The sequence below is a fragment of the Coptis chinensis genome, chromosome 2, assembly GCF_015680905.1.
Source record: "Coptis chinensis isolate HL-2020 chromosome 2, ASM1568090v1, whole genome shotgun sequence".
In the NCBI taxonomy this organism is placed as follows: Eukaryota; Viridiplantae; Streptophyta; class Magnoliopsida; order Ranunculales; family Ranunculaceae; genus Coptis; species Coptis chinensis.
The window spans coordinates 73,432,812-73,504,742 of record NC_141457.1 but is presented as its reverse complement, the minus strand read 5'-3'; the positions used below and the strand labels follow the sequence as shown (position 1 = coordinate 73,504,742).

General features: G+C 37.1%; 4 protein-coding genes, 1 long non-coding RNA gene and 1 pseudogene across 6 annotated transcripts in view; 5 read left to right on the top strand and 1 right to left on the bottom strand.

Moving 5' to 3' along the window:
* The first annotated feature begins 11,811 nt into the window (after positions 1-11,811).
* Positions 11,812-13,803, top strand: LOC147517722 (histidine-containing phosphotransfer protein 1-like). The gene is made up of 6 exons (XM_086589840.1): positions 11,812-12,321; positions 12,428-12,558; positions 12,653-12,721; positions 13,121-13,192; positions 13,314-13,386; positions 13,477-13,803. The coding sequence occupies exons 1-6, from the start codon at positions 12,262-12,264 to the stop codon at positions 13,564-13,566; spliced, it is 495 nt and encodes a 164-aa protein (XP_086445966.1). The 5' UTR covers positions 11,812-12,261; the 3' UTR covers positions 13,567-13,803.
* Positions 13,804-18,532: 4,729 nt separating this feature from the next.
* LOC147517721 (uncharacterized) lies at positions 18,533-21,875 on the top strand. Of its 2 annotated transcripts, none has more exons than XR_015213937.1 (4): positions 18,533-19,455; positions 19,881-20,048; positions 20,212-20,271; positions 21,053-21,875. It is a non-coding gene; the product is annotated as an uncharacterized LOC147517721 (long non-coding RNA). The 2 variants fall into 2 exon arrangements; XR_015213936.1 differs by having other exon boundaries at positions 18,543-19,455; positions 19,791-20,048.
* Positions 21,876-24,592: 2,717 nt separating this feature from the next.
* LOC147517720 (uncharacterized) lies at positions 24,593-37,512 on the top strand (annotated as a pseudogene).
* A 13,551-nt stretch (positions 37,513-51,063) lies between these two features.
* Positions 51,064-52,588, bottom strand: LOC147517719 (Low-density receptor-like protein). The gene is made up of 3 exons (XM_086594699.1): positions 52,316-52,588; positions 52,121-52,244; positions 51,064-52,033 (listed from the first exon to the last, which is right to left on the bottom strand). The coding sequence occupies exons 1-2, from the start codon at positions 52,464-52,466 to the stop codon at positions 52,132-52,134; spliced, it is 264 nt and encodes an 87-aa protein (XP_086450825.1). The 5' UTR covers positions 52,467-52,588; the 3' UTR covers positions 51,064-52,033; positions 52,121-52,131.
* A 16,387-nt stretch (positions 52,589-68,975) lies between these two features.
* Positions 68,976-70,726, top strand: LOC147517718 (uncharacterized). Its single transcript, XM_086594698.1, has 2 exons — positions 68,976-69,627; positions 70,306-70,726. Exons 1-2 carry the CDS (start codon positions 69,339-69,341, stop codon positions 70,563-70,565), a joined length of 549 nt encoding a protein of 182 aa, XP_086450824.1. The 5' UTR covers positions 68,976-69,338; the 3' UTR covers positions 70,566-70,726.
* Positions 70,727-71,300: 574 nt separating this feature from the next.
* The window catches only part of LOC147517717 (protein PLANT CADMIUM RESISTANCE 8-like), a 1,337-nt gene continuing 706 nt past the window's right edge, over positions 71,301-71,931 (top strand). Inside the window, exon 1 of the mRNA XM_086594697.1 lies at positions 71,301-71,931. This exon is cut by the window's right edge and continues 706 nt beyond it. Coding sequence (XP_086450823.1) covers positions 71,573-71,931 — 359 coding nt within the window. The 5' untranslated portion in view covers positions 71,301-71,572.

Sequence of the window (71,931 nt, the reverse complement as noted above, 5' to 3'; positions counted from 1 at the left end):
ATTTTGACCCCAAGTTTGATTTGGACCTTAGTCCGCGAAAGGTTCCTCCCCCCGTTGCCTTTTCGGACGGCTGTGAAGCCTGATGGGGGCAACTCATTTTGCCCCCAGTTTGATTCAGACCTGTAGTCCGCGAAGGTCTCGTCCCCCCCGCTATCTTTGAACGGCTGTGAAGCCTGATGGGGGTAGCTCATTTTGCCCCCAGTTTGATTCGGACGTTTTCATCCGCGAAGGGCTCCTCCCCTCCGCTGTCTTTGGAATGCTGTGAAGCCTTATGGGGCAGCTCATTTTGCCCCCAGTTTGATTCGGACGTGTAGTCCGCGAAGGGCTTATCGCCCCTGCTGTCTTTGAACGGCTGTGAAGCCTGATGGGGGTAGCTCATCGTCCGCGAAGGGCTCATCCCCCCCGCTGTCTTTGATCAACCAGTATTCATGCTATGGCGAAAGAAATGCATTCTTTATTTCATTGACTTAGAATTCGAAACACAATATATTTTCTGATCGCTCTATATATATAATAACTTTTCTTGTCCCACTGGAAAGCTAAACACTGCTTCTTTCATGGAATTTCTTCAGCATTCTTATATTCCATTGTTTCTCAATCGTTGCCCCTGCTGGCGTCTTAATCTTGTAGGTCCCAGAAGTTCCCTTCTCTGTCACGACATATGGTCCTTCCTAGTTGGGTCCTAGTTTGCCGTCATTCTCCTTCTTAGTGGTTGGGGTAACCCTTCGCAGCACCAAATCCCCAATCATGAATGCACGCGACTTTACTCGTCTATCATCTTGTCTCAGCGCCGATGGTACTCCTCGGTCGCGATGCGAGCTATATCTCTTTTTTCCTCAATGACATTCAACTCAATGGCTAATATCTTCTCATTTAGTCCCATTTCCACAGCCCTAGTTCTTGTCGTTTTCTCTATCATTTCCACAGGTATGACAGCCTCTAGTCCATATGCCATTGCGAATGGTGATTCATTCATGGAGGTTCGCGGTGTGGTACGATAAGCCCATAGAACATGATTCAATTCATCAGCCCACGCTCCCTTTCTATCCTCCAACTTTCTCTTTAAATTATCCATGATGATTTTGTTTGATGCTTCCGCTTGACCATTCCCCTCCGGATTGTATGGCGTCGAGAACCCTTGTTTCACTTTATAGGCTTGAAGGAATTGGCGCACCTTTCCCCCAGTAAATTGTGTTCCATTATCTGCAATGATTGTATACGGCAATCCGAATCTGCATATGATGTTCTCCCAAAGGAACTTCTTCACATTCTCTTCTTTGACTTGCTGTAGTGCCACTCCCTCCACCCACTTGGTGAAATAATCAGTGGCGGCCAGCATAAATCTTCTTTTGCCGCTTGCCATGGGCAAGGGCCCCACTATATCCAGTGCCCACATGGCGAATGGCCACGGATTAAACACATTATGCAGCGGCTCAGCTGGGGAATGTATGAGTTGTGCAAACCTCTGGCATTTCTCACAAGTTGTTGTATACTCTGTCGCATCCTTCTTCATATGGGGCAAAAAATACCCCTGAAATATCAATCTGTGGGTTGTTGTTCGTCCAGCTGAGTGACTTCCACAATCACCTTCATGTACCTCGGCTAAGACTTCTTGCACCTATTGTGGCCCTATGCATCTCAACAGTGGCCCGTTGAAACTCTTCCTGTACAAATCCCCATCTAACAGAACGTATCTCTGACTTACTTGCTCCATCCTTCATCTCTCCTTTTTATTCTCTATCTCTACTCCCATCAGAAAAGTTTTTATAGGCGTCATCCAACCTGCCTCCCTCTCAATGGTGAGCCATACACCCTCCTCTTCTGATGTACTTGGCCTGCTCAACACCTTCACTTCAATAGAACGACCCTCTGTTCCTGGAAGTACAACAGCCACATATGCTAAAGCGTCAGCATGTCTGTTTTCACCGCGGCCCAAATGGGTAAACTGAATCTTTTTGAACTTGTTGGCTTTTCGTTGTAGAACCTCTAGATATCGCGCCATCCTTGGGCAACACGCCACAAACCCCCCATTCATCTGACAAATAACCAAGTTAGAGTCAAAGAACACCGATAACTCGCTCACTCCCAGATCTTGTGCCAAATCTAAACCTGCTATCACTGCTTCATATTCAGACTCATTATTAGAAGCCGCGAATCCCAGTTTCATTGACAACTCCAGCCTTGTGTTCTCAGGAGTCACCAAAACAACGCCAATTCCATTCCTGGCATCTGTAGCTGATCTATCCGCGAATACTCTCCATTCATTGCGCATATCCCAAGGATCCAAGGGATCACGTTTAGATTCTCCCTCCTGGTCCATGACCATTTCCTCTCCCTAAGTGGGATCCTCGGCCGGAAATTCTGCTAGGAACTCCGCCATGGCTTGCGCCTTTTCCGCAGTTCTAATCTGATATTGGATTTCGTAACAACTAAGCATCACTGCCCATTTTAGCATTCTCGCGCGACTTTTACGCCTTCAACGCTTTGCTTGGGGGGCGATTTGTTATCACCACCACCGAGTGAGCCTCAAATAGGGCTTCAACTTCAATGCGGAGAATATCAATGCCAAGGCATACTTCGATTCTCATCATCGGCGTCTCAAGGTCTAGCATGGTTTTACTCACGAAAGTAAAAAGCTACTTTTTCTACAACACGCACTTTCTTATCGTGCTCACGAAACCCCCAAATAAAGATACAATTTCTCTCCTTGCTCGGTCGCAATAGCAAAGGTGCTTGTCCCAAATAAACCTTCAACTCACGAAAGGCTTCTTCACACTTTCGGTGGTCCATCGAAATCGGGCGTTTTCCTCGAAGAACCGTCTGGCGGTGCGCATTTGTCCGATGATTTATATATAAATCTGTTTAATGCCGCGACCCTTCCTGCCAACCGTTGCACCTCTTTCACATTCTGAGGGGATGACATCTCAACCAGTGATCTAATCTGCTCAGGATTTGCCTCTATTCCACGGTACGTGACTATATAACCCAAGAACTTTCTTGAAGTTACCCCGAATGTGCATTTCTCGGGGTTGAGTTTCAGCCTATGCCTCCGGAGTATGTGAAAAGTTTCTTGGAGACCCCTCAAATGTTCCTCCTCTGACATGCTTTTTTTCCACCATATCATCAATATATATTTCCATGCCCTTCCTAATCTTGTCTTCAAACATTTTTTCCCCCAACCGCTGAAATGTAGCCCCCGCATTCTTCAAACCAAAAGGCATTCTTGTATAACAGTAAGTACCTCCTTCCACCACGAAGGTTGTCTTCTCCTAATCTGGGCCGAATATCGCGACTTGGTTATATCCCATGGACGCATCCATGAAAGAAAACACCTTGAAACCAGTAGTTCTATCCACTAACTCATTCACTTGTGGCATAGGATAACAGTATTTTGGGCATTCTTTATTCACGTCTGTAAAGTCAACACACATTCTGACCTTGCCGTTCTTTTTTGGAACAGCGACAACGTTGGACAGCCATTCCGTACATTCCACATCCCTGATTATCCCCGCGCCCTTAAGCCGTATAACCTCCTCGCGAATCTCCTCTGCATATTTGGGTCTTACGCTTCTCATCTTTTGTCTTACAGGCTTCGCATCTTCCTTCATATGCAAGCGATGACAAGCAAACTCTAGATCTATCCCTGTGATATCTTCAATCGCCCATGCAAATATATCAGCATTCTCTGTCAATAATTGTACCAGCTTGATTTTCCATTCCTCTGGTAAGTCCGACCCGACCAAAGTAAACTTCTCTTCCTCTCCCACCCCCAGGTTCACGATCTCAATCTCATCCAGAGTTTTCGGTCCTTGAGGAGGCCCGTATCCTTCAGTCGAGTCCGCCTCCTGTAATTGCTATGCTTCTCCTTTCTCGCATGTTGATTTTTCCCCTCCTATTCCACGGACCATATTTTTTACCGTCACCTGATGTATATTCTGCGCGGCCACTTGATCCCCCATTATTTCGTACATCCCCCCCTTCGCAGGGAAGTGGATTATCTGATAATAGGTCGACGGAATGACCTTCATTTCATGAATCCATCTTCTCCCTAGAATGACATTATATTGGGACCCAATATCTACCACCATAAACCTGGTGAATACCGTCGTCGGACCTGCTGTTACTGGTAATGTTAACTCTCCCATAGGCTCTGTCATGCTACCATTGAAGCCATACAAATTGGTCTGAGGAATCTTTAACTGATCTCTATCTATGTTCATCTCTTCCATGGCCCCTTTAAATAACAGATCTACCGAACTTCCACAATCTATCAACACCCACTTCACTAGATAATTACCCACTGCTATGGTAATCACCAAAGCATCCTCATGTGGTGAAATCACTGATTCCAAGTCTTTCGGTGTGAACATTATGTTTCCTTCGCCCATCGCGGTTCCCAACACTAACCGCTGCGTGCTTGCCACCTCATTTACCTGCTGTAAGCTCGCTGTCTTTCTTATCTTGTCTCGGTGGGCATTTCTTCCGAGTGTCTCTCCACTGTAAATGACATTTATTGTTCCCAAGATCCTAGCAGGAGCCTGCACTCTCTCCGCATGATGAACCTCCTCGACAAATTTTCTGAGCATCCCCTTCTCAATCATTCTTTCCACCAGCCACTTCAAAGCATAACACTCGTTAGTGGCATGGTTCCTAATATGATGATAGGCACAAAAAGGTTTCCCCTATCTCTCGGGTGTATTCAGCGGTCCTTCATAATGCTGCAACCCCTTGATGAGTGGCAAGATTTCCTCTAATGGCCTGTTAAGAGGTGTCTGTTCTATCTCACGGTATGACTTTCTTTCGCGAATATCTCTCCTGTTCCGATCTCCAGTTCTTTCGGGTCCACGATTTTCCCCTCTGTAGGATCCCCTTTCTCTCTTTTTTGCCTATCTCTTGATCATCCTTATCCACCACCGTGCCTTTGCCCAGATTTCTTTTGTTCCCTTGCATTTCTTTGCATTATGTCCTCGTCATCAATATATTTTTCTACCTTTGGAGTACAGGCGTCTGAGAGTGGTGATTTCTATTTTGGACACCGACTCGTGGACTCTAGTCCCCTACCTCAAGCCGTGCTGAAAGGCAATGACCGCTGTATGTTCATCCATATTCTCCACCCTCAGGGTCTCTTCTTTGAATCTACACAAAAATTCCCTTAATGATTCCGCTGACCTTTGTTTGATGTTGAACAAGGCCGCGATATCCACTACCCTCCTTTTCTGGTGGATGAAATGGTCCACAAAGGCGCGCTCTAGCTCTTCAAATCTACTGGCTCCGCGAAGATAAGCGGTAATACCAATCCGAGGCTCCCCCCTTAAGGCTGGCAGGGAACATCATGCAGCACAATCCATCATACTTACTTTCCTACCACAATGGCATCTGTTGTCTAAAGTGATGCAAATGATCAGTTGGGTTGCCCTTCCCATCATACCTTTCAAATCTTGGTTGACTGAATCTCTTAGGCACCTCCGAATTCCAGATCGAATCCGCTAGTGGATTCTTATTGAGGTTATGTCACAGCCCGAATTTCTAAACAATAAAAAAAAAATGAATATTTGAAATATAAATATCTCAAACATCACTTGGTTCAATTGTCTAAAAACCCAGGCTATGACGGGGTGGATACAACACATGTCAAAACCTAAAACCCACATCATAAACAATCTTAACCACAAATTCAATCTCCAAAAATTCTCTTTATTACTTTATACAAGTCTATCTTCCATAAAAAATCATCAATATAACATTCTAAGAATAACAGGTCCTCAACATCGTATTCTCATGTCATACTAAAAATGTAACCTACGTTATTACATCCTCCCAAAAGATCAGACCTAATAAACTAAACTCCCAGACTGCTCCAGGCGAGAATCCCAATCACACACCGCGGTTCCACTGCCTTCCACCTATGTTCCCAAGAACACACCCACGTTACAAAACAAAGCAAACATGGGTCAAAAAAAAATGGAATTTGCCGGGTATGAGTAGACTAACCACATATAACCATTATCATACTTTTAATTATTCAAACAATCAATTTATTTTATCCCATAACTCAATCATTCCAAATTGGAAGGCGGTGGTTCTTCATTTTTATTTTAACCGCATAATTTCTTCCCAAGCAAGACTTCCATTATATAACTCATTATAATAACTTCGTTTTAATATCTAAACCATAGGATTAAAACTTACCGATATCCATCTTTGTATAAGGGTAGGACCGGCCCCCACACAAAAATGTTATTAAGTCCTACCCTCCTGCAAAAGAAAGTTAGAACTTCTATATAACCTATGTAGATATTATATTATGTATTCAAAAGCAAACCCAAACACTCGCATAATCAAACAATACAACTAACTCCGCAAGGCGAATACCTTAGTTCCTCTCTAGGGCAGTCCAAATAATCTGGTCATTCATGACACATTCAATGAATACCCTGGGTCATTCCCTCGCCACATTCAAGGAATACCCAATCCTACATTCCCATACACTTAAGGAATACAACTAACCTTGCAAGGGCTTAATACCTTAGTTCCTCTTTAGGGCAGTCCAAACAATCACGGTCATTCATGGCACATTCAATGAATACCCATATATAACGCTTAACGGCCATTTATGGCACATTCAATAAATGCCCACCTAACATATGACATCAATAAATAAAACTCAAATTCCAAAACTTGAGTCGTGGAGTTCTAAAAGAGTCGCGGTAAATTTATTTACGCATTATTGAACTTTATTTTATATATCATTTCAAAGAACGAATGAGTATCTTGATTCCTGTATATTTGATTTACGCGTTATTAATTTCAGGGATGTCTTAGTGTCATAACGTTGCATATCATAAAATACTGCAAAATCACATAGTAGTTAATACACATACACACGTATATATAGAGGTCTTAGCCTAAAGTCAAGTATGCTAATAGCCCTAGACCTATCTTAATAACCCAAATCATAATCCGAGTTAAAAGTCAACTCTTGTCAACGGTCAAAGTCAACTCTGGTCAAAGTCAACACGTCATTGTCAAAGTCAAACTGTCGTTTTCATGTTCGACCGGTTCGTGGTCATAGCCATGGTTCATGACTAAGGTCAAAGGTGTATGACTCATGGGCTCATGGTTAAGGCCATGGTTCGGACCTTAACCGGGCTAAACCCAAACCTTAAACCCTAAAGTCTAAACATTTAAAGACCCTAATTAGATCTATTTTAAGTCCAATGGATCGCCCCAAACAATATTAGAAACGGGCCCAAAACTTATAATCAATGAACAGCCCAAAACACAACCGAAGTTCGCCCAAAACTTTAAATTAAATTGGTCCATAAATTTCAAAACAAATAGAAAAGGGCCCAACCACTTAAATTAGATTTCGCCCACATAACAACTTAACTAAAACCGCCCAACCAAACTAATGTTTTTGCCCAACCGATTTGGCCTAAGCCCAAAATTGGATTCTTGTTCATCTTCTTTCTTCCTCCACCACCACCACCAAAATCGGCCACCACAACCTTCACACACCACCCTACACAAACCCACCGATTTTAATCCTCACAAGAAACCCAACAACATTAAAGAAAACAAAAAACCCAAATCGTCCATTCCCAACATCACCAAAACTAGATTTAAAATCGTTTCGGCCACCATTAAAGCTTGTTCCAAGCTCCAATCGACAGCCCCACACAACTCTCAACCACCACTAACCAACCAATAACCAAACATAGTTCAAACAATTGTTAAAACGCATAAACCCCAAGTCCCAGTATCACTGGCAGTAACGCCATTAACAAGTCCTGGGAGCTTCCACCAAGCTTCCCAGCACCCATTCGACACCATCATACTACCTACACTACCCAATATACCACAACACTTCAACCCCATCATCAACAATAAAAAAAAAACGAAAACCAACAATGACAGTTACTGGCGATTTCTTGGCTGCCATTAATAGCCGTTCAAGCTTTTACCCAGCTTCAACAGCCCACCCGACTCTCCAACCACCACCAATGGTAATCCCACTAACCCCACCACACAACGGTTTAACAATCCACGAATGGGCGGAGGAGCCGCCATTGACGCTCCTCGAAGCTTTGCTCTTCAAAGCTTTGACAGTTTACCCAATTAACACAGTTTCGACAGTTAAATTCAAATCCCAATAAAGTTTAATAAAACAGATGGCACGAAGTCCAATACCACGGATAATGAACAGTATCAATACACAGAAAACCATAAGTTCGGTGAAATAGCAAAATAGCTACTCACCTGTAGCGTTCTCCGATTATCAACCAGCTACCAGGAAAAAACCTTCCTTTCCTTCCTTCAGTCAGACTCCCATTTTTTTTCTAAAACCCTCGCTGTGTTTTTTTTTTTTAAAAACTCTACGTGCGAAGACTCCCCGAAAAACAAGGACAACCCTTATCCATTTATCTACGGGCTTTTATCCTTAACTGATAGTTATCCTATATTATTTTATATATTATTTATTATTATTATTATTATTAAAATAAGAGAACTAAAACACGGGGTGTTATAGGTTAGCAACTTCCTTTTGAGCGGCACTTTGGTTCACTTTTTCAGCCGCACAATTCACTTCTCTATCTTTATCAATCATTGCCTGTACTACCTCCAAATAAGATGCCCCTCTCTTTGGATCTACTCCCTGGCCGTATTCCTCATTTTCCCCTTCCATCTCACTGCCCCGATGATCCCCACGTTCCATGTCCTCCTGTGCGGTTTCTCTTTCCTTTCTCAACTCGGTGTTCTCGTTCATCAACCTAACTATTTCTTCTTGCATAAGTCTGGTGGCGTCTGCCGCCACATCCGATATCTCTTCCTCTCCACCCACCTCTCTTTCTTCGCTTACAACCTCCTCTACTACCTCTCGAACAGTTTATTTCCTAGGTCTTCCTACTCATTTTTTTGTTATGGTGGCCATTTTATTTCGCTCTCCCCACAGACGGCGCCAAAAGGTATACTCAAAATATTACAACCTAATGGATTTACTTTTCTCTCCATCCTTTCTCTTTTTCACCCTCTATTCTTTATATACTTTTTTTTTTTTTTTTTTTTCTAACTTCTTTTTCATCGTTTCTTCATCTCCATCTCCATCTCAAGGCCCACTCTCCGTCCCCACTCCTTATATGGCAGTTTCGGCAGTTAAGTTACAAGGACTGATCCACATCCATGCATCATGTCTCCTCTTTGCTACTCTGCGTACGGCCCCTTTGCTACCTATAACTCCACATGTCATCAATATGTTCTATACACATCCCTGTTGAACGTTATTACTGCTGGTTCGATGCTGGTCATGGGACCCCTGTTCAACCTCCGCAGATTTTGACTTATGGCATTCCACTTTCATGTAGTATTCGATGTGTACTCAAGTGATCCTTGACATGGTTGATAGTGGGGAAAGGTAGTAATCGATGGAGACATGGAGTCAGCACAATAGACATTCAAAATTTTCTTGGTTTTATGACGGTATGACCTGCAATCTAATGAAATGGTACAGGGAACAGGTTTTCCAAGGCTCGAACCTTTATTTACGGATTTAGTTCACGAAAGGGTAATTGGTAGTGTTCATCTATTAGACTAGTTGTCTACTACAAAATATTTCAAAACCCCACTATGTTGACACCCACAATATCAGGAATAATGACCCCAATCATGTAGGAGGGTTATCTCCCACTTGTCGAACGCATGGTGAAGCCGTGAAACATGCCCATGATTCATATCACAAGAAGTTGTGAAATTGAAAGTGACAATGTGATTGTGTGAAACAGAGTATCTTCCGATATCATGTGAAATTATATCCTTCGACAGTGACGGTGTTGGATAATTGTACATGAACATGTCTTACGGACATCTGAATAGCATGATAGCTATGTACAATACCAACTTTAAGAAGATTAATCCGTATGGAGGAACTGCAGAAGTTTGTGATCACCTTTTGCACGGCCTTGCTTTTGTGAATACCTTTTGTACAGTCTTGCTTTTGTGAACACCTTTTGCCCAATAATAGACAGCCCTGATGCTTTGCGCTTCTTGATTTGGCCACTTCAATTTTTTCCCTCTGCACCGAGTAGGCTGGTAAAAAAGTTTAGTTAGTGAGCTGCTCGTGTCACAACATGAGTCTATCCTGAACATACTTTTAAGGCTTGTTCAGTAAACAAGCTAGCCTGAACTTGACTAGATCATCACAAGGTAAACAGCCAAGTTATTAGGGCTCAACTTGAGCTCGACTAGTATAGTTGTATTGCAATTATATAGAGGAATACGTCCTCTTATTCAATTTTCTCTTGGTTTCTCAGTTTACAATGAATAAAACACGGCCCTATATGGCGATTGTATTCAATGGAGGATGCTAGTGTCCATAACCATAAGTTTAAGAAAATTTGAAGGTCTGTATGTAGTAAGGAACCATTCTTATATCTGCCATTTGCATCCGTTGATATGTTTCCCAATTCAATTATTCTGAATGAATACTTTTTCCAGTCAGACAGAATATTGTCATTTTTTGTATTATTTCAGTCATGCACTGAAAGGGTATGGAATAATATATGAATAGAAAAGGGTATGGAATAATATATGAATAGAAAAAGTTTGTGGACAGACAACCGACAACTGTTTGCTATCTACAAGACCTCAGTTTCTAATTGGTGGAGTGACTGCCCAAAAGAACTGTATTAGGCTGAGTCCAATGACTCCCTATCCCTTTAAAAGTAGTGTTAAAGTCAATAAAATAGAATTAAAGTCAACAAAATAGAGCTAAAGTCAACATATTTTATTCTCTATCATTATTTTTATGTATATATATTGAAAGATTTTCTTCTATCTTCATTTTACTCTATATATATAGAGTAAAATGTAGATGTAAAGAATCCTCTTTCAGATATATAAAAAGAAGAAATTAATGATAGAGAGTAAAAATCATTGACTTTTAAAATTTTTTAAAGAGATAGGGAGCCATTGGACTCAAAATTTCATCTTGCTCAAAAAAAAAAATGGATTTAACCAATAGAAATTTACTGTTTGTGAACAAGTCTGTCCACAAATTCGAATTCTATCTGAATTCTGAAAGTTCTTTACCCAAAATAAAATTATCTGAAAACTATCCAGTTACCCTTCCACATATTCCACAATGCATTGTCAACAACCGTCTTTCTAGTTTCTACTCCTCTCTTATGGCTTTGGATGGATGAGTTATCTTAGTACTTATGTGGAGCCACTTAGATGTCTTTCAACCTTTAACACGCGGAGTCTATGTTTCGGCATAATTGATCTAGTGTGTGATTGATTCAACACTACCAATAGCTAGAGAGAGACAACAATTCTCGTTAAGTAATTAAGTTCAAATCCGTTGGCTACAATGTCTACATGGGTCACTAGACAAATACTTTCTTTTCAGTTTGTTCTGTCCTATCTCATGAGATATATATACACACGTTTAAGATAATCGGATAACAAAAGAGTAGTGGTGATACCAAATGGTAAAGACGATTTTATGTGCGTGCTACTTTTGAGTGCTACTTTTGGGTCACTAGAAGAATTGTTATCTACACATTCAGAGACCGACATCCTCATCCACTGTCTATAACACTTTGAGAATCAAAATTATGTGGAACCACGGAAATGTTGTCTTGTACAATGTACTCCACAAAATCCTCATAATAAAGTCGTAGCTCCTGTCCCAGTTTATGTTGCTCTAAAATTAATAAAACCAACCAAATTACGAGACATTGTGGACGTGCCCTGCCACAATGTAGTTGATATTTAAAATCAAAAAATATTAGTTCCTTATTAAATTTGGATTGTGTCTGAGTTAGAAACTTAGAATCCTACCAACTGTGGAGTGTCAAGTGTGAACTGTCAGTGTTGTTTTACCCAAAAAAAAAAGAAAAAAACTGTCAGTGTTGCATAATAATTGCCCATGGAACATTTTTAGTTAGTATTAATTAAAAGGTGTAATAAAAAAGGAAAAATTGACTGGAGCAAAGAAACAGAGCGGCATATCCAGAGAAACAAAATATAAAAGAGAGTAAAGATAGAGAATAGACTGTGACTCATTTGGAAAAAAAAGGACTCATGATGATATACTTTTCACTGTAGTTGTTTTCTGTTCCTCAGAACATTGAATCTATTCATTTTTTATTTTTAAAGTTCAAAACTTTTCCACACCATATCTTCATTGCCCACTTTGTTAAATGACCACTCTTTAAATCTTCAAAAGCTAAGTAAGTGTTGCAGAAGCCAAACATAGTGAAAATGAATGTGGAGCAGTTGAAGTCACGTTTTAAAGGTCACTATGATTTCATGGTCGCAGAGGTAAAAGAAAGTTTTTTTTTTTTTGGAATTTATTATTAAATGTGATTTTTTGTTAGTTTGGGGTTGATTTTGATGATTGGGTGTTGTTGTTGTTTTTGGTGAGAAGAAATTTTTGGATGAGCAGTTTTCACAGCTTCAGCAACTTCAAGATGAGAGCACTCCAGATTTTGCATTCGAAGTTGTTTCTCTCTTTTTTGAAGACTGTCAGAAGATTTTTCATGACTTGGATAGAGCTTTGTAAGTATTTTGAACACCTCCTTTTTTGTTTTTGTTTTTTAAGATTAAGTTGAAAATGAGAAGTCTGAGTTGTTTGATTTATATTTTGTTACAGAGAACAACCAATGGTAGACTTCAAAACAGTTGATAATAATGTCCACACCTTGAAGGGTAGTAGCTCCAGGTAAGTTTTAGATTATAGTTGTCTACATACTCCCATGATTCTTTGAATTTGGAAAAAGAGTAGTGAATGGCTTGAAGCATTTAGTGAAGTGAGTTTGATAAGGCTTAACTAAGATTAGTGGAAGTATAAAATGTAAGTGTGCGTTATGTAAATTGCCTGAAGAAGATTATATGTTGCACAAGCACAGGTTTCGTTGCGAGGAAAGATGTACTTTGAAATGACAATTGTTTTAAAACAATTCCCCAAGTCTTAAATTGTTGTAAAAATTGAAGTCAAGGTTGTTCGGATTCGAATGAAATCTTCTAATGTTACTTGAGGATTCTATGTCTTTTATAAAGAAATTTCAGTATGTTTCATAGTTTGCGTTCAACAAATAAGATGAGTTTGTTTCCATGACAGTATTGGTGCAGCCAGAGTTACACATGTCTGCATTGCCTTCCGTAGCTTCTGTGATGAACACAACTTGGAAGGGTAAGAGTTGTTTTACCGGTAACTTCTTTTCTTTGATTCCTGTTGTTACATTGGAGCTGGAGATTAGAATTCGGAAATCATGAATGTCTTGCTATTCTGATGAAGAGAAGCTTTAATTCAGGTGTTTGAGGTCTATGCAAGAACTTAAACGTGAGACTGCTCTTGTGAAAAATCAGTTTGAAATTCTATTCAAGGTAAGTAGATTAAGTTTACCCGAATGATGTAATAGGTCATTAATGTCTCTTCTCTGTCCAAGTTCTTACTTCTCTACTTGCTGATTGTAGTTGGAGCAACAGCTTCTGGCGGCTGGTGGTTCTATTACTTTACCGGTCAAACCATCCCCACAATCCAATGATCATCCGTGGTTCATGTAGTACCGGCCATCCAGTGTAACCAAAATAAGAGACATAAATGGGATGTGATGAGATGGTTATGCAGAAAGGAGAAGCTTTTATGGGTTTTCTAGTTGATAGTGTAAGCTACTTCACTTTGTAAAGGTTCTTCTGTTGAGCTTGAGCTTTATGAGGTTAGTTTGTGTGGACCAAATAGAATGTTAATAAGCTTTTCTATGTCTTTATTCTACTTGCAGTTTAAATTAAAAGCTTGATAAACCCCTTTATTTTTTGATGGCGTGCTTGACCTAACTTCAGCATGTGTGCAGTTGATTGAAGGATTTGCAGCAACTTGCTTTGAGTTTTGTGTAGTGTGTATTGCTTCTAGTATTACCAGTAAGATTATGGTAGATGCTAGTCTTTGTGCTCACACTCATTCATTATTCCAACAATAATAGACAAATTAGTTCCAGAGCTTAGATTAGTTTGAGTTGGAAGTAACGGAAACTTAATACTGCCGCATTGTTAGTCCTATGTAGAAGTATTAAGTCTAGGTGAAGCACCGAAGGGAATGCATACAGCAGATTGCATCACAAATACTGTATGGTTGAATGTCCTTTTTTACCCTTTTTTTTCCTTCTGTATTTTAGTTTAACCTGCTCTGATTACCAGCCTAGGACCAATTTCAAGCTACAGTGGGGGTACTGCCTTGCACGAGAGTTAACCTGTAAATGTATGGGTATTCCATGGAAAGCACAAAACACTTTTACATTTGTACTGTATACCCTACTAAGTGCATTGAGTGTCCAGGTGCAGCGCGCTCCCAGGCTTTAAACACATTTTTGAGCGACTGGGAGAAAGCGGACATCCAATTCCTATATGGGGTTTGCCCTCTCAAGAGGGTAAAATACTAGTGTTGTCTTGGATAAGCTGTTGGACGGCTTCAGTTCAAGAACTGGATGCTGGTACTAAGGCTTTTGAGATTTCTCCACAAATGAGAAGACTCTGACTGGGTCTTAGTCATAACTGTAAAGTGGCTGTGAACCATTCTTGAGGTGGGATTCAACACCACAATCCTTAATCCTTTTTCAATGCTTAAGTGATAAGGGGTTCCGCCACATTTTGTTCATGGCCTTGGTTTTAATAACCTGAGTCGATTTTCTTTTCTTGACCAACCCTATAGCAGTTTTGAGACCAATGGGGGTTGAGACAAGTCTGGCGAGTTCCAGTGTACTTTCTTTAAACATAACCTTGTTTTGAGGTTTTAATAGCCGTAAATTAATCCTGTTTACTATATAGTTCATACAGAGTTATCTGGCCGATTTTGGATAACACGTAGCCCATTCGATGGACGCCTATGGATTTCGTAGGAGACTAGGAGGACAATGTACTGCTTTATGTACCAGGAGAGACAGACCGACCAACATAGACCAACTACCTTGATTGGATTAACCTGAAAACAGATCAACTAGAGAGGAACCCTTACCACTATTACTCTCCAATTAGCTTACTAGACATATTAATATATTATATAGCAATCCTGACTTTGTGCTATAGTTAAAATATTATAGTTAATATAATCAGTAGTTAATAATAATAAATGGCTAATTCCTTTTATTATAAGTTTATAACCATGTCAGTCTTGATGCTGAAGCTCTCTCTTTTTAAAGCAATGAGTTGGTAGTCAAATGAGTCCATTGTTTACAACTGCATTAGCTGTGTTTATTTCTTATAGTGCAGATGACCCTTAGTCTGGTTTTTTAAATAGAAAACCACCGACCATTAGGAAACACTCACATCAACATGTTGTGGGATCACTATTAGAAATGTAGAATACATTAGTATATATTTATAATATATAAACCAAAAATCATTTTTGTAATGAGATATAAAAGAAAATTTATCTATTTTTTATTATTATCACCTATCTGAACTCTCCTTTGGGGTACTGAAGATTGATTATGTTTAGTCAACTCTTAGATGCAGAGTATGCCTGTTTGTATGTTGGTGTAGGTACACGAAAAGACCTGATACAGTTTTTTTTTTTTTTGGTATAAGAGCATCTTTAATGGTAAGACCTGAAAAACACCAAATTTTTTGACTAAACAAATATCAAACTAAATAAACACCAAACAAATTCAAACACCAAACTATACTGTTTTGGATAAATTGCCTCAAATAGCCAACGCAGCTTTCGAAATACTGTGCCAGAAAGCTCACAGTTTAGCCCAAAGTCCACGTGGTATTTCAAACACTGCACAGTTTTTGAAACACCGCATTGTGCAATTTAGCCCAAAACCCATGTTGTTTTGAAGCCCATGTTGTTTTCTGAACACTGCGCTAAAGAAGCCTACAACAGCCCACAGGTCCACATGGTGTTTGAAAAACTGCGCGGTTTATTGAATACCGCATCTTACGTTTAATACAACATCAAGCCAAACACCAAATAGGAGCGCCCATTTGGTGTTTGGTTTAGTGTTTTTTAGGTTTGGTCTTACCACTAAAAATGGTTTTTACCAAATTTTTAAGAATTTGGTGTTTGGTATTCATGTAGTCTCACATTTAAAGATGTTCTAAGCTATTTTTCATTGCTTTATAATGTAGGGTTAACTATTATTATCCCCCATGAGCCAATTAGGATTTCTCTTTTACTAGATGGGGAAATTAGGGTCTTTCCCCTAAGTACACACAAAAAAAAAAATCAACTTGGATTGACCATTGTTTTTTTGTGTGTATTTGGAAGGAGACTCTAAATCCTAATTGGCTCATATAGTAGGAGTAATATTGGTTAACCCTATAAAGTAAGTATGAAATCTTGAAAAGAAATCCTCTCTCCATCACTAAATGTTTTATTTCTTGCGTATTTGTTTAAGACAATATTTGTAATACCTAATGGCAAGTTTATGAACGAATAATAATCACAACCTGAATTGATTGCAATTTAGAACTTGAATGATTTCTACAGCTTTAATTGTTAACGGAGCTCAGGGAAGCCAGTAATTACAAGAGATGGTTTTCAATTTTCATACATATGGTGTCCACCTTTTCTGAAAGGGTCATTACATAGATGGTTTTCAATTTCTTGTATAAGTTATTCCAGGCGTCCAGCTAAGAGTTTGGATTTCTGATACTGAGTGAAATTATCAGTAGGGGGCCGATGTGCCTTACATTTTCCCTTTTTTCGTGTCCAATTGGATCCTTTATTCAGTGAATCATAGAATATTTCTTTGTGGGGATGCTACTTCTACTGCTTTCTCATTGGAAAAGTCTTTAGCAACACACAAAATGAACCGAAAATTGTGAACACAATGACGTGGCACTCATCAGGCAGGGGATGCGTGTGTATTTCTCAAAAAAGTACTGAAAATCAAGGTCTCTCAGCTTGCCACGTCATTGTGTTCACAAATTGTGTTCAAAGTGTGTGTTGCTGTAGAAGCACTCTTTCTCATTAGTACAAGATTTTGGCAAAAGCAACTAGGCAAATGACACCCATATTCTAGGAAGTCTCAAGTTTCTTCACTTCAAATTGCAGTGCTTTGACCTGCTTGGCAGAGTGCACCTTATAACGTTCAACAGATTGGACTGTATTATAATTTATCAGGGAATGTAGCAGGTTACCAAAAATATAGATAGTTTCGCAACTGACTAATTTGATAACCACAAAGATACGAGCAATCATTGTAATCGCAGTAATATTGTGAAAACCGGGTACAGACTTCAATGGGGAATATTATTCCATTTTAGATGGGAAAGATAGCATAATAGCTGATTCCCTCTGAACTAAAAGTGAAAGCATTTTCTGCTTGATGATGAAACACGAAGTATTCTCATTGCATTGACGCTCAGCCACAGATGGAGGACCCGGTAGTTTTTCTCAAGGCCCAAAATATCGCTGAGATTTCTAAAATATTGCTAATATATCTTGTTTTTTGGGTACACAAGAATTACAAGATGGAAATATTCGATGTATTTCTACCCTGTGCAGTTTAAACGCTAATCGGGAGCAAGTCGCTCCAAGAGCTTATAGCGATTAATCGGAATTAATCGTTTTAGTTAACCTATAATACATATGTCACATATCTATATCTTAATATTAAAGCTCCTACAAAAAGTATTTTTCTAGCTCTCTTAAAATTCCATGTCATCAATTCTTATTAAAATGGAAATTCCTCCTATTGAAAAGAGAAATTTGAGCACTTCTAATTAAAACCGGATTCTTTCTCCTATTATAATAGAAATTCTTCTCCTATAGAAAAAGAAAAATCTAACACTTCTAATTAAAACGGGAATCATTCTCCTATTAGAAACGGGAATCACTTTTAAATTAAAACGGGATCTCTCTCCCAATTAAAAAACGGATTTTTAAAACTTAATTAAACTCATTTGTTAGAAAATTAAAACGGGTTAGCGACAAAAATAGAAATCACGATTTGTTAGAAAATGTATATATGTATAGTTATGATTGTTAAGCAAATTTTTAAAATAGTCGGTGCGTATGCACGGGTCTACTTTCTAGTAAGTGATATAACAATCTAAAACAAAATAAAGTAAAAAAAACTACAAGCCTGAGTGGTGGAGTGCTAGCTAGCCTAAGAGTTTTCTTTGGTGGTTTTTCACTTTTTACGGTTTTGATTATTTTTCTTCGGTGAAGTGAAACATTTTCAATATATAGATTTGTGGGCTTTTCTTTTTTGGGTTTTTTTTTGTGGGTTTAAATTAAAAAAAAAACGAAAAACCTATAAACCTATTAATCGGCGTTTTTTTTATACCGATTTTCTGATTAATCGCCGATTAAGAAGAAATCGCCCGTTTTATGGCACCTACTCAGACCTTTAAATTTTTTCTTGATCGGATCGGTCGAGGGGCGTATAGTGCTTATGCGCTGATTAAGCGGCGATTAGCGCTTAAACTGCCCAGTCTCTACCTAACATTGAATCTTTTTTTTTGCCGATATATATCACAATTTCTGATATATATATATATCGATCGATATATATGATATAAGTTATTGATTTTGACCAATTTTAATTAAAATATCAATGATATTTTTTATATAATCGATGATATTTCTGATATATTGAATTATAAAACAAAATTTTGATTGGTCAACAAAAAAATATATATCTACCGATATATCGATATATCTGTTATATTTCAGTTTTTGAACACACCATATATTACTCGAATTCGATATTTTGGTCCCTGGTTTTTTGATAGACGGTGTATATAGGCACGTGGGATGTGAAACCAAGCATCCAAGTATAAGTGAAACAAAGCCACTCAGAACTCAGAAGTTCTAATGGTTTTCTCGATCAGTCGATGAACTCTCAAGGCTTGTTGATCACTGTACAGTAGCAGCACTGAAAGCGTGCAAGGAATCTCATGATATTTGTGTGAACTGATTATCATTGTGGTGCGTCATGCGTGAATTGTGAACTACATGTAAATCGATAAAATAAGATTTTTTTATTTCAGTATAGAACTTTTAAATAACTTTAGAAGCATTCGTATTCAAATTGCAATATCGCACGGATGCTAGATACTCTCATTGTGTAGAATCGAGATGCGCTCATTGTAGCTTTATGGGAAATCTCTCTAAGACTGTTTGATAGCCCTATTTGTTATGGCAAATAATGGCAAATGCAAAAAAACACTCATATTTGCCACTGTTTGATATTTTTTAAACCGGTTCCAAAGATTTGCCACACCTTTTGATTTGTCACCATTTTCGTGACACAAATTTTATATTGGAGAGAGCTGAGTAAATTTTGCCATGTCAAAATAACACATGAAATTTGCCACCGAAAAAAAAACATATTTTCCGCACTAAAAGAAAAAAACTTGATAACATCTCTCCAACCCAACTTCTTCAAAAGCCAATTAGTGAGTTGAGATTTTCTCAAAGAAGAAATCACTTCCTCTCCTTAACAGGTTCGTTCCTCTCTCTTCCTCTCTTTCATCCCTCCTCCTCTCTTTCTCTATTCGGTAGGTGTCAAAACAAATTGTATATATAAATATATATATTTTTTGCATTGAGAATGTTTTGGCAACTTATTAGATAAAAAGCTTGTTTCTTCTTGTTCAATTTTGGTACTCATCTCTTTATTTTAGTCAATTTTGAAGTATTTTTTATTTGGGTCTTGCCACTTTGGTTAATTTCAAGTGTAATTATGAAATGGGGGTGTGAGAATTTTGGTTAATAATAATAATTATTATTATTATTGTATTTTTATATTGTCGTTGAAAACGAGTTTTTGACTGAGTAGGAAAACGAATGGAAAGCGAGAAACAGATGAGGAGGGAAAGTGGGAGTAGATATAGGTTAAAGAAAGTAACGAAGTGCCTCTGTTCAGCAGAACAATTTCAAGTAGATGATATGGAGGATCCTCCTTCGGCGACGAGGGATTACTCAGCTGGTGCATTATCTTCTCGTGTTGGTGAGAGTACGTGAGGATAGACCTGATAATGGGAACATTGAAGAAGCTGAATCTTCTCTTTGTGAGAGTGGTTGTCTAAACTATGAGGTTGGTTTCATTTTTGGATGTTACGATCGTTTGTATATATAATCAATATCTGTGTATTTATAGTATGATAGGATCATGAATGTTGCCTATCAAGTTACATTTTGAATACTGTATCAAGGTGTATACTCTATAGACTATTTGAGAATGTTTGTTACAATTACAGGTAAGGCAGTTTAATAGCCTAAATAGGCTTCGTGATCATCCTAGAGATACAACTAAATAGGTATGTTCTTTTATGTTTGATGTTTCTTGCTTTTAATTTCATGAAATCAAGAACATGGTCTGCTAGCTATGAAGTTTTTTTTTTAAAACTAATTGTAGAGGGTGAACTTGAAATAAGTTGAAATCATGTTATTGAGTGCTATCTTTAGTAGTTATGAGCTTTATATTTTGGAATTAGAGTTAGTTTTGAGATGTTGATTACTTTAAACATGAAATAGTTGCAATTAGCTTTGTGAAATGAATGTTGGAACTGGCCAGAATTTGATTGGGGGTTATCCATTTGATCATCTAAAACGAAAATGATCAAAATCGGTGGTGGTGGTGGTGGTGGTGTAGTGAGTGTGTGCTGGTGGTGGTAGTGTGGTGTGTGTGTGTGCTGGCGGTGTTAGTGTGGCGAGTGTGTATTTGTGGGAAGTTTGTGTGAGTGTGTGCTGGTGGTGGGTGGTGAGTGTGTTTTGTGGTGTTGCGTGTGTGTGAATGTGGTGGTGGTGTGGTGAGTGTGTGTGCTGGTGGTGGTAGTGTGGTGAGTGTATTTGTGGTTTTGTGTGTGTGTGTGAGAGTGTGGTGAGTGTGTTCTGGTGGTGGTAGTATGGTGAGTGCGTTTTGTAGTGTTGCATGTGTGTGAGTGTGGTGGTGGTGTGGTGAGTGTGTGTTGGTGGTGGTAGTGTGGTGAGTGTGAATTTGTGGTGTTGTGTGAGTGTGGTGGTAATGTGGTGAGTGCGTGTTGGTGGTGGTAGGTGGTTTAGTGGTGTAATGACTAGTGTGTGTGGACTGGTGTGCAGTGGTGTGACTGGTAGGCGGTTGGACTGGTGGTGTGTATGGTGTGACTGGTAGTGCAGTGGATTGTTGCTGCTATTGGTGATGATGGTTCCAGGTGCTTCTGCTGCTACAGCTGATCCAGATTTCTTGCAAGTACCCGGGAGGTTTTAAATGTCAGATCCGACTTTTTGTTTTATGGTTTGTACTCGGGTTTCTATTATCATTGTGACTGCTACGACGTTTACTTATTTTTGTTGCATTCTCTCAGGCACAAGATTTTCGGCAGCAAGGGACCAAAATGAGGAGAAAGAAGATTTTGCAGAATATGAAGATAAAGCTGATTGTGTTGGGCATTCTCATTGCTTTGATACTCATCATTGTTTTGTCTGTTTGTGGTGGCTTCAAGTGTGGGAAAAAATAAGACTGGTGTAGTTCCTTAGCATTCACCCAATATGTACTGTGCTTTTGGTTAGAAGTATTATAGTGAACTGGTTACAACATCTCCATCAAGTGTGCTTCTTTGGAAAGGTTATATATTAGATCGGTTATAGCTTTGTTATTTTAGTGTTCACTTAACCATTGAGTTCCTCCCCCGTTTGATGCTATTCTTTTGGGGTGGGAGTGGTTTGTATTTTGTATGACACATGTATAAATTGTAAGCTCGAATTCTTTCTATACAATAATGGTGCACAACAACCTCTGAAGGTTCTAGAAGAATCCAAGTTAGCAAGTCAGCTTGAATCAACATTAACTGGTTAGAAGTTTGTTAGTAGTTTGTAACTAATTGTTCCACGTAGGTAGAGTTTGTTGTAACTAACTCAGATGAGTATAAATACAAGTGTAACAGAGAACACTAATTCATTCAATAAATTTTAGATTCATTTTAATCATTCTTCATGGTATCAGAGCTAAATGCTCAAAAGAGATTGATCCTCAAATTTGATTTTTTTTTCAATCTTCATAAGTTGTGTTTAATTGGTGTAAATCATCAAACACTCACCAATCAATTGAGTTGTGTTCTTCAAGATTCAACAATGATGAGAAGCAATCAGTTCAATCATACTCCAACCAGTAATCAGTTCAATGCTCTTCCTACAATGGCGGCATATGATTTTTCATCTATTCATCATCAAAATCTAGATGTAAGCTCGTTTCATAATCTTTAATTTCAAAATATATGTAATCTAGTTCCAATAAAATTAGATAGAGCAAATTACATATTGTGGAAATCAGTGTTCAAGCCTATTCTTTGAAACTTTAATTTTTTAGATTTAGTTAGTGGAATAGAGTTATGTCCAGATCAATTTTTAATTGATGCGAGAGGTGTTGTCACAAATCATGCTAATCCGGCATATCTTGATTGGTTAAGAAGAGATCAAACACTACTCATCTGTTTAAATGCGACGTTGTCTATTAAGGTGTTACCATATGTTGTTTTCTTTGTTAAAAGAGTAAAACTGGTTTTGGGAAGGGTTCTCGTCTCTTGTCTCTGTAATGGACAGAGAGATGGATTTTGTAATGCGGGTAAGGATTACCCGGTTGTTTGTAACTATGCGTGAGGTTCTGGATTGTCCCAAGGATGGTTGTTGTTATTTACGATGATTCACCATTTGGGAATCATCGGTTGTCATTTACTATGACTGGCTCGTTTGGGAGTCATAGGTTGCGTTTACTTGATTGTGGGAAATCCAGGAACTCACACATACAGAACCAACAGTTTTGAAAGAAAACCTAAATATGTAACTATAGTATTTGGAAATAATCGGTAATACGAGTATATATATAGATATTACTATGCTTATCACGAGGGGATTTAGAAAAGGAATTGTGAATTCCTATAAAGAAGGAACTGTTGTCGCATTTCCGGAGACGGCAGTTCGCTCTAGGATTCCAACTATGCTGTACCCCTTTCGAGGTGGTGGGCCACCTTTAAAGGGATGCATCACTGGATGTAGTCCGGGAATTCCTTTTCTACTTTTCTAGATAACCATGTTTGTACGCGTCACACCAGTATGGTGATTAGCTTGTGTGAGGTTACATGCTACCCTCGATGAGGTTTAGACGCCGAGAGAGAGTTTAGTCCACTCGGATGTGTGTCGATCCCGAAAGCGGTCTGCGGTCGTCGAACGGTTGACCACCATAAGTTAGGTGACGGCCCGATGGGGGTCGGGTCACAGGGGCCCACCCGAGACCTAAAAGCTTTGGGGATTTTGTGTATATCTGAACACGACAACGGCATTTCAGCTCCTCGCTAGTAAAATCGGAAAACAATCGTGCATGGTTCACAATCGGAAAGTCTTGAACCAAGATTTGCCTCGCGGATCGGGCCGAAAATACCGGTCGTTACCCTCACCATTCTAATAGGATCACGCCACAATAGTTGTTGTATGATGATTGTGAAAAACTCTATTTTGTATATCAATGAAGCATGTCGAGATGATTTCTGCTAGTTAGTGAGGTATATATATAGTCATGATATTTGAATACTTTTATAAAAACCCTGCATGTTTTAAATGTTTTCTATAAATAAACTATTTATTGGTTATGTGCGTTTCTACTGGGCATAGTTGTTTTGCTCATCCTACATTAACATTTCAGTCGAGCCCGTTGCAGAGGAGACTTTCCCTACCACCGAGGATGATGGTTATGGGGATTTGGGTGGTTTCCCCCATGCTTGACGAGGGATAGAGTCAAGTTCATATTTTGGGTTGTATAGAGATAGTCTAGTTTATTCTTTTGTTGTATATAGAGAGCATAGCTCTTTTCTTTTGGTTATATAGAGAGAGACTAGTTTCTTTTGTTGTATATATAGAGAGCTAGGTCATTTTGATGTAACAATCGATGTATTTGGCAATGGTTCTCCTTGTTTTGTAGATATACAGTCATATCCCTGTAGTATCTAAAGTTAAGAGTAGTATATATATGGTTGTTGGATATATATATATATATGGTTGGAAGGATGAATTATGCGATGTCCAGGTGTTATAACAGGTTTTTGTATACGAAACGTTGATTAAACAAAGGAAATTCTGCCAAAATTTTGTTAGAATTGGGATAGCGACCGCCTCGAGATTCATTTTCACGTCCTCGGGATGTGTGTTGGGTCTCGGGGCGTGACAGAACGTGGTATCAGAGCGTCCACTATTAGATCCGTCTGGGAGCTGTAGTGGGGGACTCGGTCATGACGCGTTTCGGAAGTTTAGTCGAAACCCAATAAAACCCTAAGTAGTGTTTACGTTACGTTAAATGTTAATATTAGCTGGGCAATAGCAAAATGTCGCACGGTTATTCGTCTTGTCACGGCTGAGAGCGCGGACACTTGTCGAAAGTTTGTGACGAATTGGACACTATATAGTATAAGTGATTTTTTTTTCATGTTCGATGGAGAGCTGAACTTGCTCTGGCGAAAACATGTTAGCCTGCCTGCTCTTGTCGTGAAAGTTCCAAAGAACTTAGCGCCTCGCGCGCGACCTCCTAAGCTCTTGCATAATTTTGAAAACTCTCTCTCTCTCTCATTTATCAAACACTGAGTTAGCTCTTTGTATATGTGCAGAATAGTTACCATGGATCCGGAAAGTACTAGTGGTGATGATACTACGGATCGTGGTCGGGAGGACCGAATGGATATGCTCCTCGCTATGATGAATCAAATGGCTCAAGCACAGAATGAGATGAGAGCTGAGATCGAAAGTTTGAGGGCTAGTAGGAACGAGCCCCAACCTCTCCCAACATCCGTTGTTATTCCACTTGGCGTAACTCCAGAGGTAGCATCCCCAACCGTAGTGAGAGTTGAGGAGTTCAGGCCACCAGTGCAAAGTCAATCAGGTTTTGTGCTTGCAAATTTCATCAGGTTACGTCCACCTAAATTTGTGGGGTCTTTTGAGGTTAAAGTAGCCGAAGACTGGTTGTTAGACATGTCTAGTATACTGGACTCCATGATGTGTACTGATGTGGAACGGGTTACTTTGGTTGCCTTCATGCTTAGAGGTGAAACCAAACACTGGTGGATCAGTGTTAAGGATGTGGAGACGTTTCCGATGAGTTGGGCTAAATTTGAGGAACTCTTCCTTTTGAGGTATGTTACCGAGGCGGCGAGAGCTAAGAAGCGAATGGAATTCCTCAAATTGGAACAAGGAAACATGACCGTGGGACAGTACGAAGAGAAATTCACTATTCTTTCACGATACGGGAAGGAGTTGATTTCCACAGAAAAAGCTAAGGCTAGGAAATTCATTGACGGGCTGAAACCGTATATGCAGAGCAAGATGTCGGTCCTTCCGGATCGATTTATATCTTTGAGGTCAGCGAGAAGGGCTCAAGGCATTGAAAGAGTTGATGATCGCTTATTGCTCCGCAGGCAAGAGGTTGGAAGGGTAAGACAATCGACATTTCGGCGGCGGCGCGGGATATGGGAAAGAGGCGAGGTTTATCAAGGCAATGGTTCCGGGTCGTAACGGATGTATAGGCGGTCATCCGCCGAAACAGTAACAATGGAGGAGGGCACCACACCGCATACATAGGGGTTTGAATGTGGTTAGGCCCGCCCGACGAGTCTACCAGTTCATGAGACCGATGAGTGGATCACAGATGGCATCGAGGGTACTTGCTCCTTCTCAGACCAGAGCACCAGCACAGAATTCTAGGCCTCAGGGTCAGAGAGCTAGATTGCAATCTGTAATACCGCAAAGTACACAGACAGGGCGAGAGGGTGTGGTTTGCTATGGTTGCGGTGAAGCTGGGCATATCAGACGGTTTTGTCCCAAGTCCAATTCGGGGGTGGAACAGAGACCACATGGCAAGGTGTATTATCTAGTGCCAGAGGAAAAAGTTGTGGATATTGATCCAGTCCAAGAGGAAGCCACAGTGTATAATGTGATGGGGGCCGATACCAGCGCTACCGATCAAGTGGTTGAAGGTATGATATGTTTGTTTACACATAAGGTGCATGTCTTGTTTGATACGGGTGCTACTCATTCTTTCATTGCTAAAAATTTTGTAGCAATACTGGGGTTGGATGTAGTTAACACCGGGAGGAAGCTTATTTTATCCACTCCGTTGGGGAAGAAAACTATGTTCTTCGAAGTGTGTCACCATTGTGTAATCACGATAGGTGATAATGAGTTGGTAGTTGATCTAACGGTGATGGACATAAAAGATTTCGATATTATAGTAGGGATGGATTTGTTAGGGAAATATCATGCCCAGGTTGATTGTTTTGCCAAAACGGTGACGTTTAGAGTACCGGGACAGCCAGAGTTTGTGTTTAAGGGGATTAGAAATACGGTCTCTCGAGTTGTGGAGGCCAAGTCTGACTTCAAGTATGATAGATACGGGTTGTTAGCTGGTCTTAGTCTCCAAGGGCCGAAGTTCGAATCTTCAGAGCTTGTTCCCGTGGTTCGTGAGTTTGCGGCAGTGTTCCCAGATGCATTGCCGGGATTGCCTCCCTGGCGTGAGATAGATTTTGTAATAGATCTACTACTGGGAACGTCGCCTATTTCGATGATTCCTTATTGAATGGCTCCTCTCGAAATGAGAGAACTCAAGTCCCAATTAGATGAATTGAAAAGATTGGGGTTTATAAGGGAAAGCCAGTCACCTTGGGGAGCACCGGTGTAATTTGTGAAGAAGAAAGATGGGTCTTTTCGGCTATGTGTGGATTATCGGAAGCTGAATAATGTGACTATCAAGAACAAATATCCGTTGCCTAGGATCAATGACTTATTCGATTAGTTAAGGGGTGCCAATTATTTCTCGAAGATAGATCTCAGAACAGGTTACCATCAGATGAGAATTCGAGAAGAAGATATAAAGAAGACAGCTTTCCGAACACGGTTAGGGCATTTTGAGTTTTTGGTGTTACCATTCGGTTTGACAAATGCGACAGCTGCGTTTATGGATCTCATGCACCGAGTGATGTGGAAATACTTAGATCAATTTGTTATCGTATTCATAGATGACATTTTGATTTATTCCAAGACTAGGGCTGAACATAAGGAACACTTGAGGATTGTTCTCCAAACCTTAGTTGATCATCAGCTTTATGCCAAGTTTAGCAAGTGTAAGTTCTGGTTGAATGAGATGAAGTTTTTAGGGCATGTTGTATCGGAGAATGGAATAAAAGTTGATCGTTCAAAGATAGAGGCAGTGAATAATTGGCCAAGACCGACGTCAGGGACGGAAATCAGAAGCTTCTTGGGATTGGCAGGATGTTATCGTCGTTTTGTAGAAGGATTCTCTAGCATAGCGTCATCCTTAACTAGATTGACACAGAAGGAGGTGAAGTTTGAATGGACGGAGGCATGCGAAAAAGCTTTTCAAGAGCTAAAGACGCGATTGATAATAGTGCCAGTTTTGACTATTCCATATCCGGAGAAGAGTTATGTGATTTATACTGATGCCTCTAACACCGGGTTAGGATGTGTTTTAATGCAAGAAGGCCAAGTGATAGCGTATGCGTCAAGACAATTGAATGCCCATGAGAAGAATTATCCTACTCATGACTTGGAGTTAGCTGCGATTATTCATGCCTTAAAGATCTGGAGACATTATGTGTATGGTGAAAGATTTGAGATATTCTCTGATCACAAGAGTCTCAAGTACTTGTTTTCGCAGAAGGATTTGAATATGAGACAGAGGAGGTGGGTTGAGTACATGGAGGACTATACGTTCTCATTGCAATACCATCCGGGTAAAGCAAATGTAGTTGCCGATGCATTGAGTAGGAAACGAGAACATGTTTGTGCTCAGATGATGATGAAGGAGTGGCAATTGCTGGAGTCTGCTGCTTCTTATGGTTTTGAAATCACGGGAAATGGAAGTGGAGATCCTCAGAAGTGCTGTTATTTAGCACAGATGACAATGACGGCAGAAAACACCTTAGTCCAGGAGATTGTGAATGCCCAGAATACATCAAAGGATGGACCTAGGTACCGAGGATATGTAGAGAATGCCGAGGATGTCGATTGGGAAAAACACGGAGACGAAAGTATCAGATTCAGAGGAAGAATTTGGGTACCGTTTGATCACTCTCTGAGGAATGATATCTTGAGGGAAGCACATAGATCGAAGTATACCATTCATCCTGGTGGTACCAAAATGTACAGAGATCTGCGTCGTCAGTTTTGGTGGCCGGGTATGAAGCGGCACATTGCGGAATATGTTAAGAAGTGTGCCACATGCCAACAGGTGAAAGCTGAACACCATAGACCACCTGGTCTTCTTAAACCTCTTGAGATTCCAGAATGGAAGTGGGAGAATATAACCATGGATTTTGTATCCGGGTTATCGAGGACCAGTGAGGGAATGGATTCTATATGGGTCATTGTTGATAGGCTGATCAAGTCTGCCCATTTCATACCTGTTAAGACTACTTACTCTGCTGAAAAGCTAAGTAGAATCTACATGTCAGATGTACTGAGGTTGCATGGGGCACCATTTTCGATAATTTCAGATAGAGGTACTCAATTTACCAGTTCATTTTGGAGAAGTCTTCAAAGGGAATTGGGAACCAGACTGAAATTCAGCACCGCATTTCATCCACAAACCGATGGGCAATCGGAAAGAGTCATTCAAATCATCGAAGATATGCTTCGGGCTTGCGTCCTTGATTTTGGGGGTAGTTGGAAGACTCATTTGGCATTGGCTGAGTTTGCTTACAACAACAGTTACCAATCTAGTATTAGTATGGCTCCGTTTGAGTTATTTGATGGCGGACCTTCGAACACACCTCTCTGGATTTGGTGAAACCGAGATATAGTATTATGTTGGGGCCAGAAATGGTTAGTGACACCACCGAGAAGATTAGAGTGATACAGAATCGGTTGCTCACAGCCCAGAGTCATCAGAAAAGCTATGCGGATAGGCGTAGACGTCCCTTGGAATTTTATGAAGGTGATAGGGTATTTTTGAAGGTATCTCCGAAGAAGGGAATTTAGAGGTTCGGGATGAAAGGGAAACTTGCACCTAGATATGTGGGACCGTTTCCGATTATTCAGAAGATCTCGGAGTTGGCGTATAGGCTGGAGTTACCGGAAAGGCTATCACGTGTCCATAACGTATTCCATATTTCGATGCTACACAACTATGAGCCGGATCCCCTACATGTTGTCGATTTGGAATCGTTGGAGTTGGAAGAAGACATTACCTATCCGGAAGGGCCAGTTCAGATCCTAGATACGAGAGAGAAGAGATTGAGGTCCAAGGTCATTCCATTGGTAAAGGTCTTATGGAGAAATCACAACGTGGAGGAAGCAACATGGGAGAAAGAATCCGATATGAGGCAACAATATCCAGAATTGTTCGAGAACTAAGGTATGATTTAATTTCGAGGACAAAATTTTCTTTTAAGGAGGGTAGGATGCAAAGTCCTAAATTATTATTAAGGGTAAATTAGTAAAAGACACTTGAACCTTAGGGGCGATTCGTGGCCGCGGATAGGATAGACGGTTAGCCTGACGTAATGTAAATTTATTTAACACCGACCGAGAAAACCAAGTTAGTTCAGGAAAACCTCTCGAAAAATTCTAAGGTTTCATATAACTGGCTACTTAAAATATTCGAAAATCGAAAAGAAGATAAATAATATGTGATAAAATAATTCGATACCGGGTAAATTCGTGTGCGCATAATTAAATACTTGCATAGTCAATAAGAGTCTGTCGCCTGTAAACCGGAAACTTTAAAAACTGGACAAGTCATTCGACGACAGCGTCGTAATTTTGGTATCGCGTGCGCAAACTTGGGAGTTGCACGCGAGAGCGGGGGATTCAAAACCTTGTTGGATGCTAAATTAGAAGGTAAGGGGTAGGATGGTCTTTTGGCTAAAAATTAGACAAAATCGCACCAAAACAATAAAAAATCGCACCCAATTCTCCAATTTCGCCAATACTGAAAACTTAGGAGAGAGAAAACTCCATTCTCCCAAATTCAATTGATCTAAACCAAAAATTCTCGCCACCCACCTCTTGTAAACACTAGAGTCAAGTGTAGAGCTTCAAAATTGATTGGAAGTTCGTCGTATCACAGCGACAGGTGAGTAAATTCTTCTCAAATCGCTAGTGTAAACTCGATTTCGATTTAATTGGTTGTATTTGATGAGAGATAATTGATATGGGGTGGTGTGGTATTCGGCAGTAGCTTGTTTGGAGAAGTAGAGCTTGAAATTGGTGGAGAAACAAGCTAAGGAGCTATTCTTGGCCGACTTGGTAAGGATTTCGGTATATTCAATCAATTTTAGAGCATTGATGTTAGTTCACACTTGTTTAGGATCATGTTGAGTATTAAGTGAGTGAGAAAGAGCACCCACTTGGTATTATTGGATTTAATGTGAATTGAAGAGTGGAATTTGTTATAGTTAGAGTTGGGAAAAAAATCATAATCGTTAGTGGATTGATAGATATGATTGGCATTGACGTGCGGTTCTATAGTGGCTGTAAATGACTACAGAGCCCTGTCAGAGGAACAGTGCTAGAAATGGCCTGTAGCTCTGTTAGCTACGAAACCAAATTCTTAGCGTCGAGATTTCTTCTCGACTTACATTAGATAAGAATTTCCTCGTTAGTTTGATAAACTCTAACGATCTACGTATATATATGATGTTATAGGAGTAAATACGAGTGGATTCGGTTAAGTGGGCTCGATTCAGTTAAGTGGGCTTGAGGAGAACGGAGCTTGCTAAGGTAGGAACCTACATACCAATATATAGTCTGCTTATTTTCATGCATGATTTGAGTTGCTTAAAATGATAAGAGATAGTTTGTATATCAACCATGCATGTATATATGATATTCATGTTTTTGCATTGTAGTTTTCCTCGATATAAATTAAGTATATGGATAGCTTTCGGGTGAAATGGTTTTTTTGCGAAATCTGGGTAGCGGGGATTTGTTTTCTTTGTTAAAAGAGTAAAACTGGTTTTGGGAAGGGTTCTCGTCTCTTGTCTCTGTAATGAGACAGAGAGATGGATTTTGTAATGCGGGTAAGGATTACCCGGTTGTTTGTAACTATGCGTGAGGTTCTGGATTATCCCAGGTATGGTTGTTCTTATTTATGATGATTCGCCGTTTGGGAATCATTGGTTGTCATTTACTATGACTGGCCCGTTTGGGAGTCATAGGTTCGCGTTTACTCGATTGTGGGAAATCCAGAACTCACACATCTGAGACCAACAGTTTTAAAAAGAAAAACTAAATATGTAACTATAGTATTTGGAAATAATCGGTAATACAGTATATATATATAGATATTACTATGCTTATCACGAGGGATTTAGAAAAGGAATTGTGAATTCCTATAAAGAAGGAACTGTTGCCGCATTTCGGAGGCGGCGGTTTCGCTCTAGATTCCAACTAACTGTGGTGTACACCTTCGAGGTGGTGGGCCACCTTTAAAGGGATGCATCACGGATGTAGTCCGGGAATTCCTTTTCTACTTTTCTAGATAACCATGTTTGTGCAGCGTCACGGTATGGTGATTAGCTTGTGTGAGGTTACATGCTACCTCGATGAGGTTTAGACGCGAGGAGTGAGAGTTTAGTCCACTCGGATGTGTCAAAGATCCCGAAAGCATCTGCGGTCGTCGAACGGTTGACCACCGTAAGTTAGGTGACAGCCCGTATGGGGGTGGTCAGTCACCGCGGCCCACCGAGACCTAAAAGCTTTGGAGATTTTGTGTAATGCGAACCACGACAACTACATTTCAGCTCCCCCTGCCAAGATAAAATCGGGAAAACAACGGTGCATGGTTCACAATCGGAAAGTATCTTGAACCGAGATTTGCTGTTGTGGTACCGAAAGTACCGGTCATTACCATCACCATTCTAATAGGATGCAGCGGCCACAATAGTTGTATGATGATTGTGAAAAACTCTATTTTGTATATCAATGAAGCATGTCAAGATGATTTCTGCTAGTTAGTGAGGTATATATATAGTCATGATATTTGAATACTTTTATGGAAACCCTGCATGTTTTAAATGTTTTCTATAAGTAAACTATTTATTGGTTATGTGCGTTTCTACTGGGCATAGTTGTTTTGCTCATCCTACATTAACATTTCAGTCGATCCCGTTGCAGAGGAGACTTTCCCTACCACCGAGGATGATAGTTATGGGGATTTGAGTGGTTTCCCCCATGCTTGACGAGGGACAGAGTCAAGTTCATATTTTGGGTTGTATAGAGATAGTCTAGTTTATTCTTTTGTTGTATATAAAGAGCATAACTCTTTTCTTTTGGTTGTATAGAGAGAGACTAGTTTCTTTTGTTGTATATATAGAGAGCTAGGTCATTTTGATGTAATAATCGATGTATTTGGCAACGGTTCTCCTTGTTTAGTAGATATACAGTCATATCCCTGTAGTATCTAAAATTAAGAGTAGTATATATATGGTTGTTGGATATATATATATATATATATATATATATATATATATATATATATATATATATATATATATATATATATGGTTGGAAGGATGAATTATGCGGTGTCCAGGTGTTATGACAGGTTTTTGTATACGAAACGTCAATTAAACAAAGGAAACTCTACCGAAATTTCGTTAGAATCGGGATAGCGACCGCCTCGAGATTCATCTTCACGTCCTCGGGATGTGTGTTGGGTCTCGGGGCGTGACAAGACTTTTATTAGAAATGACTAGAACACTTCTCTCTCAATCTCAAATTCCTACTCAATATTGGCTGGAAGTGGTTCATACTGCAACATTTCTTGTAAATCGACTACCATCATCTTCAATTCATAACTCTTGTCCTTATGAAAAGATGTTCAAATAGTCTCCAAATTATTCTTTCTTAAAAGTTTATGGCTGCAGCTGCTTTCCTTGGCTAAGACCATACTCTAAAGGTAAACTAGATATGAGAAGCAAACTCTGTGTCTTCATAGGTTATAGCCTCAATCACAAGGGTTATAAATGCTTGGATCCTCAAGCTGGAAAGATTTATGTCTAGACATGTCATTTTTAATGAGTCTGAGTTTCCTTACAAATCTAATATGTTTTTTTTCTGCATCCTCTAACATGTTTACTCCTTTTGTTAAATTTCCTCTTACTCATACTCATAGTTCTGACTCAATACAAACTTCTGATTTCATTCAAAAGAATATTCTTGAATCTTCTACCTCTAGTTCATCACTTCCAGTTTCATCTTCTAGTGACTCTGTCCTGTCAGTATCCAACTCTCACCATATGACTACAAGAGCCAAAATTGGTATTACAAAACCTAAAGCTTACACTGCAACTAAACATCCATTGCCTATTGTTCTTACCACATCTTTACAAAATTTGCCCAAAACTCTAACAACCTATACTCAAGTAGTAAAGGATTCTAACTGGAGATCAGCCATGGCTGCGGAGTATAATGCTTTAATTTAAAATCATACATGGATATTAGTTCCTCCTGATGCAAGTCAGAATCTTGTTAAAAACAAATGGGTTTTTAGGATCAAGCAAAAGGCTAATGGAAGTCTTGATAAATTCAAAGCTAGGCTTGTGGCAAAGGGTTTCAATCAACAATTTGGAGTTGATTTCACTGATACATTTAGTCCTGTGGCAAAGCCTTCTACTATAAGGATGATATTGGTAGTAGTGCAGAATGATTGGGATATTAAGCAATTAGATGTTTCTAATGCATTTATACATGGCCATTTAAAGGAGGATGTTTACATGGTACAGCCACAAGGTTTTGTCGATCTAGAGAAAACTCATTATGTGTGTAAGTTGCAGAGATCTCTTTATGGTTAAAGACAGGCACCTCGAGCTTGGTATGAAGAACTAGTAAAAGCTTTACTATCTCTTGGTTTTAATCTTTCAAAGGCAGATCCTTCTCTCTTTGTCAGAATAATGCATCATACAACTACTTATGTTCTTATATATGTTGATGATATTACAATCACCGTGATTTCTTCAAGGTACTATACTTCTCTTATCTAGCTGCTAAGTTCTAAATTTGCAATGAAAGATCTTGGTTCCATTCATTTCTTCTTAGGTATGGAAGTTTAGAGAAGCAAGAAAGGGCTATTTCTCTCTCAAACAAAGTATACCTATGATTTATTAGAAAAAACAAAGATGTTGGATGCTAAACCCTGTTCTACTCCATGTTCTACATCAGTAAAACTTGAACCTAATTCTGGTGATGCCTTAACAGATTGTCACACCCCGAATTTTGATGAATCATATAACATAATTAATATATGACTCCTCGATATCCGAGGTGTGACAACAACCTCCAATCTCAACCTATCGCATACACCTAATATAACATAACACCAAAGAATGTAATAATAATCATTGATACTCAAAACAAATATCTCTTCATAATGAAAAGTCACAATTAAGGTTAAGTTACAAACTTCCTCACTTAACAATTTTGAAGTAAAACCAAAACATTGGTCTCCAACAAATTCTGCTACATCTCAAAGGAAAATGAATGACATCTTATTAAAAAAATGCTAACATAAATCACGAGCAACAAGCCACCTTCTCAAAGATCCACTAACCCTGTCTAGGCTGATCGACTATGTTCATATAGGAACACACCCGATTAGCAAACATGCAAATCGGGTCAGCATTATAAACAATGCTGGTATGAGTAGCTTTAAAAAAACAATTTAAATATACATATACTAATAAAACAGGTAGTTCCTCCACCGAGGCGCCTTAGCTTAAGGTAGTTAGTCGTTCCTTCATAGAGGCACCTTAGCTTCTAACTGATAATAAATAAACTTATGTTACACTAGTACTTACCTCCATGCATGCTCTATCACCGAGTGGGTTATCTCTGCAGAAATAATTAGTTTAACCCACTCTCCTGCAAAACAATTTTCAATTGAAATATTATAACGAAACGTAACTTGCAAATCTTAAAAATAATAAACACGCCAGCGAAATTTATCCTATTAATGATGTTTAACAAGTGTCCCTAGCAGCACGTCGTCTCTATGTCTTACATAGTTTTCCTGGCTACCACAATCGCTACCCAATGCCGAACATGTACATCCACATGCCTCCCCTCACATACTGGACCACTTCGTGCATAATTACCCTAAGCGGGATTTCACATACTAGGTAACCCTCACACAGAAGCCATTATGTGAGTAATGCCACTATTCGGCATAAAAAAATAACACGTGTCTCGTTCTAAAGTTTGCGAACGAGATAATCAAGCCACTATTCGGCTACGCCAGAAGGGCCATTCATATTCACTGAAACACCAGAAGAGCCAATCAAATTACACACTCCCTACACAGGGCTAATCACATGAGTTGTGGTAGCTAGGTTCTAGGATTTTCGTTACGTAATTTATTCAAATGTATGCATCTATGCATCTTAAAATTTCCCTATCTTCATGTGTCAATATTTACACAAGATCAACGTCAAATCTATATTAGATACTGACAAACAAGTTTATACAAGTGTCACTAACATCATATCATCGGATTGGTCCATAAAATTCAATTTATAAAATTTTGGAAAAAGTCAACAGTCAATAGTCAATCTCAACAGTCAACAGTCCTAACCAGTGGTCATCCAAACCGGTCATCACCCAAACCCATATTTAAAAATAGTTCAAACCATGGTCCTAATCGACTTGGCTAAACTGACCCAGTTCAATAACTTAAGCCTTAACCCGACCCATAAACTGATTTGGCCTAACTTGAAATATCTAACCGAAACAGATCTTAGATTACTATGCGATCCCCTTAAAATACTATGGACCAGCCCACATAAAAATTTAAACCAGCCCAAAAACAAAAGATAAATTTCGGCCCAAGCCCAACTAATTACCAACAAATTTAATAAATTTTAAACACCGACCGGGAGCACTGGATCTCTCTCTCTGTCATCTCCTTCCCAGCAGCAGCTTGATTCCATCCACCACAAACCTCCACACACCACCATACAAAAACCAATCGAAATTAGTTAGGGTGAAAAACCACAACTTTAATTCACCAAGAAACTCCAAATGTTAAGTTTCGAAATCACTCCCCCAACCATGGATTTGGATCTCCATTAACACTATTTCCCCACTTCAATCAACTACATAATACTCACAATAACAATTTATATCCATATATGGATAAATAATTAAAATTAATTAGTAGTCACATCCATTTTATCAGTATAGCTTGGTTTCAATAGTAGGTAGAATATTTCGACACAGAACAGAATGAACAGGAAAAATGAACAGAAAACTTATATATTTTGACAATAAATTCCTAAATTCTAAATAGACGAAAATCATAGTTTTGGTAGTCAGTGAAAGATAAAATCTACTCACTTTTTCTGCAAAAAGAATAGATAAAAAATAGAACGCCAAAAATCCGATCCAAGCTAGCTAGGAGAATGCACAAACCCTGCTCCTTTCTCTTTCTTCTTCCTTTTTGTTCACTAGTTTAGTTATGAGCAAAAACCTTCTTTTTCTTAAAACCCTAAGTCTATGCTAAGTCATTTTATTCCAAGGAATTCTCTACCATATTTTATGCCTAACTATTCGAGACTTTCCAAATTTTAAAACTCTCTACAAACCTTTCAAATTTCAAAATTAAATTCATTTCATACATATTTCGAAAATATCTTATTGTTTTCCCTCCTTTCTCTTTTCATAAACAAATGTCAAACCAAATTACTAGCACATTGACCATGAAATAAATATAGTAGAAATACTAAATATTATGAGATAGTAATGTAAAAATAATAGGGTCTTACACTGATCCTCAAGAATACAGATCAGTGGTTGGTGCTCTTCAATACTTAACTTGGTCTAGACCAGATATATCATTCTCTGTCAATCAGCTAGGACAGTTTATGCATGCTTCTACTTCCTTTCACATGACTGTTGCAAAGAGGGTTCTTAGGTATCTAAAAGGTACACTTACAACAGGTATATATTTCAATAAAGGATCTGCTGTCATTACTACTTATTCAGATGTCGATTGGGTTGGATGTCTATCAGATAGGAGATCCACTACAGGGTTTTGTATTTACTATGGCAACAATTTGATCTCTTGGTGTGCTAAGAAGCAAGCAACAGTTGCAAGATCGAGTACTGAATCTGAATATCGAAGTTTTGCCTATACTACAGCAGAACTCTATTGGTTATGTATTCTATTCAAAGATTTACAAATTCCACTGACACAACAACCACTGTTATGGTGTGACAATATCAGTGCTATTTCACTTTCCAATAATCCAGTTTTTCATGCTTGCACAAAACATTTGGAGGTGGATTATCATTATGTCAGAGAATTGGTCAACAGTAAATTGCTTCATATTCAATATGTGTACACTGCTAATCAAATAGCTGATGTGTTTACCAAAGGATTTGCCACTCAACAATTTCAAGATTTAATATTCAAGCTCAAAGTGAGAGATTCTCCCTTTAGCTTGAGGGAGGGTAATGGTGCACAACAACCTCTGAAGGTTCTAGAAGAATCCAAGTCAGCAAGTCAGCTTGAGTCAACATTAGTTAGTTAGAAGGTTGTTAGAAGTTTGTAACTAATTGCTCCACGTAGGCAGAGTTTGTTGTAACTAACTCAAATGAGTATAAATACAAGTGTAACAGAGAACACTAATTCATTCAATAAATTTTAGATTCATTTCAATCATTCTTCATACAAGTAAAGACTGTCGCTGGAGCTTTTGTGCCATGTGATGTATGCTGTTCTAACTGAAGGATTTCCTAACATGTATAAATTGCCTTTTGTGCCATGTAATGATAGATTGCTTACAGAAGTTTGGCAAACATCTCAATGTGGTAATGTGGTCATAAATCACCCCAAAACAACAACAGATCTGGAAGGGGTCTTGTTAAGGACCAAAAAGAGAAAGAACCTTTAATTGTTGTCTAAGTATCCAAAGTGTTTATTGGAATTGGGCGCATTCATTTTTGGTGTGTGGATGGGTTTTTAGGTGTTTGGATGGGTTTTTACCCAAACAGGAAGCATGAACTTGAAGTGTACCGTCAGTTATTGGGCTTGTTCTATCGGCAATCCACTTCCTATAAGTTTTTTCTATAACTTCCTGCAATGTTTTTTCGTAACTAGGCAATCCAATTCCTACAAGTACATAATTTGTTTTTGTTAACTAGCAATCCACTTCTTATATAATTTTATTTAGTAATCAACTTCATATAACTCGAAGAACTACACTAGTATAAATAAAAAGTTTTTCGAATTAAGTTAGAGTTTCACGTCTGGGTACTATCTTATGGTTTAGGGTGGTATTATCTTGTTGAGTACATGAATGTTGGAAACTCGAAGCACCTTTGCCAATTTTTAGACCTTTCACTACTGAGTACATGAATGTTGGAAACTTTTCAATTACCGTTTAGAAAAATACTAGAAATTAGGGACGATTAATTTTGTAATGTTGGAGACATGCAGTATGCGTATATACCTTTGATTTAAAGTGTTGAAACTATCCCATTATATGGATCTTGAACCAACTTTTAGCTGAGAGAACATCTTTTAGCCTTTCTTTTGTTCGGTGGCAGTGGCTACTCCGGCCGCCACCGCCGGACGTGGTAATTTCTAAAGCAACATGTCCATGTATTACTCTTGTGCACTCATGGCTGCAAGATCGGTAGGTACTTGGTTGGGATTGTTTCTTGCATCTCAACTGCTCTTCTCATAACTACTGATTATCAAACTTCCTCTTTGGACAGCTTAAAGCTTTAATCTTTTCAATGCAGTAATGATAATTAGTTTGTGGCTACTTTCGTTAGATCTTGTAGCACTCTTAGTATCCATGATTCATGGCCATATCTTGTATCGGTAATGAACTGTTAGATTTTTTGTTTGTAATTCCAGTGACTATGGGGTTGTGTGGTTGTGTGCTAAACCCATTGGAATCTGGAGGTGGTTAGATGTGATGCAGCGTAGCTGCTGGCAATTCCCTTCGGTGCATTTCGATTTGTGAGGGTGTTGCAATTTGAGGACTGGAATCTCAGCTAATAAGCTTCAACGGTTTGAGGACTGGAATCTCAGCTGAAAAGCTTTGATGGATTGAGGACGAGAATCTCAGCTGAATAGATTCGACGGTTTTAGTCTGGGATTGATTGACATTTAGCGATTATACCACCATCGGAAACTGCAGTTCGGCTTGTGCTTTTCACATGGGCACTGACTGGAAGGAGATAGTAGCTGCGATTATACGCCCGACGCTCTTGGCAATTACCTTGGTGCATGGATGACCACAAGGGTGCTGGTTGTGGTGGCCGGGGCAGCCAACAACGAGGGTGATGGTTTTCGGGTCTAGAAGGTGGAGATCTGGTCTCCTTGATCCGTTGGTCCTATAGGCATTTCGTTGGGCTTTTCAGTTTTGGGCAGGAAATTGGTGGGGTTTTTAAACTAACTTGGTAGTTTCCAACCAATTTTCTTTTCTTAGTATGCATTATTGTTACTAGTTGGGCAATGCCTAATGCGGTAACAACTTAGTTTATCCAAGCCCTTGTGCAAACTCCGGATGTCACGCATAGTGGGAACTTAATCCAGCCCGGGTGGTGCTTAACCCCTATTGTAACCTTATTATTATTATATATAATATTCACATTTTGCCTACAAAAAAAAATCCCATTATATGAACCTATCACTTTGGATTTGGAAGCTTCAAAAGGAGATTCACCTGGGACTTTGACTTTAAACATTTTATCAAATCCATCTACACAGTAAACTTGTGTCTTGCATATGACAGTAGTAGCTAAGAGATTTACATTGTGTCTTTCAATGGAACCATATACAAATAAAATAAATTTACAAATAAGAGTAGCTATAATTTTTAAATCTTAAATATTTTAAAAGCACAAAAAATGAAAAAATGAAATATTTGCCGCACCAAATTTGGACAATCAAACAGCAGCAAATGGTTACAAATTAGGGCAAATGATATTTACCATAATATCATCAAACAGTGGCAAATTAAATTTGCCACAAATTATTTGCAATTGTCACATAGCAAATTTGCTAGTGGCAAATGGTGACAAAATTTGCATTTGCCACAGCTCCTATCAAACACAGCCTAAGATCACTAAAAATTGCACTAACATTTGAATGGCTATTGAAGATTGAGATGATGTAAAACTAAGTTTTTGTATTGAATAGCAATGGAGGTTACAAAGTTGCTCTCTCTGTCTCTATTTCGCTCTGGTTTTACAAGTATTTCTGTAATGATTTCCATCTGTCTTCTTTCTCTTGATCATCGCTTTATATAGTCTTCCAGCTATAGTGGTGCCTAATCCTATCCTGACGCATGTCCATTCCCACTCTTCTCCTTTCTTTTCCCACTTGTTCCTGCAACATATGAACTTATGCGCAAGATATCGATATTTACGTCGATATCTTAAATTATTTACGATATTTGGGCTGGAATATCGGGTTGACGATATTTGCCCATGACATCGCTGTAGGAACCGTTATGGTTTCACCAAATGATTTACTACAAACTGCAAAAACCCACGCGTAGCGGAATAAAGGGTTCTCACGATTTTGGATAGAAATCATACCTTTGATCAGCTATGATAACTCGGAGAATCCAAGCTCTACGAATCAGCAACCTCTTGATCTTCTATTGTATTTCTATCCTTAGAATGGACGTTGTGTGGGCAACGATCTACCAACCCCTTCTTTCTCTCTTGGCCTCTCTCACTCACAAGATCAAAACCGAATTTGGAACTCTCTTTTCTTGAGCAAAACCTAAGTTTCTCGTGTAAAAAAATGGCCAAGAAGAAGGGTTTCTTTTTATAGGCTACAATAGGGACCATGAGGAGAAATTAGGGTTGGGCCTCCAGACGGGCTTGGGCTTCCCATGTTCGCCCAGAACACACGGCCCAAGTTTGTCAACAAATGGCTTATTCCACTAAAGGCCATTGTTGCACTACCGCCCTAATCCCAAATTACGTGTATTACGTTTATGGGCTCCATATTATATGCTCGTTGATCTCCCCATGTTTAAGATATCGAATGCCCGTTGATTAAGTTAAGTTACTGACAACTACATTAATCAACTTCTTATGTCCTTGAGTAGTACCACTCAACCTCATTGTCATGTCGGATTAAATCCACCTGTAGGGTTTACATGACAATCCTTATAAGCTCCTCAAGGGGACATTATCAACCCGACTTCCTGCGGGTCATATATTCTTTCTATAATCAACAACACACCTTACATATAATGTCATTACCTAATCCATCAAGTTTGTTTATTCACAAATGAATCTCACTCATTGATGATTTAAAGCAACGTACAATGCACGTAAGTGCCCATTATTATATCCGGATTAAGAGGACAAACATCCATAATAACAGAGGTGTTTGTTCTCTTATATAGTCAGTATAAAGAGAAACAACCTCACTTGGTCCTGCTCAATACACACAAAGTGTACTAGTGTAATCCTGTAGTCAAGATAGACTAATACCAGATTATACTACAACCATACCAATGGTTTGTCCAAATCCATATAGGTTGTGAACGTTTACTTATACTTTATAAAGTACTGATAATATAATCTTCTGTGTGTCACCACACACCATATCATCTACAACATAAACTATTAAACGCATGCATATAACTAATAACATATATAATATGCATAACATTTGCCCATATGATTCTCATTCAAAATATAAAGAATTAGAGTTAATACAAAAGTAATGCTTTTAGTATATAACCCTATTAATCGCTCTCTCTCAAAACTTTCAAATTTCGATCTCGAAAATTTGAATGCTTCGAGAAACAACTGGGAAAAAACAAAAAATTTCAAATTGAAAACTCAAATTATCTAGCGGTTACTATTGGAATTGAAAAGCCACATCAAAATATTGAATATAAAAACTCGCTTTCACTTTCTCTCTCTTCACTTATTCGCAAAAAAGACTTGAAACATTAAAACCCCACCACCATTAACAACACCTGAAAAACTTCATCTTGGAATTCCTCGCTGTCCTCTTCACTAGATTTTCCTGCAAACTTGACAGATTAGTTAAAATAAAACTTTAATATGCTATTTGCTATCATAAACACTTCTCTTTTTATCTATTTATCTTTAATATCACATTTGTTCCTCTTCTTAACTTAAGAGGGTTAGGGTTTGAATTTGAACGTTTTATCTGTACCACCAATATACTAACTAGATTTTTAAATTATAATTTTTGATCTATTTCAGTATGGTTAGGAGAAAAACTTGTGTTAATTTTAGGCGAACAATCTCGAAACGATCTTGGCTTCGACGTCAAGAACGTATGTTTTTTAGACAAACACCCTCACCTCGAAACCCGTCATTGTCACCACGAAAACTCGATACGAGTATAAAAAATAATATACTATATAATTGTACTGAGTATAGCGATAGTAGTATCGATGGAGAATATAATTCTAATAAAAAATTTATTATTTCTAGTGATACCGACATGTCGAATGAAGGTATCGAGTCTGCAACTAGAACCAGCTCTTCTTCCTCAGCCTCGACATCACAAAGGACTGAAACTGATGAACCAGCATGGCGCCCAACGTACCTTGTTGGTGGCTTAGCATGCCATCCTTTCGAGACTATGACCTCAGAATCAAAGCGTGAAATTATGGAGGATAACAACATATGGAGTGGTGGTTTGAACCCTTATTTTCCAAAAAGACCTAACTTAGCAATAGTTAGAGCTGCATATAAAATACTCGATACTATCACTCTTCAACACTACCCTGGATGTAGGAAAGGTACTAGATGCCAAAGTGGTGATGCCCAGTCAGTCAACCTCACTGTTGGGCAACTAGCTGCTGGTTTGCAACTCCCTTTGACTGACCTCTATCGAGAAGTACTGAACCATTTGACCATCTCTCCTAGCTAAGGCACGGGCAATTTTTGGAGATTGATATACATTTGTAACTATTATAATGCACATCTCGAACCTGATATGCGGAGATCCCAAAAAATCCGGCTCATCGACATTCAAAACCACTATACATTTGTTGAACATACTTTAGATGGCCACTCTATCCTCTCATTATATCTGGTCAATGGGAGTCATCTGCTTCTGTCGCTGTTCCCTCCTTGGTACACCATGTTTTTAATCTTAGAGGTACGTTATTTATGTCCCCATCTCTTGAAACAAAATTTCAATACTCTATCTCGGACCTCTTATCTGACTGGCCTATCCTTGTGCCCTTGTTTCAGTACTAAAACCTGCGACTTTGAGAAGTTATGAAGAATCTTCTAGAGTAATGGATCTTCTGAGAGGCACTGATGAAGAAATAACTGCTAGAACTAGTGCTGATCAATATGGAAATCCAACCTCAAATGTCGTCTTACAAGATGTCGACAATTATGTTGCTCCTTTATATACCTTAAAGAGTAATGTGCTTAGAGGTCAATATCTTTCACCACCCCAACCTGTTATACCTTCCAAAGCTGCTCCATTTTCATTATGACATTGTTTTTATGAAAAAGGATTTAGAAAAACTTTGATTCTTCTAAATTGCCTAATAACACTCCTTGATGTTATTTTGATTATATGATTAATGGTTTTAATATGACTGAAGATCTTTCCCAAAGTCAAACAAGAAATTCCAAACTTTTATAATTATTCACTTTTGCAAGATGTGTTTGATCACCACTGCTTATTGTACATAGATATGGCATCTCGCATTCCTCGTGATCAAGACAAATCCACCAACAATTTTTTGCACTTGAAAAAATAATAAGTGGTAGTTCCTCCCATGCTCCAATTCCTTCCAAAGAAAAACATGTCGATATTGGCCTTCCTCAAAAGAAAGGAAAATAACCTTGTACCACTGAAGCGCCACCAACTACGAAGGTATCTAAGACTGCAAAAATTACCACCACTTCTGCACTTGTCTCTGTGCCCTCGAAATCATTAGCTATTCCAACCACTATTTAACCCGCTGCTCCATCCACTGCTCATGGTCATTCTTCTTCATCTAAAACTTTTGTGGCTGATTTTATCCTTCATTACAAGAAAAGGAATCTGAAATCTTCTTCTCTATTTTCTGATCTTCCGACACTTGGACTCGGAGAAGCTCTTGTTAAGAACATAATTCTTCCTCGAGATCGATCCACGATGGCTGAAATTTCCACGACTGAACGATTTCACATTTTGTGTTCTTCCCTCGAAAAAGTAAGTATATACCTTTGGACTTACTCTTATATCAGTTTGCCCATTATTTATAATGTATTCATCTGTTGTATTCTTGATTTCAGACTAAAGTTGTTGTTGTCAGTCAGTTTGAGAACGAGATGGCTTCCTTCTACCATTTTAGGGAAGAAAATGACCAATTGAAAAAAGACAATGAAAACCTCCAACACTCTTTTGAAGAGGAAAAAAGAAAGCATACTCTCACCATCACCAAACTCCATGCTTCCGAAACCGCTTGACACACTGTGAATGCCAATCTGAAGTCATTTATTGACGAGAATACTGCATTAACTGATGGACTGAGGAGCTCTTATACCGCTATGGAAGAGAAACTTAAACAAGAAAGAACCAATTTCGAGAAAGAAAAAGCTGAACTCGTGGCCGAAATAAGAAAGGTCAATCTCGAGCTGATTGAAACTGATCAAAATATGAATTATTGTGTTTCCACTATGAAGAGCTTCAAACAATATCTCCCTGCCAATGTTATTACTCAGTATAATCTTGAGTCTGATGATAAGAGCGATATTCCGTCTGAAGCTGCCCTCGACGTTGAGAAAGAAGTCGTCCAAGTTGCCCTCAAGACTAAGAAACCCAGCAATGAAGATGATGTGGAAAAAACTAACCCCACCGAGACTTTGGCTTCCCCAATTGACCTTCTTGACTCATTTCAGCTTGATTCCTCTACTCTAAAAGGAATTGATATGCTGGCTGGTGTTGACTTAGCCCTCAAGGCTAGATGTAATGTTCTTAGTCAACCCAAAGACTCCACCACGAGCTGAAATTTGCTCCAATTTGTAATATTGATACAATGAGATGTCCATTTTGCCTTATTTTCTTAAACTTCCTTCGACATATGAAATAGATCTATTTTGCTTCTTTTGGTTTGTTTATATTTACAATATACCTTCTAGTAGCCTTTGACACTTAAAAGCATATCTTAAAAAGAAAATTTGAATTTTCGATATCACTCCACTTAAAAGCAGTATCAATTGATACTCAGTAATATTTTGAAAAGAAAATTCGACTTTCGATACCACTTCAATTAAAAGCAGTATCAATTGATACTTAGTAATATTTTGAAAAGAAAATTCAACTTTCGATACAACTCTAATTAAAAGCAGTATCAATTGATACTTAGTAATATTTTGAAATGAAAATTCGACTTTCGATACCATTCCAATTAAAAGCAGTATCAATTGATACTTAATAATATTTTGAAAAGAAAATTTGACTTTCGATACCACTCCAATTAAAAGCAGTATCAATTGATATTTAGTAATATTTTGAAAAGAAAATTTGACTTTCGATACTACTCTAATTAAAAGTAGTATCAATTGATACTTAGTAATATTTTGAAAAGAAAATTCGACTTTTAATACCACTCCAATTAAAAGTAGTATCAATTGATACTTAGTAATATTTTGAAAAGAAAATTTGACTTTCAATACCACTCCAATTAAAAGCAGTATCAATTGATACTTAGTAATATTTTGAAATGAAAATTCGACTTTTGATACCACTCCAATTAAAAGAAGTATCAATTGATACTTAGTAATATTTTGAAAAGAAAATTCGACTTTCGATACCACTCCAATATAATTAAAAGCAGTATCAATTGATACTTAGTAATATTTTGTAATGAAAATTTGACTTTTGATACCACTCCAATTAAAAACAGTGTCAATTGATACTTAGTAATATTTTGAAAAGAAAATTTGACTTTCGATACCACTTCAATTAAAAGCAGTATCAATTGATACTTAGTAATATTTTGTAAAGAAAATTCGACTTTCGATACCACTTCAATTAAAAGCAATATCAATTGATATTATATCTTCAAGATCGATATATCTGTATAGATACCGTTGTCTTTGATCTATAATTTTTGACGTGGTATCAAGATGAGGATCTACAGATCAAAATGATTTTTTATTTGACCTGGTACCGATACCAGTATTCGAACTCGTAAGTCGTAACCTTGCTTGAACACAAATTTGGTAATGGACCTTATAACATTTACTTAATATAAAAACTCATATTTACCAATAATAAATAAATTCAACCAACTGGCTCAAAACCCAACCATGTAATGAATTAAACACGCCATTAAACTTTAGTGAATTATCATTTAATAAATCTTAAATTGTCCCGCACACAAATAACCTAAAAGTACTTTTTCATTAATTTTCATCGTTTTTTAGTAATCACCATTAACTTTCCTCGTTTTCTTGCTAATCACCATTAAATTTCCTCGTTTTCTTGCTAATCGCCATTAAGTTTCCTTGTGTTTACACTTTTTTTGCTTCTATAAAAAAAACTATCCTCAAACTATATAAGAGTAACCTGTGTTTTATAAACAAAATTCCTTAAAAAAAAACAATGTCTCCTCTCACATACTTCTTCCTCTCTTTAGTTATTTTCATGGTTATCCCCGAATGGTCTCACTGGTCAGATTGCCTTATTAGTGAGTATTCAGCCAAAGAAACAGACAGAGAAGAAAAAGAAGAAGAAGAAGAAGAAGAAGAAGAAGAAAAAAGAAGAAGAAGATGATGATGAATGACTTCGAGACCCGTACTGTTATGAAAAAAGTAATGACGAGGTAGATGAAGATGAAAATGATGAGGATGAAGATGAAGATTGATTCTCTCATTATGTTCTTTTATTTTCCTAATGTCCTGCTTACTTTTGAAAAGTTGAATAATAAAACAACTCTGTTTTTACATGAAATATTATCATATTACTTTTCTTCATTGCAATAACCAAAAACTAAAATTCCAATGGTATTCTATTTACAAATATTATCAAATGGCAACTTGTAATAATTTTGGAAACAAAATACAATTTCGACACTATTCCTTTCCAAGATAGTGTCCCTTGTGCTACATACCTTTAGTGTTTTCCCCTTTGTTCTTTGACCTGGTATCGAGCATACGTCACCACCTATGCCAGAATTTTCTTTGAGCTTATTTGATTGCAACTCAAAATGATACTTGACCTGATCTTGGAAAATCACATGGATTTTCCACATGGAAAATCAGCCAAGAAGTCGGCTAGTACTTGACTTTTCTCCGATACTTGGTTTCGGTATTCGACACCAAACTCGTTTATTAGTACTAACTATTTCGACATTCTTCCTGATTTGGCAGTTTTCGCCAGAGTCTGCTTTAATGGAAGATTCGTCATAACAATCATAGAGTGTGATTGAAAATACAGCTTCAGCCTCTGAGATGAGAATAAAAGCGCCAAAGCATATTTCTCTAGTGTCGAGTATCGTGTCTCTGCCTTGAGCATTGTTTTGCTTTGAAAATACACTGGTCTTTCAACACCCTTTTCAACTTTTACCAATACCGAACTTATAGCAAATTCTAACACAGGCAAATAGAGAAGCAAACTTTCTCCCTCGTCTGGCTTTGTAAGCGTCGGCATTTCTTGTAAATATTTTTTTAATTCAAAAAATGCTTTTTCACATTCTTCATAACAACAAAATTTAGTATTCTTTTTAAGTAACTTGAAAAGTGGCTTACATTGATTAGAGGTTCTGGATATGAATCTGTTGAGCACATCTATTCTACGAGTCATCCTTTGTATCTCCTTTCTAGTTGTTGGTGATGGCATTTGCTGAAGTGCTCGTATCTGATCAGGATTAGCATCTATGCCTCGCTTGGTAACAATGTACCCTAAAAATTTGCCAGAGCTGACCCTGAAAGTACATTTTTCTGGGTTAAGCTTCATGTTAAACTCTTGCAATATTCAGAATATATTGTCGAGGTCCTTCACATGATCTTCAGCTTTCATGGATTTTATAACCATATCGTCGATATAGACCTTGACAATTCGTTTGATGAGCTTCTGAAACATCTTCTCTACTAGCCTTTGATAAGTGGCTCAAGCATTTTTCAATCCAAATGGCATTCGATCTGATGAAACAGTATATACCTCCATTAACAACAAATACCATTTTTAGTTGGTCTATAATAGCCATTAGAATCTGAAAATATCCCGAATATCCATTGCAGAAACTGATTAATTTGAAACCAGCTGTTCGATCAACCAACTCGTCTATCCTTGGCATCGGATAATGTTCTTTAGGACATTTCTTATTTACATCGGTAAAGTTGACGCAAATTCGAACTCTACCATCCTTCTTGGGCACTACTACTATGTTTGCCACCCATTAAGAATGCTCCACTTCTCTAATTATGCCATTATTTAACATCTTTTGTATCCCGACTTACACCGCTTCTTCATACATTAGTCTAACCTTTCGATGCTTTTGATGGACCAGAGTTGCATTTTCTTCCATATTCAGCTTGCGTGAATAGATAGCTGGGTCGATACCGGTGAGGTCCGACACTGACCGTGCAAAAACATCCTGATTCTCTTTAAAAAAGACCATCAACTCATTTCTTATACTGGCAGACATTTCTGTACCAATGAACGTATGATGCTCACTTTCTCCTTTACCAATATCAATTTTTTCCACCGCCTCTACTGTTTTTCTTTCCCAGGGTTCTTTATTTTTCTTTAGCTCTTATATGAACTTTACCTACTCATGTATCTGCATATCGGTGTCTGTAGGTAAAGCTTGTTGTAACTACTAGTTAGAGCTTTCCAAGACGCCCCCAGTGTCTTGACTTTTTTCCTTCATCATCCCCTATACAGTGATGAAATTACACTTTTCTGACTCCGACTGATCCCCCCTAATTTTGTGCAAACCATACACTGTGGGAAATTTGATTACCTGATAGAATGTACTTGGAACAGCACACATATCGTGTATCCACTTTCTACCAAGTATTGCATTGTGATCGAAGTGATGCTATATGACCACGAACTTCGTCATCACTGTCTGAGGTCCCGCTCAAACTGACAATTTTATTTTCTCCACGGGCTTGGTAGAGCTTCCATTAAACCCGAACAAACTGAATTGTGGTGGCTTTAGATGAGTCTCATCGAGACCAATGCCTGTGAATGCTTTCTAAAATAAAATATTCACAGAACTACTATAATCCACGAGTATCTTTTGCACATCATATCCAGAGATGCGCAAAGTGATTAATAATGCATTATCATGTGGCAACATCACCTTAGACAGGTCATCTGGCATGAACATAATTGCTCCTGGGATGCTAGCCGATACCAGACTTTGACTTACTGGAACAGGCTCGACATTGACCTCGAGCACTTCTTTTACCGTTGAAATCTTCCTTATTTTATCTCTCATGATTTTCTTCTGTGGTATTTCCCCTTTGTAGATCATATTTATTACTCTAAGGGGTTTATCGTGTATTGTTGTTGTTTCTGCGGGTCTAACATCAACCCAGAATTCTCGCAACTTCCCATCCTTCATTAGTTTATCAATTTCTTTTAATGACTGCAAGCACCTGTTTGTCTCATGGTTCTCAATCTTGTGAAATTAACAGTAAGACTTGCCTTTCATCTCCCTGAGAGTGTATTTTGGCCAAGTCACGAAATCTTCTTTTGTTATCCTCCTTAATATATCTTCCGGTGTGGTATTGATGGCGATAAAATTACTGGGATCTAGCTTGTCTTCCAGTGTTCTCTCATATTTCCTATTTTGTTGTGGTTGATTATCCCGATTTGTATAATGCTCCCGAGGTCTTTTGTTATCTGACTTTGAGGGATCTCAACTTTCGTGTCGATCTCCATTATTTTTGTCTCTCTTTCCTGTCTCTGCCACTTGCAATACAGATTGCACCGTGGCTGCATTTATCCATTCTTCCACTCTAATATCTCTGTCAACTTTGTCATACAACTCTTGTAGACTTTTCACTTCTTTTTGTAAGAGATATTTGTGCATATATGATCCAGGTATCACACCTGTTTGGAAAGCCATGACGTCTGTCATTTCAGATTCATCGAGCCTCTCGACTGATTGAGTTTTGGCCTTGAACCTCCCCAAGAAATCCTTCAAAGACTCTGTTTTCCTTTGTTTCAGCTGGAATAAAACCGACACCTGTTTCGGCTTCACCCTCTGATAGTCTGATGACCATAATTGGTGAGGAATCTTTCTTCGATTTCACGAAAACATGAAATGGTCCCCTCAGGTATTATACAGAACCACTTCAATGCTTTGCCTTTAAGGCTTGAAGAAAATGATCGACATAGTACGGAATCACAATACTCCGTTTCGTGATATATTGAGAACTGGTGTCGATAGCTAAGGGGTCAGTGGTCCCATCATACTGGCTGAACTTTGGATTCTTGAATTTTGGAGGTAATGGCACCCTCTCTACCTCCTTTTTCAACGGGTTTCTACTGACATCATCTGCCAATTTTTGAATCGAAGCTGATACCTTTTCCATGACTCTTTCTTAACACCGGAGTACCGGAACTCGACTCCTCGCCATCTTTCTCGTACATAGCATCTACTACACGCTTCTCATTCTCTTCTCTCACAACTTTATTTTTAGTTATTAAAACTTTGTTATGCTTTTCCAAATCTTCCAACCTTCTCAACAATGCTTTTAAAGATACCTCTTCTTCATGTATCTCATCTACTTCTTCCACCAATCTACTTACCGATTGCCTTGCTCTTCGTTCATCATTCTTGGATGTCGCTTGAGAAGTACTCCCTTCATTAACCATTATCGTTTTATTTGTTGTAGTACGCTTTGGAGGCATCTTGAAAAAAAAATGAATATCTCCTTACACAACTTCGCTGATCTTAACAGAATCTTCTTGAACACACCCAATTATTCGGTATCTCAAAACTTCTACCCTTGGATTCGATCTTCAAAGAAAGAAGAAAATAAAGATCTTTTTTTGTCTTTGAACCACAGATGGCGCCAATGTAACATTCTGGGAAATCTCTCTAAGATCACTAAAATTGCACTAACATTTGAATGACTATTGAAGATTGAGATGATGTAAAACTAAGCTTTTGTATTGAATAACAATGGAGGTTACAAAGTTGCTCTCTCTCTCTCTCTCTCTCTCTCTCTCTCTCTCTCTCTCTCTCTCTCTCTGGTTTTACAAGTATTTCTGTAATGAATTTTATCTGTCTTCTTTATTTTGATCATCGCTTTATATAGTCTTTCAGTTATAGTGGTGTCCAATCCTATCCTGACGCGTGTCCATTCCCACTCTTTCCTTTTTTTTTTCCGCTTGTTCCTGCAACATATGAACTTATGCACAAAATATCGACATTTATATCGATATTTCAAATTATTTATGATATTTGGGCTGGAATATCGGGTTGATGATATTTATCCAACGACACTCATGTACCTAAACAATGGTTCCAAGAAGAAGAAATGTACTTAAATGGCTAATCTCATATCAGCTTTCAGAATTAGGAAACAGCCATTATTAGAGATGACGACATTGGACAGATGCCAACAGGATATCCCATACTGGCACCCATCTACCGCTCGTCTACTCCGTAGCAGCCTCAGGGTCCTATGGACACTTAGCATACACAACAAAAGTTCCAAGTAATTGATTATCTAAATTTCCGGAATTAAGTTGTCTAATTCTGAAGAATGAGCTCAGACTTGCTGCTCTCACCTTCTCTCTAGTCTTTACACAGTGCAATTAGAATGGTGATCAAATTTCAAAGAAGGTTACAATTAGTTCCGCTAAACGCGAAAAAATTCCTATAGAAAATTGTCTTGGAACGGTCTGTAGAATATTTTGCCTAAATGGTTTGTCAATTGTCACATGACATGTTTCATACATCAGTAGTTCAGTGCACGTCTTATGAAATAAATTCTCCAAATCAGAAATGAAGATACATACACTGTTCGTCATTAGATGAATTAAAGTTTATTGATCCAGGGTTGACCTCAATATGAAATCTATGTTCAAAATTAGATGCCATCTTGTGAAGATTTCTGCATTTATTGTAAAATTACACTCCATTAAAATAAAATAAAATATAGAACTACAACAAACAATGAAACGAAGAGACAAGTAATCACCAGATTCATTTTCAATCTATATAACGAAGAATCCGTCTCGAAGTCACAACTCCAGCACTAGAATCTGATTCATCATGAATCCATCCCACAGATTTCCGAGCTTCAAAAACAAATTGAGAAATCCCTGAAACAAACACCAATCAGTATAAGCTCAAGACTGATAGATAAAAAAAAAACAGTATGAGAAAAATAGACCTTGAGTGACACTGGTCTTATTTTCTCGGATTTCTTGAATAGTGGCAGAAAGTTTCCAGTAAAGAGGGCGACCCACATAGAAAGCCACGAGTATAAGGAGAATAATGAAAGTTGTTCTAAGAGAAACTTTTGGTATTATTGAAGACACCATTGTTGATCTGTGTTAAGTGTGTGTGGCAATGTCGTTACATAATCAGTTTTAACCGGTAAACTCGCGCGCCCAAGTGATATTATATTGTACGTCCCGAGCTACGAAATATTACTAGTGCTGGCTTGTTAACGGGATTTACATTTGGAGGGTTGTTTTACGACTTAAATACCCGTTTCCAGACCTACTGTTTATTGCTATTAAATATAGTGAAAGAAACACGAACGACACTAAACAATGATGAAACAGCTCGCAAATTATACAAAAAAAAAAGACTTCTTATTTTCAAAAAACTGTTCTTATCTTTTTCAAAAACTTTCCAACATTTTTATCAAATCTTCATATTTCAATATTTCAAATAAGCAAAAAATGGATCTGAATGGTCATACGATTCATTGAACACACATGTTCCATGTGCCGTGAGGTAAAATATATATTTTTGGGGGTTGATGATCAGTACAAAATTTTCTACTTATTTCGTTGCCTAATCATCGAAATAGATTGGGATTCCATTTATGTAGCGAGTCTATATAATAAAAACTTAGGTTCGTGATCAGTGGACACTTAAAGAATTGTAATATCTAACTACTTTAAACAGGTTCGGTGAACAATGTATCTTTCCGCTTATACCACTGAACAGGTTAAGTTATTACATTCACCTGTTCAGTGAGGGGTAAATTCGGCATTTGACCGGTAAAATTCAAATGTTTACCCTGGAAATACAACAATGGCCTCAGTTTTAAGAACATTTGCGATATTGTCACTGGGCTTTATACGTAATATGTGGTTTTTTTTGTTTTTTTTTAATCGCCCTCATTCCACCTACTTGAATAAACTCTGGTGTAACTCTACTTCTTTTGCTATTCGGTAAAATTCTAAACCCTGAATTTATACTTTTTATTATTATTTGTTCACCTGTTTTAGACTTGCTTTGGTTCATTTTGTTCTTATACTAAGTTTTCTTTTATTTTTTGGAGAATTTGAAAATGTCTCTGTCAAATAGTGTTTGATAGTAATACTTTTGGAGAATTTGAATGTTTTTCTGTCAAATAGTGTTTGTTAGTGAAGGATTCTCATGTTTAAAAAAATAGTGTTTGAATTCTATCCTGTCCTTTTCTTTTTTTTTTTTTTTTTTTTTTTTTTTGGGTTGTCCCGATTATAATTCTCTCTCTATCTGGTAAAATTATGGATCATGTATTTTAGATGATAATAGTGTACAATTACATATCCCCATTCTATTAAATTTTCAGATTCCTCGCGAACAATAATGAACACTGTCTTGGACGATAAACAGTCATTACAGCGAGATCATTGGTGTCGTAAAAAACGGGATTGGTTGCTTAACATGAGTGATGAGCAACTATCAATTCAACGAGAACGTCGACGTATCCGCGATAAGCAACGGAGACAAACAATGTCCGAATATCAAAGGTCTCAAGTTAGGGAGCGACAACGTCGCTATTACAGAAATTGTAGAAGCAGATTGCATTGTGTAGAAGCGCAATCCCAAATATCTAAGTTGGAACCCAGCACTCATTGCACAACATTTGCTGCTTTAGCACTAGGTGTCTCAAGTACCTTGCATGAACAGGATGTTCAATTTTCATATAGTCATGGTGTTGATACTGGTAACAAAACGTTTACTCGCCTTATTTTTGTATTTAACTAAATTTTAACATGTTTTTTTTTTTTTTTGATTGCTAATACAATTAACGTATATTCAGTCTGTCAAGAATTTGTTCCTTCTACTATGTTATCTTATACGGTTCATGTTATATGACAGACCATGATGATGAACATAGCACGACATTTGCTGCTTCGGTATCGGGTATCTCAAGTACCTCGCACGACAAAGGTGTTCAAAACTCATGTAACCACGATGGAAATGCTGGTAAAAGTATGCTTATTTGGTCGATATTTTAACATAAATTGTTTTTTCTTTTAATAATACCCTTATCTTAAATTCAATCTGTCGCGACTCTGTTCGTTCTACACCTATTATAAGCATGGAAGATGTCCTCGACCGTATGCGGCAACATGTACAAATGGAAGTAAATAGACTGAGTAATCGGTCTTTATCTGCTGCTCTAAACCTTAATCAAAGGACTTTACAAATTGATATAGGTATGTAATTAATATTATTATTATTACTTTATTATTATCTTTTTTTTTTTTTTTTTCATATTATGAATTCTCAAATTAATTTTATATACGTTTCACAAATAGGTAATGTCGTGCCAATTGCACTACACAAAGATAATGTTGATGGCTATGATAGTGGCATTCTTGGTGACAGTGATATTAATTTTATGAATGACGTTAAATGTATTGTTACATGACATTATGCATATATATGACTATTTTTTGTACACTCCATCAAATTGCTCAATCATTAAGTCAGATGTATATTTAAATGTCTTTCCCAGGTTAAGAGATTCCTTCTGCTGTACATGCTGAGAATCCACATATATTGAAAAGAATGTCGAGAGCTCAACAATCTTTTCACAATTGTGCAAGGGATATTGCAAACACCGCCAATCTTCAGCACTTCCATATATCAAACATGCTGACATGTAAGCATTGTAATGCTAAATTGCTTCCGTATGAGACCGATGTTTTTTGTTGTATTCACGGTAAAATTCGCCTTCCATTTGTGCAAGCACCCCCAGAGTTGATGTATCTGTATACCACGCAATCACTTGATGGTGTCCACTTCAGAGAAAATATACGGTCTTATAACCATGTTTTCTCCTTCACTTTCATGGGAGTCCACCTAGACGAAAATTTAGCAACTGGTAGACGTGGGATCTATACTTACCGTGCCCAAGGGGCCATCTACCACAGGATTGGCGGTCTTCTACCTCAATTAGGGCATCGACCACGGTTCCTACAGATGTATGTGTATGACACGGAGCATGAGATCACCTACCGACGAGCTGAAAATGATTTACTAAATCCTAAGATTTTATCAATTATATAGTGTCCTTGACCGCCATAACCCGTATGTTCATACACTCCGTCGAATTGCTCAATCCTATAATCTACATGACATCCGCTTACATATAAAGGAACATCCCACTGACTGGCATCACTACGCATTGCCAACGTCTTCTCAAGTAGCATCCATTTGAGTTGGGGGTGAGGAGCCAACTGAAAGAAGTGAACAAGATATTATTGTCGAGGCAATGACCGGTGAACTCCTCAATGTCCCTGACACTGCTGGCTTTGACGACCCACTTCAATATCCATTATTGCATCCATATGGGAATTTTGGATGGGATCTGCATATATTCAGCGATGATTCACAACGAATCAGTTGTCGGGAATATTATTGCTACATGCTCCAGGTTATTTGATTCCAATAATACCTTGATATATATATATATATATATATATATATACTTTAAAGAGGATGGTTCGGTGAACAATGACCTTTTCCTATAATATCCCTATGTAGCTTCTATTATTACAATTATTATTAAAAGGTAGATATGTAATAAGATATGTTATGGAAGGGTAAGACTAGCATTTGACCATTAAAATTTAGACGCTTCTCTTTTGATTTAGCACGTTGCTCCTATATTATCAACAAATTACGAAACTGCCATCTAACTATTTTAATTTACAAAACAGCTCCTATACTTTATTTAAATTACAGTCCATTCCTATATTTTGTCTAAATTACAAATAAACCCCTATACTGTAAGTTACGAAACTTTTTTTTTTTTTTACAATGAGCACCAAATAAGGATGTAACGGCGCATCGGCGCCGTGCCGGAATGCTAGTGAAAGTTATAGGGCGGCGGTATTGACACCCCATAAAATGGGATTAGCACTATCTTTGGATGATACATGTCATATATCATTCATTTTTATCATATATCATCCATTTTTCTTTCTAGAAAATCAGAAAAATAAATGATATATGGCATATATCATCCAAAAAAAGTGCTAGTCCCATTTTATGGGGTGCCAATACTGCGGCCAAGTTATAAAGCCTTTTGAATTCTAAATAAAATGATAGCTGCTCAAAAGTTCGAACGACATTCTAGATGGCGACAATGACGATATTGAGATAGTGCAAGTGGATGTAGGGGTTCAATTCATGTATGTTCTGGTGTTGTTGACTTGTGTAGCTAAGAATCACTTCTTTAAATTCACAGTTTCGTTTTTCACAATATTTTTTAAACAATAAGTTAGGGTTAGGCTGATCCCTATCTACATTAATTAACCGAATCTTATATAAATGGTGCCTAATGCACCCTCCTATACGAAATTATAAAGATCTCTATCTATAGAGGCCCAAAATGCATCAAGTCAAGCCATTACAATGAGAAGGTAGTCTGCGGGCCGATTTGTCTCTCAACACATGTGAAAAAATACAACTCAAGAACTTCAAAGAAATGTCTAAAATATGTATTATCACATTTTGACATAGCCATGCATGACAGTTTGTTACGATGTTGTTCGCGTAATCACTTTGAAAAATAAATGTTTTTCTTCGTTTTCTGGGAGGATAAATCATTAATTATAACTGAATTTAATTCGAAATTCAACCGTAATTAGGCTAGAGAATGATCGTATGAAGATTTCAGAACAAAACTATGAACCCATGCATAACACCTTAACAACACCTCACTTGAGATATGTGTCATTGTGCTTAGACTTAGACAATTGAACACCTCACTTGAGATATGTGTCATTGTGCTTAGACTTAGACAATTGGACCTTGAGAAAGTCTAGTAGGTTTTCACAAAATTAGTAATGGATGGTAATATTAACCAATGAGTAGAGTGGTGGTTCGATGACAACAGATTACAGACATATTAATGCTAAAGGTCTAAAACATATTCTCCGGGTCCAACCACCACTCTATGTGCTTCACATTTTTGTCACTCTTATTATTTTTAGACAAAAATACTAGGAGGTAAAATGTACTATATGAAAAATGCACTTTGATACAATATACTATTTTTTGTACCAATTTATACACTATACTAAATGAATTTGGCCAATTGATACAATCAACACTATTCTGGCAAAATTAGAGTGTCGGAGTGAGGGCGTGTCAGGTGAAGAAAAAACCCTAATTTAAAAAAATTAAACTCTAAATTGAAACACACAATTGTAAAGAAGAGGTAAAATAATTAAGATTGAATATGATGAAATGGTGAAATGGTGAAAACTTACTTCAATTGATGTTGAAGTGATCTTAAATTGCTTGTCAATTTCAATTTAGAGTTTTTTTTTTCACCTGCCACGTCCTCACTCCGACACTCTAATTTCATCTGAATAGTATTGGTTGTATCAATTGGCCAAATTCATTTAGTACATTGCATAAATTGGTACAAAAAGTAGTATGTTGTATCAATGTGCATTTTTTGGATAGTACGTTAAGCTGTATGTTTTAGTATTTTTGTCATTTTTTTTTATATTGGGTTAAATAGTATTACCCCCACTAGATGAGCCAATTATGATCCTCCCCACTAACAACTGAAAATGACACAAATGCCCCCACCTAATTAAAATTGAATATTTTCTTTTTGAAAACAATGAGGGCATTTGTGTAATTTTTAGTTATTTGACTTGAAAGTTAACGGTCAAACCAAGTTGACCGTGTGTTTAGGGGGGAGACCCTAATTTCCCATCTAGTGCCCCACTAACAACTAAAAATGACACAAATGTCCCCACCTAATTAAAATTGAATATTTTCTTTTTGAAAACAATAAGGGCATTTGTGTAATTTTCAGTTGTTTGACTTGAAAGTTAATGGTCAAACCAAGTTGACTGTGTGTTTAGGGGGGAGACCCTAATTTCCCAATAAGGGGGGGGGGGTGTGTAATACTAGTTAACCCTTTTTCTTATTAGCACTTGAACCCCTGACTGATGGCCACTAGGATTAATCAGTGATTTAATTAGTTTAACTCCAAAATGTATATTGGTGAATAGGGATTACGGCCCAAGGACAAAACCCAATAATAGTTTCGGCAATAAGTCCAAGACCGAACTGAATTTCGGCTCAAGAACAAAACCGAGCTGATGTCAGCAATCTTCATTAATAATTTCGATTTTAGGACAAACAGGACTGACGTCATCATATGTAAATTTGTATTTACATATGACAATGTTAAATTTACACAGTTTTCTTTATCTATATAAATTTTAAAATGTAAATTTACACAATATTTTACATATGCAAATATGTATTTACATATGACAATGTACATTTACATGTGGAAATTTAAATTTATACAATATTTTTTACAATTGAAGAAGTATGTAAAATTATATTTACATAGTTGTTTTGTGTAATTTTAAAATTCTATATGTAAATATAAATATACATTGCTGACGTCAGCCAGTGTATTTGTCATAAATTCGTAATGGATGGACTTCGTGCGAAAATAATTAGAAAATTGGGCTCTTAGCCCAATTTACTTGATTGGTGAAAGCATTTCCGGGCTTGGGCCGACACTCCGACCCCTATCCAATTCAGTTTAGCTATTGTCGGCCATATGCATTTGGGAGAAATCTCCCCAAGTTAAAAGATTCTCATCTAAAGTGAAATTTTTGTTTTTTGTTTTTTTGTTTTTTTTCAAATTTTCATGAATAAGTACAACATAATAATCAAAGTTCAGCTGTGCCTGCAGATATCAAATACTATCAATATGTTCTTTGGGATGTGGCTAATGTTGGTGTTTTGTTACTAGTGATATAGCAGGGTTTTAGGTGGAGTGGACTAACAAAGAAAGTAGGATGAGCTAAACTATTAGGTGTGGTCCTTGTTAGTAATTTTCCAAATAATTCACAAATAATACACGAATCGAATTTTTTGAAGCCTAAACGTTTAATATTTCTGCACTTTTCAATAATTCAGAATAATTTACGTTTTTCTTCACTATAAACGTATAAAACACGAATTTCCGAATTATTCAAAAATTCATTTAAAAAGTACTTCATATAATAAAAAAAAATGGAAACCAATTTATTGTAAGGATGAGTAGCATGAAAATACATAAATAAGAAAAAAAAAAATAGTAAACTATGAAGGACATTTTTAAAAGCTTAAAAGCCTTTCTATATCTATGGAGGGCATTTTCTTTTTGCAATTCAAAAAAGTAAATTAACATAGAGACTTGAATGTGTTGTTTCTAATTTTTATTTTCTCATACTATTTGCAAATCTACATTCTAAAATAGATATGAGCACAAAAGAGATAGAAAAGTGTTGGAGAATAAAATGATGAATGTTTGGGTGAGTCAAATACTAGACTCTAGCCTGTCTCACCTATTAATTCAAACATTCAATTTCTAATGAACTCGTTGGACAACATGGCCAGATTTTTTAAAAACAACTAAGACAAATGTTTGTGAATTGGGAGTGATAATTATATAATTGGTTGTTGTATATTTAGATTATTGGAGTTTATGTAGAGTAAAAGTGGTAAAACATTTTAATTATATTGCTAAATATGTATTACAATTCCTCTTTAATTAAGTGTACTAAATTTTTGAAATCCGAATATTTATTTAAAAACGGTTTTTTTTTTTTTTTTTGGCTAAAAGGTAATTGTGCGTATATAGCAAAAAGAAAAAGTTACAGTTATATCAGGTGAGAGACTTTTATTGCCCCTCCACCATTACAACGATTTAAGCAATAAATCTATAGTAAGTGAAGTGTTGGTTCTCCATATTATGTAGGAAGTCTAGTCAGTGAGGCCACCATTGTTGCTGCCCATTCGCTAAAGTTGCTCCTTTTTGGCACATTTAATCTGCTCCGAAATTCACTTCTCTCCATGTACTAGTGAGAATGATGATTGCTTTGGTCTCGAGTCTATTCCATTCTGCTTTGCATCTCCAATATACCTTGCTTGTCTGCAAGGCTTGAACTGTAGCTTTCGAGTCTGATCCTACCACAATTCGATCCCACCCCAACTTGATAGCCTTCTTAACACCTTCAACAATTGCAACTATTTCAGCCACATAGTTGGTTGTAATCCTGAAACCTCCTATGAGCTAGTGTTCCTATCACCTGGTCTGTGTGAATTCTGAGAGTCACTCCCCAACCAGCATCCCCTGGATTTCCCCTAGCATAACCATCTGTGTTCACCTTTAGAAAACCTTGCGGAGGAGAAGACCAATAACATCCCATAATCCTAGGTGCTCTTCTGAGTTTATTTTGTAAGACCAGAGTGTGTAAAGTGGCAAGTTCTTGAGATGTGTTGTCCATAGTTTCAGCTGATTGCATGTAGGCTTCTAGAATTTCTTTTATGATATGTGCTCTTACATAGCTGTCCTTGACCTGCACTTCATCATATAGTCTCTTGTTTTTTGATTTCCATATGTGTATTATGCACGTGATGGTTGCTGCAGACCATATATCTCTTGTTAGCGGGCTTCTCTTCTTGCAAGCATTGAGAACATCATTCCTTGAGTGAATTGTTCTCTGAATATAGAAGCTCTGCTTGAGATACTCCCAATGTTTCTGTCCAAAACTACAATCAAAGAGTAGATGTTCTTGAGTCTCTTCATATTGCTTGCACATGCAACAAATGGACGCCAAGCTGAATTTCCTTGCCTTTAGCTTATCATCAGTGTGCATCACTCCTCGAAAAACTTTCCATCCAATTCCTTGAACACTAGGGTGAAGCATGGACTTCCATAAGAATGAATACCAGTTCACTTTTGTTTCTTTCTTCCGGGTAGCTTCATATGCAGTAGAGACAGAAAATAGCCCATCTGTGGCTGGCATCCATATTCGGGTATCCTCTTGTGTAGAATCAGGTTGTTGTAATAAGTTCAAGTCACTCCCACCTTGTTCAGAATTTCTGTGAACTCAACGGTGAATTCCCAGTGATCATTTCTAATACATTCACTCAACTTGGAGCCGCATGGCCTCCAGAAACCGTTCTGCATAGGGATTAGATCACATAGAGCATCTAAACATGTCCAATTGTCTTTCTAGATGCTGATGTCTTTGCCTATGCCAATGGTCTAACTAGTATGTGTCTTGGCTTCCCTGAGTGCCCACTTCATGCCAGACCAAATGGATGATTTATTGTACTTTGTCCATTCACCATTTCTTCCCCCATATTTCCTTCTCATAAAGCATGCCCAGTCATTGTTGTCGTTTATCATACACCAAGCCATTTTTAGTAGCATCAAGAGATTTATATCTTTGAGTCTCCTTACTCCTAATTCACCTTCTTCTTTCGGCTTGCATGTCTTTTCCCAGTTTAGTGTCATGAACTTATGTTCTGAGGGGTTGCCAGTTCAAATAAAATTTATGATGATCTTTTCACACTCTTTGATTGTAGAAGTTGGCCATTTATAGATTGTCATATTATGAATAGGTATGCTATTTAGCATATGCTTTGCCAACACCACTCTACCTTGAAAAGATAACAATTTGTTGGCCCAGCTTGATGCTTTTAATCTAACCTTATCTACCAATAGAGCCAAAGCTTGTTTAATAATTATGCCAGTAATGAGTGGTACACCGAGGTATTTTTCTGGTAATGCTCCTTGAATCCCAAGTAACTTGACAATGGCATTTCTTCTTGTGGGAGTCATGGGGCTCAAGAATATCTTGCATTTTTCTTTGCTTATGTACTGCCCAGCTGAATTCTGATATCTCTCATGAAGAAGAAGTAAGTGTTTAAGACATTTTCTGTTCGCATTGCAAAATAAAAAAATATCATCCGCAAACATGAGGTGAGAGGGGCTTGTGTAGTTTGCATTTATGATCATCTTCTGGATTCTCCTCTGAGTTACAAGCCATTCAATTTCTTTACTGAGGCAATCCTACATATTATTAACGTATTGCAAATTTTTGACCAAAATTTTCTACTTATAAACAAATAAAACTCAAATTATTTCCGTACCGAATAATTCCCATATTCCGAATTGCTAACAAGGGATGGAATGGTAGACTGGTAGTAAATATGATAAGGACCTCACACAGTTAAACGAACGAACGAACCAACCAACAACCTATCGTTTGCCGTAGTGCTTCAGAGTTTCATTTACACTCATTCATCCAAAGTGGCAAGAAGGCCCAAATAAAACAAAGAGGTTTACAAACTTCCACCACAATGGAACGACATAGAATTTTACTAGAATTCGTTTGGTTGCTTGTGGAATGTTGTGTTTGAATTGCTTCAGCACTATTTGTGTACGGCCAAATACACATCATTACCTCAATCAGGACGATTCATATTGAATGCAATGCCACCACCAACGAAAATGCATAACCTGAACTTCAATGGGGCATTGGGCCTTAAGTTTAGTACTAGGTTTTAGCTTTGCAGACAGAAGATCCAATTAGAGTCCCCAGTTTGATGTACGAACTTACTAATCGGGCTCAACTTGATTGGGCTCTCTAATGATTTTACCCAGCTGTTTTCTAACAGTTGGTGAAGGTACAATTTGTAGCATGCACAAATATTAACTAGCAACTCAAACTGTTTTCACACAGGTGACACCGCCATTTTTCATGTGTGCTGTTGGAGACGCTCGAGATATCTATCTAACAAAATAGAACGGTGTGGGGCTCAAAGGGTCTCATCCGGCGGTTACAAATTTTTTTCACAAAATATAACATGGCGAATCCAAGTGATTTAGGGGTTTGTGCAATTTTGTTAAACCAAATCAGTATCCATATGATCTATCTAAAAATTACTCAAAAATCAACAATTGTAGCTGGGCTTATAAATATTGGGCTAGTCTATAAATTGTTGGGCCTCCAAATTTAACATGATACTGTATATAGGACTAACCCAATTGATACTATAGGACTTATGGATAATGACCAATTAGAATGGTAGAGTTCTTGCTAGATAGTGCTAAAAGCGCGTCGAGTTCATCAGGACCATACGGCACGGGCATACCTTTACACAATTACATTGCAGACTCCGCAATTTTAGTTCTTTATGGCAGAGATTAAACTGCAGGCCTTGAAAGAATCATGCCCTTATCAAAACCGAGTACAAGCTTCTCTATGCTGGTGGCAGGACAGGAAGCAAAGTTAATAAACCTAATGTGATCTACTATCTATATACTAAAGCAGAGACCTCTAATGGAGGATTTTCTCTCTCCTATGTGGCACTCTAATATGAGAGTTAGTTTTTTGCTCTCTCCTATGTGGTACTATAATATGAAAGATAATCTTTTCTAATAGTGTACAATCCCACATACATAGAACCTCTTTGGAGTTTGGAGAGTTTGAGTAGAGTTTGGAGAGTTTGAGTATATTTCTAATTCTTATATTTGGAGAGTTTGAGTGTATTTCCAATTTTTATATAATTGATAAAATAAAAAAAATTGCTAAAAAATAGGTGATTTGTAAAAGGTAATTTCCTATTACGAATCAAACACTTTTAGTGCTCTAATTCTTATATATTTAATCAAATAAAAAAATTGCTAAAAAATATGTGATTTGTATAAACTAATTCCCTATTACAAATCATACAATTTTAGTGTCTATGATAAAGCAACGACTTATTTCGAATATATCCTTAATACAGCCTCAAAACATAGTTAAAAACAATTATACAAAAAATAACATCATAAAATATATAATAGAAAATGAAAAAAAAAATAAATAAAAAAAAAAAACAACGACAAAGCAATAATGACAAATATTTTAAAAAATATATAATACTGAATGAAACTAACGTCAAAAAACAATTAATGGGGAACCGAAAACTAGATGTAAATGCATCGAACTAACCTCAAATAATATTTAACGAGAAATTGGAAATTGGATGCAAATGCAAGTATTAAACTAATCTTAAAAAGTAATTAATAGAAAATTTGAATATGGATACAACTGCATTAAACTAACCTCAAATAATAATTAAAGAAAAATCAAAACTTGGATGCAAATATATCAAACTAACATAAAAAAATAATTGTCAAAAAATTGGAAACTGGATGCAAATACATTGAGCTAACCCTCAAAGATTAAATTAACGGAAAAATCAGAAACTGGATGTAACTGCATTGAACTAACCTCAAAGAAAAATTAATTATAAATTGGAAACATGATACAAATGCGTGGAACTAATCTTAAAAAATAATTAATGGGAAATCGGAAATCGGATGCAACTGCACTGAACTAATCTCAAAAAATAAACTTGATGCAAATGCATTGAACTAATCTCAAAACATAGTTGGGTTATATGTTGTGGGAATGTTTCAATAAGTATAGTTTTGCATTTAAAATGGTGTTTATTTTATCTCTTTCCGTATGATTGAGAACTCCTTGCTATTCAAGTAGCTTCAATATATATGAATTTCACCTTATTAAGCAATCTCACAAAACTTCAATCAAACTTATTTTATTAATTATAAACAATAAAATGAAGTTGAAAGGTTTATCAAAAGTGTGTTATTTTTTTTTAATGGAGAGTGAGGTTTTCACGTTATAAGAAATTTGGTTGAGTGATCAATATAATATTAATATATAATAGTTATGCATATTTGCAAATATTTTTTCAGAATAATTAATATAACAACACCCGTTCGTAGATCATCTTTCAAGATTCCACATAGTGAGTCATGCATAATTTAAATAATAATTAATGGAAAATCGGGAACTGGATAATCTTCGATGATCTCACATAGTAAATCAAGCATAATTTACTTTTTATGTCATGTTTGTCAAGACACTACAGATAGATCAGTAGAAGTTGGTATTACACACCACATTGGATAATTAAAAGGAAATCAGAATTTAGATTCAAATACATAACTGAGCTCAAAGAGTAATTAATGGAAAATCAGAAACTTTATGCAAATGTAATAAACTAAACTCAAAAATTAATTAACTAAAAATTGGAAACTAGATGCAACTGTATTAAACTAACGTCAGATAACTAACATGAAATCGGAAACAATATGCAAATACATCAAACAAACCTCAGATAATAATTAATGGGAATCGGAAACTAGATGCAAATGCATTGAACTAAACTCAAAAAATAATTAACATAAAATCAAAAACCGAATGCAATTGCACTGAACTAACCTCATAGAATAATTGGTGGAAAATTGGAAACTAAATGCAAATGCATTGAAATAATCTCAAAGAATAATTAGCGGAAAATCAGAAACTGAATATAATTGCATCAAACTAACCTCAAAACATAAATAATCATAAACTAGATGCAGACGTATTAAACTAACCTTAAAGAGTTATTAATGGGAAATCGAAAAATGGACCCAAATGCAATGAACTAATTAATCTCAAAGACTAATTAACGAAACATTGAAAAATGGATGAAACTGCATTGAACTAACCTAAATGAACAATTAACGGAAAATTATAAATTTGATGTAACTGCATTGAACTAACCTCAAAAAATAATTAACGGCAAATCGAAAACTTGATGCAAATACATTGAACTAACCTCAAAGAACAATTAACATAAAATCGGAAATTGGATGAAATTGCATTGAACTAACCTCAAAAAATAATTAACGGAAAACCAAAAACTGGGTGCAACTGCATTAAACTAAAATCAGAGATTAACTAATGGGAAATCAGAAATTGGATGCAAATGCATTGAAATAACCTCAAAAAATAGTTAACTGGAAATCAGAAGTCGGATGTAACTGCATCGCACTAACCTCAAAGCATAAATACGAGTAATTAGGAACCCAAAATGAAAGTGAATTTATAAAAACAGACTCTTACATGTATGCAAACTGTATAAAAATTGTAAACTATCGAACTAACCTAGAAAAATAATTGACGGGAAATCAGAAACTGAATGCATATGTATTGAACTAACCTTAAAGAGTAATTAACGGGAGATTGGAACTTGGATGCAAATGCAATGAACTAATCTCAAATATTAATTAACGAAACATTGAAAACTGGATGCAACTGTACTGAATTAACTTTAATGAATAACTAACGGAAAATCATAAAGTGGATGCAATTGCACTGAACTAACCTCAAATAATAATTAACGGGAAATCGGAAACTTGATACAACTGCATTGAGTTAACCTCAAAGAATAATTAATGAGAAATTGAAAACTGGATGCAACGTATTACATTAAACTAACCTCAGAGAATAATTAATGGAAAATAAAAAACTTGATGCAAATGCATTGAACTAATAACCCGAAAACATATTTATATTATATGTAGGGGAAATAAATATCTCGACAAATATAGTTTTGCATTTTAAGTAGTGTTTATCTTAATTTTTTTATTGTGATTGAAAATGTCTTGCTATTCAAGTAGCTTCAATATTATCTTCGCCACAATGGATATTCTCACAAAACTTCAATCAAACTTCTATTGTTAAACCTAACAATAAAAATAAGTCGATCAATTTTATCAAGGTTTGATGCTTCCTTTTTATAGAAAGTGGTGCAAGAAATTTAAATGAGTAATTAATATAATTTTCATATCTCATAGATATGCATAGCTGCTAATATTTTTTAGAATAATTTAATATAACGACACCCGTTCGTAGGACACGTTCATGTGATAAATCTTTTCAAGTGGGAGTAATGTATTCTTTGAGGATATGGAAACAATCAATCTGTTTTAGAGATTTGTACACATTAGTACGTAAGCCGAGTGGTAATGATTTATCGCTAAATCACCATAAATCTAATAAAACTATTATACAAGCTAGATCAAGTTTAAGATAATTCCATCTGAAAATTACGGATTAATATCCTAAACTACAAAGTGAAGAGGCTATCTCAATTTGATCCCTTAATTTCCAAGTACTTATACACCATAATCGTTGCTCATTTACGTATTTTGGCTTATTTTTAATAAAAATATATCTTGATTTGAAAATTTGCTACTAACTCACCATAAATCTAAGAAAACTATTATACAAGTTAGATCGAGTTTAAGATAATTCTACTTGAAAATTATGGATTAATATCCTAAACCACAAAGTGAAGAGGCTATCTCAATTCAATCCCTTAGTTTCCAAGTACTTATGCACCATAATCGCTGCTCATTAACGTATTTCGATTTATTTTTAATAAAAATCTATTACGATTCGAAAAATTTGCCACTAAATTACCATAAATCTAAAAAACTATTATACAAATTTAGATCAAGTTTGAGATAATTATATTTAAAAATTATGGATTAATATCCTAAACCACAAAGTGAAGAGGCTATCTCAATTTGATCTCTTAGTTCCCAATCTTATCTTGTATAATCGGCTGCTTTTAACGTATTTTGGTTTATTTTCAATAAAAATATATTCTGATTCGAAAATTTGTATGTGACATTTTGTAAAACCTTTTAAGCACACAAAATATTTAATAGATCCCGGGCGTATGCCCGGGTCCAAAATCTAGTATGTTAATAAACCCAATGAATTTCGGGTACTAAAATAAGTAAATAACCAATGCATCTCTACAGTCTGGATGTCCCAATTAGTTATTAAATGTAACAGCTGGCGAAAGGTACTAAGGATAAGGTGGTCACTAGAGCAACTCCAACTGATCTCCCTTTTTAGCCATTTCATTTGTAAATTTGTAATAGCCACCACCAAAATAGTTACTCATTTTCTCCATAAAAGTGTCACATAAACAAATTAGAGGAATTGAAAATGAGAAAGTCCTTCACTTGTGCCAATGAGATTTTTACGAGCCTTCAGAAACGTATACATAAATCGCAGTTTTTGCGGAAATTTTTCGCCTACTCTTGTAAGTTCGGGTTCAAACAAAAGTGATTTATCCAAACAACGTAATATATAGTTATTTTATTTATCTGAACACGCTTACCCAGCAACATACTATATACTATGCTCAATATCGGTTATATCGGCCGATTAATCGTGTATCGCTTGTAACCTGATTAGTTTTTATCGATTTTTAAAATTTTCTCACTGAACTTATTTAATTATCGAATTGACCGATTAATCGACCGAAATGACCGATTTCTCACTATACTGAAAAAAAATTTTATTGAAAATATCGGTTCTCCACAAAAAAAAAATACGTAAAATTAACAAATTGGATTTTAAAACTGTATTAATAATAATGGAACCTAATAAACACACAAAGCTAAGAATTTACTTATTTTATTCTCTTATCGAATGTTAAATATACAAATTATTATAATATCTCATTAATATATATTATCTCTTCTCTCTATCTCTTTATTCTCTTAAATATTTAGCATAATTAATGTGTTTGGCATTTCTGTAGTACTCTAAAATTGAATTAATTAGATATGGTTATGAGAATTTGATATTTTTTTGTTGTATCTAGAATAACTATTTAGAAATATATTGTATGATTATATTATTATATATTTTGAAAATATCAAATATATACATCGGATATAACCAATTAAATCGCTAATTAATCGTATGTAGCTCCTCCATCGATTTTCAAAAACCGATTTTAAATGCTTAGACTATATAGTAATTTTACTTATTTGTCCTTAACCTCTCTCCACCCCCTAATCACGTGATCCTCCTCGTCACCCAAATCTGGGCAGTATGAGCTGTTCACCATAAACCCAAGCTAGGCTCGGACAACTATTCCCAAGATAAACCCTAAATAAAGACAAATACTACCACAAAAAGAAGCACCTTCTCTCAGAAGCCATGAAAGCAGCATGTTTCTGAACATCCTAGAAAATAGACAAAGAAAAAAAAGTACCATACTCAAACTTCTCTTCCAAGTCTCTCTCTCTCTTCTGCTCTTTTAACCATTAAAGCTTTCACGCCCATTTGCACAAAGAAAAACACAGTGGACCCTTGTTATTACTTATTACCACCCAAAACCTGCTACACCAAACCAAAACTCCATTCCTCTCCCTCTTTAAAACCTCAAAACAAACAACCTACCATTTCCTCAAACTTAACGAACTCATAATCATGAAGATGTCACTCATTTCCGCACTCTACTTTTTCATTTTCTTCAACATTCTCTTCACTTCATTTTCCATACTAGACCCAACTGATTTCTTGGCACTACAAGCCATCAGAAAATCATTAACAGACATGCCAGGTTCTAAGTTCTTCACATCATGGGATTTCACTTCTGATCCATGCAGCTTCACTGGTGTAAACTGTGACTCAAATTCCAATAGAGTCATTGCTTTAAACCTCGGCGACTCCACAGCAGGTTCACCTGGATTAGAAGGTCGTCTTCATCCTTCACTTGGTAAGCTTTCTTCACTTACTGAACTCACTCTCGTGCCCGGTAGAGTAATGGGTGCACTTCCATTAACCATTTCTAACTTGCATCACCTCAAATTTCTAGCTATAAGTAACAATTTCATCTCTGGGCCCATACCCAAATCGTTTTCTAATCTTAAAATGATCCAAACACTTGATTTGAGCTACAACCAACTTACTGGTTCGATTCCCGGCCCTTTTAACAAGCTTTCTTCACTCAACAATCTCATTCTTTGTCACAATCATCTCACTGGTTCAATACCTTCATTCTTCTCCTCGAAAACCCTTCTTCGTATTGATCTTAAACACAATAATCTCTCTGGGTCTCTTTTACATTCTTCTTCTTTACCTTCTTCACTTCAATATCTCTCTCTTTCTTCAAACCAGTTTTCAGGTCCAGTAAACCGGGTTTTAATGCAACTAAATCGGCTTAATTATCTTGATTTAAGTCAAAACCGGTTTACTGGCCCGATACCCGATTCGGTTTTTAGTTACCCACTCGTAAACCTTCAGTTACAAAGAAACTTTTTTTCCGGTCCGGTTCGCCCGTTAAACCGGGTTGGGATTAAAACCGTTGATTTAAGTTATAACCGGTTAACTGGACAAATCAGTTCAATGTTGTCTTCTGTGCAAAATCTGTACTTGAATAATAACCGGTTTATAGGTCAAGTGCCAGGTAGCTTTGTTGAAAGGTTGTTGGATGAAGGAATTGAGGTGTTGTATTTGCAGCATAATTATCTTACTGGTATTGAGATTAATCCAACGGCTGAGATTCCTATGAGTAGTACGTTGTGTTTGCAGTATAATTGTATGGTACCACCAATGCAAGCACCTTGTCCTTTAAGGGCGGGGAAACAGAGGACTAGACCTGCTGAACAATGCATAAAGTGGAAGCATAAGAATGGTGGCAATGGGCAAAATTAGTAGAATAAGTTTTTTGATTTTTTGGTAAAGGATTTTGTTTGAGTTATTATGAATAAATTGTGTCAATGTGGATACTATGTTAAATGTGAATACTGGCTTATATGCTTTTGTTTGTTTTGTTCTTTTGGAAAAGAAATATTATGTTGTGTTCTACAGAGAAATGTTCGTATTGTGCCGGGGAATTTCACGAAAAAAACTATTGTGCTTGGTAGTTGGGACTTAGGACTCTGCCTCGTCGGGTTGTACCGTCTTGTACGTACTTTGACATGAAACTACAAATGTAGTAGCCATATTCAGGGATGTATCACATAAGTCTTTGGAGCCAGATCTGCCTGCACCGTGAGTATGTATTGGGCCCAGAAAATGGGCCCAAGACCAAACTATGCCCTAGGAGTAACCCTAAAAGAGGGATATAAAAAGGAGGAGAGGAGAGGATAGGAAGGAGGGGGGGCTGAGAATGGAGGCAGAGTGGGGTGAGGAGTGAGAGGTGAACTCACGGCTTGATCCCGAAAGGTGCGTGAGGCAACCTAATTGGTGCAGCCGATCTAAAAGAGAGCGAGAGTACGAGTAAATGAGGAGGTCGCGGTATTGTGCTGCGACAAATGGCGCCGTCTGTGGGGACGATTAGTAAAATAGCTGCTCATCCAGAGACTCGAAGATCGTTACACCCACCAGCTTAACAAGGAAAAATCAATTTGTACTGTAACCAAAACCAAAACAGGGAAGATGGATACCAAAACACAAAATGGCGGCAATGCACAGTTTTCACTTCCTCAAATCTTATTCCTGTTCTCCAATCACTCCATCTTCTTTATCCCCCTTGAGGCGAGATTATCTAGCCTTCCAGAAAATACAAACACTTAAACAAAAAAACGAGAAAAAAAGAGACCTTTCGTCAAAACCTAACCATTAAGGGCAGAAATGGAAATGAAGAAGAAAGAGGGGTTGGGCATTATAAGGGGAGAAGAAAATGGGGAAGAAGAAGAAGAAAAAAAAAGAAGTTTATTATGGAAGGAATATCAGTATTAGATTTTGATATGTTATGTGCAACAGTAGCTTTACAAGCACAAACTGGAGGTGGGTTTTCTTCTAGAGAGAAATTAGATGATGACTATGAAAGTAGTGGGGAATTTGGTGGTGGTGTTCAAAGGATGTGGGAAGGTGAAATTCTTGATTGTTTTGAAGACCGGAGAATCGCTGTCGAAACAGCTTGTTGTCCATGTTATAGATTTGGGAAAAATATGAGGAGAGCTGGATTTGGGCCTTGTTTTATTCAGGGGGGTGTTTATTTGATTCTTACTGTCGCTGCGATTGTAAACTACATTGCTTATGCTATCACCAACCAACGTGGCTTTTTATATCTAGC

What these genes read in the sequence shown, in the direction of transcription:
- LOC147517718 (XM_086594698.1), top strand. Translation starts at nt 69,339, where the DNA reads ATGAAGATGTCACTCATTTCCGCACTCTACTTTTTCATTTTCTTCAAC. An exon ending in TCGTCTTCATCCTTCACTTG is followed by an intron (nt 69,628 to 70,305) that starts GTAAGCTTTCTT and finishes ACCGGTTTATAG; the next exon opens with GTCAAGTGCCAGGTAGCTTT.
- LOC147517722 (XM_086589840.1), top strand. Translation starts at nt 12,262, where the DNA reads ATGAATGTGGAGCAGTTGAAGTCACGTTTTAAAGGTCACTATGATTTC. An exon ending in ATGATTTCATGGTCGCAGAG is followed by an intron (nt 12,322 to 12,427) that starts GTAAAAGAAAGT and finishes TTTGGTGAGAAG; the next exon opens with AAATTTTTGGATGAGCAGTT. An exon ending in CATGACTTGGATAGAGCTTT is followed by an intron (nt 12,559 to 12,652) that starts GTAAGTATTTTG and finishes ATTTTGTTACAG; the next exon opens with AGAACAACCAATGGTAGACT.
- LOC147517719 (XM_086594699.1), bottom strand. Translation starts at nt 52,466, where the DNA reads ATGGTGTCTTCAATAATACCAAAAGTTTCTCTTAGAACAACTTTCATT. An exon ending in TAAGACCAGTGTCACTCAAG is followed by an intron (nt 52,245 to 52,315) that starts GTCTATTTTTCT and finishes TGTTTGTTTCAG; the next exon opens with GGATTTCTCAATTTGTTTTT.